This window comes from Tachyglossus aculeatus, chromosome 22 (genome assembly GCF_015852505.1).
Source record: "Tachyglossus aculeatus isolate mTacAcu1 chromosome 22, mTacAcu1.pri, whole genome shotgun sequence".
Lineage (NCBI taxonomy): Eukaryota > Metazoa > Chordata > Mammalia > Monotremata > Tachyglossidae > Tachyglossus > Tachyglossus aculeatus.
In genome coordinates, this window is record NC_052087.1 from 7134849 (window position 1) to 7206937 (window position 72089).

The 72089-nt window shown below is 43.2% G+C and overlaps 1 protein-coding gene across 2 annotated transcripts; it reads left to right on the forward strand.

The window, feature by feature from the left end:
- The first annotated feature begins 4080 nt into the window (after nucleotides 1-4080).
- RCN1 (reticulocalbin 1) lies at nucleotides 4081-27927 on the forward strand. Of its 2 annotated transcripts, XR_005455680.1 has the most exons (7): nucleotides 4081-4402; nucleotides 11361-11554; nucleotides 11820-11998; nucleotides 14961-15021; nucleotides 19153-19352; nucleotides 21452-21796; nucleotides 27716-27927. XR_005455680.1 is itself a non-coding variant. In XM_038764924.1 (6 exons), exons 1-6 carry the CDS (start codon nucleotides 4146-4148, stop codon nucleotides 21557-21559), a joined length of 999 nt encoding a protein of 332 aa, XP_038620852.1. In that variant the 5' UTR covers nucleotides 4081-4145; the 3' UTR covers nucleotides 21560-22606. The 2 variants fall into 2 exon arrangements, 1 of the variants encoding a protein (XP_038620852.1); XM_038764924.1 differs by lacking the exon at nucleotides 27716-27927 and having other exon boundaries at nucleotides 21452-22606.
- The last annotated feature ends 44162 nt before the right edge of the window (nucleotides 27928-72089 follow it).

The window sequence follows — 72089 nt, forward strand, 5'->3', positions numbered from 1 at the left end:
ATGGTTTCGTTAAGTGCTTACTATGTGCCAAGCATTGTTCTAAGCACTGGGGTAGATACAAGTTAACGAGGTTGTCCCACATGGGGCTCACAGTCTTAATCTCTATTTTACAGATGAGGTAACTGAGGCACAGCGAAGTTAAGTGACTTGCCCAAGGTCACACAGCAGACAAGTGGCGGAGCCGCGATTACGCCCCTGCTCTAACCGCTAGACTCGATAAATATTATCCATCGACCGACCGAATGGCCATGCTGCTTCTGAAGTGGCAGAAATTCTGGGTTGCCTTGGATCCAGCATTGTCTAAACTTCCTGGACTGGAGTGGCAATGTATCCCAACTCCTCTACATCACTACCTGGACTGTATACTCTTTGTGGGCTGGGAATGTGTCTGCCAACTTTGTTTTATTGTACCCTCCCAAGTGCTTAGTACAGTGCTTGGCACACAGGAAGCCCTCAATAAGTACCACTGATATATTCATTGATTGATTGGAAAGGGAGGAATTAGTTGAGGGCAGGAGTGAGCAGGGATTCAATAGAGTTGCAAAGTCCACCTCATCCCACCTAGCTCATCAACTTCAGGATACCTTCCTTGATTAAGTTCTCATCTCCGCTGTTTGTAGCCCCTCTCTTGTCTAACACTTCTTTGCCAACTAAATAAACACTTAAATACAATCTGAGGTAGGGCTTTGGTATGCATTTTACATACCCTATTATTTAAGCACTAAGTCTTCTACTTATCTTCTTTTCCCTCTCCCTCCTAGCTGTAATCTATTTTACTGCCTAGACTGTAAACTCCTTGAAGGAAGAGATCATTTTTACTAATTCTACTGTTCTCTCCGAAGTGCTTAGTACAGTATTTGGCACATGGTAGGTGCTCACTGAATAGTATTAATTAATTCACGATTGATCCAACTCTGTATAGGCTTTGGAAAACTTCTAGGCCTGGGTGGCATTGACAGAAAAACTGGTTCCACTACTGTGAATTAACCCTTCCCAATCTCATAAAAACGATGAGGAAATAAAATGGTGTGAAAGGGCTTTTCAGGGCAGAGGGACTATTTCAACCGTGTCTACCAAGCACATAGTACAGTGCTCTGACCGCAGTAAGTACTCAATAAACACCATTAATTGACTTTTGGATGCACTGGAGAATTAGCATCAAGTCTACCATTCTCATACTGTATTGTGGCACTAAGTGTTCAGTAAATATCAATGATTGACTGAGAATGATATGTGGTGTCCTTGAGCTGGTAAAGCTCCTGAGAGGTTTTTCGAGCTGCTCAGGGAGAGACTGGGACCTCAAGAGCCTTGCTAGAGGTAGAGGGATAGAGCATTTGTTGTTTGAAGCAGGGCCAAATGGAGAATCAGCAGGGAGGGTGGAGGCATGTTTGTTTTACTGCTGAGGTTTCTAAATGGAGTTGGTAGACATGTTCCCTGCCCACATGGACCTTGCGGTCTAGAAACGGAGGCACACATTAAAATAAATTAAGAATATGCACATGAGTGCTGTGGGGCTGAGTGGGGTGAATGTCAAATGCTCAAAGGGCACAATTCCAGTGTGTAGGCAAAGTAGAAGGGAGTAGGTGATACGGAAGGGAGTGGGAGTAGGGGAAATGAGAGCTTAGTTGGGGAAGGCTTCTTGGAAATGTGATTTTAATAAGGCTTTGTAGGTGGGGAGAATCATAAGTGAAGGGAAAGGGAGTTCCAGGCCAGAGGGTGGATGTAGGAAAGGAGCCCGTGGCGAGATAGATGACTCAAAGGTACAGTGAGTAGAATGGTTTTGGAGAGGTGAAGCAGGCAGGCTGGGTTGTAGTAGAAAATCAGCAAAGTAAGGTAGGAGAGGGTGAGGAGATTGAATGTTTTAAAGCTGACGGTAAGGAGTTTCTGTTTAATGCAGAGGTGAATGGGCAATCACGGGAGTTTCTTGAGCAGGGGGCACATGCGGACTGAATGATTTTGTAGAAAAAATGATCCAGGTAGCAGAGTGAAGTATGGACTTGAGTGGGGAGAGACAGGAGGCAGGGAGGTCAGTGAGGAGGCTGAGGCAATGGTCAGGTGGATCAGTGTAGTAACAGTTTGGATAGAGAGAAAAGGGCAAATTTTAGCAAGGTTGTAAAGGTTGAACAGACAGGATTTTGTAACAGATTGAATGCTTGGGTTGAATGAGAGATGATTCAACCCAATGGCAAAGTTACGGGCTTGTGAGACAGGGACGATGGTGGTGCTTTCTAAAGCCCAAGTGCTTAGTACAGTGCTCTGCACACAGTAAGCGCTCAATAAATATGATTGAATGAATGAATGAATGAATAAAGCACAGGGCATTTCAACTAGTGCAACCTCACAGCCCAGTGTCATGCAAATTTTTTTTTTTGGGGGGGGTCTGCTTCCCTAAGGGGATAGCCCTGTTCGCTTCAGCTCCCTAAGTGTTATTTTAGTTAGTTATTTAGTTATTTTATTATTTATGTTATTTAGTTCTCCATTCTGGATCTGTCAACTACTCCCCTCTCCCCCTGGAGGGTCCAAGATGATGAGAAGTAGCTCGGCCTAGTGGAGAGGGGCCTGGGGGCCAGAAGGTCATGGGTTTTAATCCTGGCTCTGCCAGTTGTCTGCAGTGAGACTTTGTGCAAGTTCCTTCATTTCTGAGCCTCAGTTACCTCATCTGTGAAACGGGGACTGTGAGCCCCACGTTGGGCAGGGACTGTGTCCAACCTAATTAGCTTGAATTTACCCCAGGCCAGGAAGAGGTGTTCTAAAATAGTGACCATAGGCTTCTTTCTAGCAGTTCAGTTATTCTAGTCATGTTATTTTCTTCTGCCACCAAAAATAATAGTTAATTTGGGCAGTGACAGGGTTCTACAATACTGGCACATAGCTGCATGCAAATCAAGAAACCAAACGTAGCTTTGGTTTGCCTGGCAAGTAAGCATTGTGATCGTCCATATGTTGCCAACTTGTACTTCCCAAGCGCTTACTACAGTGCTCTGCACACAGTAAGCGCTCAATAAATATGATTGAATGAATGAATGAACTGTGCTTACCACATAGAAAGCCGTTAACATACACCATAATTATTATTATTGGGTTGGAAGGCCGTGCCCCGTGGCTTTGTAGCCTTATTGCCCGGAGGGGTGAGGAGGGGGCTGTTGGCTGTTTCTAAGGTGACCCCGGGTCTCTGGTCGGCGGGGTTTGGTGGGGGTTCCCTTCCCCACAGCACCTGTATATATGTATATATGTTTGTACATATTTATTACTCTATTTATTTATTTATCTTGTACATATCTATTCTATTTATTTTATTTTGTTAGTATGTTTGGTTTTGTTCTCTGTCTCCCCCCTCTAGACTGTGATCCCACTGTTGGGTAGGGACCGTCTCTATATGTTGCCAACTTGTACTTCCCAAGCGCTTAGCAGTAAGCGCTCAATAAATACGATTGATTGATAGGGACCGTCTCTATACGTTGCCAACTTGTACTTCCCGAGCGCTCAGTACAGCGCTCTGCACACAGTAAGCGCTCAATAAATACGATTTATTGATTGATTGATTTTCCCAATTCCCCGGCCACATGTGTCAGAAGGGCTTTGTCCTGGACGATTGCGTTCCTGGGAAGCCAACCCCGGGGATGGTGCGGGGGCTCCAGGGAGGGAACGCCCCTGCAACGTGGCGCACCGCCTCTTCCTCCTCCTCCTCCTCCTCCTTCTTCTCCTCCTCCTCCTCCTCCCTGGGCCGGCCGGGGGGCTCGAATCCCCGCCCTCCCGGCTCTCTCCGGGCCTGTGGTTTAGCATTGCAGGCCGGGCCTTTCGGGGCTGGGAAAGCGGGGTGGAGGGCGGGTGGCTCCCCTCCTACAGCGCTGTCCCCGCGCCTACATAGTCCCGGAGAGGCTCCAATTCCAATTCCAGCTCCAGTTCCAATTCTAGCTCCAGCTCCACTTCAATTCCAGCTCCAGCTGCAGCTCCACTTCAGCTCTGCTCCAATTCCAGCTCCAGCTCCACGTCCAGTTCCAGCTCCAGTTTCAGCTCCAGTTGCAGCTCCACGTCCACTTCCAGCTCCAGCTCCACTCCAGCTCCAATTCCAGTTCCAATCCAGCTGCAATTCCAGCTCCAGCTCCAGCTGGGCTCCGTCTCCCCGGGCCCTCCGTGCCGGCCCCATGGGATCCTGCTCGGGCCTGGGCCCGGGCCTCGGGCCTCTGCTGCTGTTTCATCTTCTTTTTCTGCTGCTGCTGCTGCCGGTGCAGGCCAAACCCACCGTCCGGAAAGAGAGGGTCGTGCGGCCCGACTCGGAGCTGGGCCAGCGGCCCCCCGAGGACGCCCCGGGCCTCCAGTACGACCACGAGGCCTTCCTGGGCAAGGAGGAGGCCAAGACCTTCGACCAGCTCAGCCCGGAGGAGAGCAAGGACCGGCTGGGGTAGGACGGCCTTTTTTTTTTTTTTTAAATGACATTTATTAAGCGCTTACTATGTGCAAAGCACTGTTCTAAGCGCTGGGGAGACAAGGTGGTCAGGTTGTCCCACGGTGGGCTCACGGTCTTAATCCCCATTTTACAGATGAGGTCACTGAGGCCCAGAGAAGTTAAGGGACTTGCCCGAAGTCACACGGCTGACAAGTGGCGGAGCCGGGATTTGAACCCGTGACCTCTGACTCCAAAGCCCAGGCTCTTTTCCACTAAAGCACGCTCAATCCTATTTATTGAGCGCTTACTACTCCCTCAGTCGTATTTGTTGAGCGCTTGCACACTGTACTGAGCGCTTGGGAAGTACAAGTTGGCAGCATGTATGTGCAGAGCGCTATACTAAGCGCTTGGAAGGTACAGTTCCCCAACCCAGCCCTCGTTTTAGTCATTCACTCAATCGTGTTTATTGAGCGCTTACTATGTGCAGAGCACTATAGTAAGCCCCGGCTCCGCCAATTGTCAGCTGTGTGACTTTGGGCAAGTCACTTCACTTCTCTGTGCCTCAGTTACCTCGTCTGTAAAATGGGGGTTAAAACTGTGAACCCCCCCGTGGGACAACCTGATCACCTTGTAACCTCCCCAGTGCTTAGAACAGTGCTTTGCACATAGTAAGCGCTTAATAAATGCCATCATTATTATTATTATTATTACAATTCCCCAGCCAAACCCTCGTTTTATTCATTCATTCAATCGTGTTTATTGAGCGCGTACTGTGTGCAGAGCACTATACTAAGCGCTTGGAAAGTACAATTCCCCAACCAAGCCCTCGTTTCATTCATTCATTCAATCGTGTTTATTGAGCGCTTACTGTGTGCAGAGCACTGTACTAAGCGCATGGAAGGTACAATTCCCCAACCAAGCCCTCGTTTCATTCATTTAATCGTGTTTATTGAGCGCTTACTGTGTGCAGAGCACTATACTAAGCGTTTGGAAGGTACAATTCCCCAAGGCCTCATTTCATTCATTCATTCAATCGTATTTATTGAGCGTTTACTGTGTGCAGAGCACTGTACTAACCGCTGGGAAGGTACAATTCCCCAAGGCCTCGTTTCATTCATTCATTCAATCGTGTTTATTGAGCGCTTATTGTGTGCAGAGCACTATACTAAGCGCTTGGAAGGTACAATTCCCCAAGGCCTTGTTTCATTCATTCATTCAATCGTGTTTATTGAGCGCTTAGTGTGTGCAGAGCACTGTACTAAGCGTTTGGGAAGTGCAATTCGGCAACAAATGGAGACGGCCCCTACCCAACAACGGGCTCACAGTCTAGAAGGGGGGAGACAGACAGCAAAACAAAACAGTCAGGTGTCAATACCATCAGAATAAATAGAATTATAACTATATGCACATCATTAATAAAATAGAGTAGTAAATATGTACAGAGTAATAAATATGTACAAATATATACAAGTGGCGTGGGGAGGGGAAGGGGGTGATAGATTCATTGATTCTATCGTATTTAAAGAGCACTTACTGTGTGCAGAGCACTGTACTAAGCGCTTGGGAAGTACAAATCGGCAACACATGGAGATGTCCCCTACCCAATAACGGGCTCACATTCTAGGAGGGGGAGACACAGCAAAACAAAACAGACAGGTGTCAATACCATCAGAATAAATAGAATTATAACTGTATGCACATCATTAATAAAGTAGAGTAGTAAATATGTGCAAATAGAGTAAAAAATATTTACAAATATATACAAGTGCTGTGGGAAGGGGAAGGGGTGGTAGATTCATTCATTCCATCGTATTTATTGAGTGTTTACTGTGTGCAGAGCACTGTACTAAGCGCTTGGGAAGTACAAATCGGCAACATATGGAGATGTCCCCTACCCAACAACGGGCTCACATTCTAGGAGGGGGAGACACAGCAAAACAAAACAGACAGGTGTCAATACCATCAGAATAAATGGAATTTTCGCTATATGCACATCATGTTGGGTAGGGACTGTCTATATGTTGCCAACTTGTGCTTCCCAAGCGCTTAGTACAGTGCTGTGCACACAGTAAGCGCTCAATAAATACGATTGAATGAATGAATTAATAAAATAGAGTAGTAAATGTGTACAAATATATACAAGTGTTGTGGGGAGGGGAAGGGGATGATAGATTCATTCCATCGTATTTATTGAGCGCTTACTGTATGCAGAGCACTGTACTAAGCGCTTGATGCTGGGCCGAGCCTGGTAGTGGAGGGCCTGCCCCTCTTGACAGCACGATAACGTGGCACCCGGAGGCAGCTCCCCCGCCCCATCCCCTCGGCCCTGCATCCGGAGGGGAGGGGAGAGCCCGCAAAACTTTCCGCCCATCCGTAGAGGATCGAATCATGATTATTATGGTGTTTGTTAAGCGCCTACTACGTGCCAAGCACTGTTCTAAGCCCTGGGGTAGATACAAGGTGATCAGGCCGTCCCACGTGGGGCTCACAGTCTTCACCCCCATTTTACAGATGAGATAACCGAGGCACAGAGAAGATGGTTTCATTCAGTCGTATTTATTGAGCGCTTACTGGGTGCAGAGCACTGGACTAAGCGCTTGGGAAGTACAGGTCGTCATAGAGAGACGGTCCCTACCCAACAACGGGCTCACAGTTTAGAAGGGGGAGACAGACAGCAAAACATGTAGACAGGTGTCAAAACTGTCAGAATAAATAGTTAGTGAGAAGCAGCATGGCCTAGTGGATAGAGCACGACTGGGAGTCAGAAGATCGTGAGTTCTAATCCTGCCACTGCCACTTGTCAGCTGGGTAACTTTGGTCAACTCACCTAACTTCCTTGTGTCTGTTATCTGTAAAATGGGGATTAAGACTGTGAGCCCCACGTGGGACAACCTGATCACCTTGTATCCTCCCCAGCGTTTAGAACAGTGCTTTGCACATAGTAAGCGCTTAACAAATATTATTATTATTATTGCGTGCCGTGTGACCTTGGGGAAGTCACGTCTCTGGGCCTCAGTTTCCTCATCTGTAAACTGAGGATTGAGACTGTGAGCCTCACGTGAGACAGGGACTGTCTCCAACCTGATTTGCTTATATTCACCCTAGCGCTTACTACAGAGCCTGGCACATAGTAAGCACTTAACAAATACCATTATTATTACTATCATTAATTTAAGTGGCTTGGCCAAAGTCACACAGCAAAATGGTGGAGGCAGGATTAGAGCCCACATCCTCTGATTCCCAAGCCTGGGCTGGACAGTGGGAGAGCACCGATCAACTGGTGTCATAAAGAACCGTTAGAGAGGTTCTTATGAAACGTTATGGTTTTCGTTAAGCACTACTTGTTAAGCACTGTTTAAGCTCTGGGGTAGGTAATAATAATAATAATAATGGCATTTGTTAAGCGCTTACTATGTGCAGAGCACTGTTCTAAGCACTGAGGGGGAATACAAGGTGATCAAGTTGTCCCACGTGGGGCTCACAGTCTTACTCCCCATTTTACAGATGAGGTAACTGAGGCTCAGAGAAGTTAAGGGACTTGCCCGAGGTCACACAGCAGACATGTGGTAGAGTAGGGATTCGAACCCATGACCTCTTACTCCAAAACCCGTGCTGTTTCCACTGAGGCACGCTGCAGAACTCAGGAACTAAATTAGCGGGAGGAGGATTTAACCTCCATTTGACAGATGAGGGAATTGAGGCACAGAGAAGTTAACAATAATAATAATAATAGTAGTATTTGTGAAGCACTTACTATGTACCCAGCACTGTTCTAAACCCTGGGGTAGACACAAGGTGTCCCATGTGGGGCTCACAGACTTAATCACCATTTTACAGATGAGGTAAATGAGGCACAGAGAAGTTAAGTGGCTTGCCCACACAGCAGACAAGTGGTGAAGCAGGGATTAGAACCCACGTCCTCTGACTCGCAACCCCGTGCTCTTTCCACTAAGCCACGCAGGGAGTTTCCTAAGGTCACATAGCAAACAATTGGCACAGCCAGGATTAGAACCCAGGTCTTCTGACTCCAAGGCCCGTGGTCTTTTCACTAGGCCACACTGCTTCTGGAGATGTTGGCTGGGAAATTGAACTCCAGATTGGGACATTCATTACCTTTCACAAGTCCTCACTTTTTGCCTGTGTGAAAGGGGTTGTCATCTTGCCCTAGAGGGATATCAGGAGTCAGAGGGAATACTTGCCAAGCAGGAGAAAGGCACTTGAGTAATACCCGATATGCCAGAATGGAAATTTAGGGGCTGGGGGGAGCAGTAACTGAACATTGCTCAAACCCTGATCCTTCACAAGCACCTAGTACAGTGCTCTGCACACAGTAAGCGCTCAATAAATACGATTGAATGAATTCACTGGTGGCCTTTTTTGTTTGTTTTTAATGAAATTCCTTAACTACTTATTATGTGGCAAACACTGGGATAGAATACAAGTCTAGGTTGGACACAGTCCCTGTCCTGCATGGGGCTCACAGTCTTAAGTAGGAGGGAGAACAGGAGAACTGTGGCACAAAGTGAAGTGACTTGTCCAAGGTCAAACAGCAAACAGTTGGTAGAGCCAGGGTTAGAACCCAGGTTCATGCTCTTTCCAATAGGGTCTCGGGTCTCGGGGACACAAGCCCAAGAGGTCTAGTTTCAATTGTAGTTCTAATTAATCACTTGGAAAGGGTTGTTTGAGCCTTCCAATTGAACAAAGGAATAGTGCGGGGTAATGATGTACAGCTGTTCTGGTTTTGGAACTTCACTGATCTTGTTTCATTTGACAAACTAGGCAAGGCCCCAGAATGAATAAAAGAAACAAAACCCGGGCCTCACAGAATACTTTAAACCAACATTTTAGCCGACCGATGGAGTGTTGCTGGTTCACATTTCACAGAAAGTTTCAGTATCCTGTCAGAGGGCAGATTGGAGAATGATATCCAGGAGTCTTGACCATTAAGCCATCTAGGATTCAGGGGGATGATAGGCTTGATGGTGGGGGAAATTAAGTGGATATTTTTCCAAATCTTGGTATATGAAAGTACCCACCCAGTGTTACTAAGAGGTGATGTAAAATGCCAAACCTTCACTTTTTCACTGTGTGGCAATCATCTGTTACACTTGTAAAAAGAGGTCTGTGGACTTAAAATTGATAACTAAACAATCACCCTTTGTGTTGTTCACTTATAGTGCATTAAAACAGACCGATAACTTAAGAAGCATTTGGAATTGGACTTGGACTGTCAGTCTTTGGGGGAGAGGCAAAACTAGGGTAAAGCAAACCGATCTAGTCCTGAATCTCAGTATAGAAGAAAAGATTGTGAGAATTTGGGCTCTTCCCCATGGAAGTTTTTTAAAACCAGGTAGATGTCAATTGATTTAGCTGCAATGTTTCTTAAAAGCGGTGGGATGGATTTGATAACCTCACCAAGTCCCTTCAGTCAATCGATTAGTTATATTTATTCTGCTTGCTGAACATTTTACTAAGTACTTGGGAGAGTACAACAGAGTTAGTAGACATGTTCCCTGCCAACATTGAGCTTATAGTTTAGAGGGGGAGACAGACATTAAAATAAATTGCAGATCTACATAAGTAATAATAATAATTTTGGTATTTGTGAAATGCTTACTGTATGCCAGGCACTGAACTGTGTGCTGGGGTAGATACAAAATAACCGGTTGGGCCTCTGTCCCTACCTCACATAGACGGTCTCACAGCCTTAATCCCCATTTTACAGGTGAAATAACTGAGTCACAGAGAAGTTGTGACTTGCCCAAGGTAACACTACAGACAAGTGGAGGAGCCAGAATTAGAACTCAGGTCCTTCTGACACCCAGGCCCATGCTAGGCCACACTGCTTGGTATCACGTAAGAATCAGAATGATGTGAAGGTAGAGCTGACATAATTTGGTGACAGATTGGGTATGTGGATTAAATGTGAAAGTTATGGGTTTATGATACAGGGAGGATAGTATCAAGTGTGGACTTGATACCTTGATATGCAGGGTACTGTATTAAGCACTTGGGAAAGTGCAACAGAGTTGGTAGACACACTCCCTGCCCGCGGTGAGTTTACAGTCTAGAGTCAAGAGAGAGGAATGAGTAGTAAATAGTATTTATTGTGATGCACTTGGGAAAGGTTAACAGAAGCATAAAGGATGTTCCCTGCCCTTAAGGAGCTTACCCTTTTATGTAGTCAGAGTAAACAATTGACTGTACAGCTGATTCTTCATATGTAAATAAGTGCAAAGGAAGGGCAACAGTAAATATGTAAGTGTTGGACATGTCTGCCAGGCTGATATGACTTCAGAGATGGGAATTAATCCAGGAAGGCTTGTTGGAGGAGATGAGATTTTAGGAGGGCTTTGAACATAAGCAGAGTTGGGTCTGTTTGATTTGCAGGGGGAGGGGGCTTCAGATATGGGGAAGAGTGTGGTTGAAGGAATAAAAGTGGAAAAGGGAAGAGCAAGGTGCAGTTAGCAGATTAGTTGGGGAGGAATGAAAAAAATCTGGTAAGAAGTGCCAGAAGGGAACTGATGTAAAATGGGGAGAGATGGTGAAGAACCTTGAAGCCAATTGTGGAGTCTTTGTATGACGCATGGGACGATGGGGGAAGTCAACAGAACTTTTTGAGGCTTAGAGAGATGTATGGAAAGGCACTTTAATCACCCAGAAAGTGGGGAGGCTGTGGCAGAGGAAAGAGGCCAGGGATTTTCAGGATTTTCCCAAGTTCCTCTGCTTTGTTGGGGATGGGCCCCTGGCTGGACTTTCACCAGGACTTTAGAGAAGGTTTTTTTTTGCAGTTTTAAAGGTTGACTACCAGGCGTGACAAAGATGCCCATGTCCTGTGAGAAATTGCATTGGTTGCGAATGTGAGGTTTTTTCCAGGTTCGGCAGCTGATATGAGGAGACTCTAACCAAGTACCGCCGTTAGGTTTGGTTATTTATGAATTGACCTCACCACAGCTCTGTGTTTCTCTTACAGAAAGATTGTTGATAGAATAGACAATGATGGAGATGGCTATGTAACTACAGAGGAGCTGAAGAGCTGGATCAAAAGAGTGCAGAAACGGTATATCTATGAGAATGTGGCTAAAGTCTGGAAAGATTACGATCAGAATAAAGACGATAAGATTTCTTGGGAGGAATACAAACAGGCGACGTATGGTTACTATCTAGGTAAGAAACCCTCCAGGTCCAAGGCTTTTATAGACCCTAATTTTCTAATTGAATTTGAGAATCATTTCAGCATCCTTGATGGCCCTGGTCTTGGGTCTCTGGCCATAGTTCCTTATGAACAGAAAATAAACTTTTGGTCTTTGTACTTGTCCACTGTGCCAAACCTGATCCTTTGGGCTAATCGATGTCAGGCGGCTGGGGGAGAGAGGAGGACGTTGGCACTTGAAGCCACACAGATTTAAACTTTTCTTTATGGATTCTCCAGGAAACCCAGAAGAGTTTCAAGATGGATCTGATCAACACACATTTAAGAAGATGCTGCCCCGTGATGAAAGGAGGTTTAACACGGCAGATCTGGATGGGGACAGCACAGCCACACGGGAGGAGTTCACCGCCTTTCTGCATCCTGAAGAGTTTGAACACATGAAGGACATCGTGGTCTTAGTAAGAAAAGTGGGATCCAGGGCTAAATTGGGAGAGGCTGGAGGTAGGGGAAGGAGAAATGGGTTTTTCCTCCCCTTTTTCCAAGAAACCAACTCAAGAAGACTTAAAATCGACTGTTTTGGGTAGAGGAAGGAGAAATGGGTTTTTCCTCCCCTTTTTTCAAGAAACCAACTCAAGAAGACATTAAAATTGACTGTTTTGGGTATTGCCTTGATTACTGTATCAGCCTCTTGTCTCTCCCCAGTCTAGTCTATATTTCAATCTGCTGCCTGGATTATTTTTCTACAAAAAAGTTCAGGCCATGTTTCCCCACTCCTCATGAACCTCCAGTGGTTGCCCATCCACCTACGCATCGGACAGAAACTCTTTACCATCATCTTCACAGCACTCAATCACTTTGCCCCTTCCTACCTTACCTTGTTATTCTATTATGACTCAGCCCAACACTTCGTTCCCCTAATGTTAATTTACTCACTGTACCTCAATCTCATCTATCTCACCATGGGCCTCCCGCCCACATCCTGCCTCTAGCCTGGAATAATAATAATAATAATAGCATTTATTAAGCACTTACTATAGGCAAAGCACTGTTGTAAGCACCGGGTAGGTTACAAGGTGATCCGGTTGCACCCCGGGGGGCTCACAGTCTTCATCCCCAATTTACAGATGAGGTCACTGAGGCACAGAAAAGTTAAGTGACTTGCTCAGTCACACAGCTGACAAGTGGCGGAGCTGGGATTTGAACCCATCACCTCTGACTGTACAGCCCGTGCTCATTCCACTGAGCCACGCTGCTTTCGTCTTCATATCCGATAGCCAGTTATTCTCCTCCCACTTCAAAAACCTTATTGAAGTCAGTCTTTTCCAAGAGGCCTTCCCTGACTAAGCCCTCTTTTCCTGTCACCCTGACTTGCTCCCTTTATTCATCCGCCCTCCCAACCCTATGGCACTTACGTACATATCCGTAATTTATTTATATTAATATTTGTCTCCCCCTCTACACTGTAAACTTGTGGGCAGGAAATGTGTCTATGGTACTCTCCCAAGTGCTTGGTACAGTGCTCTGCATACACTAAACACTCAATAATTATGTTTGATTGGCTGATGACCAAGTCATCATCATCATCATTCATATTTATTGAGCGCTTACTGTGTGCAGAGCACTGTACTAAGCGCTTGGGAAGTACAAGTTGGCAACATATAGAGACAGTCCCTACCCAACTAGACAATGAGGTGTGCCTGCCCTTTGGAGCCTGGCAAGAAAGCCATTACCTGCAAAGCTCTGGAGGGTTTTGTTTTGTGAAGGTTGGTGGTAGACTAAGGGAATAGGAGGAGTGGACTCCAGACTTGTATCTACGATGTCTCTGGCCGCCTTCAGAAAGGAGTGGCTTTCCCCCACATTCTTTTAGGCTCGGAGTATTTAAATCCCCACGATTTATTCCTTTGGTGACGCACAACCTGTACCTTACTTGTTTGGAGGCTGTGTGACCATTTTAACATCTGTAGATCAGTGGTTGGGTAGAGGAACGAAAACATCCCTCCTAAGCTGCTACTTGTTTTACCAATCAGTCAGTGGTATTTATTGAGCATTTATTGTGTGCAGAGCATTGTACTAAGAGCTTGGAAGAGTACAATACAATGAAGTCTGAAAACACAATCCCTGCTCTCAAGGAGTTTACTATCTAGTAGGAGAGACAGACATTAAAATAAATTACAGAAAGGGGAAACAGTGGAGTATAATCCTGGCTCTGCCACTTGTCTGCTGTTTGACTTTGAACAAGTCACTTAACTCCTCTGTGCCTCAGTTACCTGTAAAATGGGGATTACTACTGATCTCACCTCCTCCAGGAGGCCTTCCCAGACTGAGCCCCCTTTTTCCTCTCCTCCTCCCCACTCCCCTGCCCTACCTCCTTCCCCTCCCCACAGCACCTGTATATATGTTTGTACAGATTTATTACTCTATTTATTTTACTTGTACACATTTACTATTCTATTGATTTTCTGAATGATGTGCATCTAGCTTTATTTCTATTTATTCTGATGACTTGACACCTGTCCCCATGTTTTGTTTTGTTTTGTTGTTGTCTTCTAGTCTGTGAAACAGTTTTTGGGTAGGGACCGTCTCTATATGTTGCCAACTTGTACTTTCCAAGCGCTTAGTACAGTGCTGTGCACACAGCGCTCAATAAATACGATTGAATGAATGAGTGAATGAATGATTAAGATTGTGAGCCTCATGTGGGATATGGACTGTGTCCAACCTAATTATCATGTACATATCTCAGTGTTTAGTACAGTATCTAGCCCGTAGTAAGTGCTTAACAAATATTATTAAAAAAGTAATAGGATAGGTACATAAGTGCTGTGGGGCGATGTGAGTATCAAATTTCTTAATGGGTAAAGCCCTAAATGTATTGGTGATACAGAAGGGAGGGCAAATAGGTTGGTTAAAATTATTGAGGGAAGATGTCGAATTGGCTAATTAAGGAAGACTGAGATTATTTATGGATGCCAAATATTGCCATGGATTAGTCTATGCATTGTACCTGATAATCTGAAACTGAGGCAAAAAGTAGGGATGAACACCTTATTCTAGTATTGTAGCCTCAGCCTGTGACCCCAGATTAGGGGGTAAAATGAAAATAGTCTTGGACTCTTGAGCTACATGTGCTCTTGCTTGTCCTAATAATTAACTTCTGGAAGCACTTCAAACTAAATCCTACTGGTGCAGGACAGAAGTTTGTTCCAGAGAACACCTGAGTTATGGCTTGTACCAAACTTACTTTTGCATATCTTCTTTGCATTGAAGTTGATAGCCTTGCTAGTGGAGGCTGAAAGTGATAAAATAAAGAATTCCCCTACCTCTTCAGCTTTGAAGGCTTAGTAAGAAAGACAATGTGTTTGGTAAACCTCCATTGCATTTGGAGCACATGAAACATTAATACTTCATGTTTTCCCCCAGGAGACACTGGAAGATATCGACAAGAACGGTGATGGATTTGTGGATCAAGATGAGTACATCGGTAAGAGTTTTTGTTCTTTGGGACTGAAGTGCAGGGCACGGCTGTGGACTGGCCCTGCTGACTCGCCTTCTTTCATCTGAGTGGGAAAAGTTACAGCCCCTCTCCAGAGAGGCTTTGTTGTTGGTCCTGACACACTGTTGGTTGACCAGGCCAGCATAGGTGTTGCCGTGTCAGAGAGGCTAGGCAAAATGAAGGAAATCAATCAATCAGTCAGTAAATCGTATTTATTGAGTGCTTACTGTGTGCAGAGCACTGTACTAAGCGCTGGGGAAATACAAGTTGGCAACATATAGAGACAGTACATAGAGAAGGAAAGCATTCTGTCTGAGAGAGAAGAAATCATCTCAAGTTCCTAGTATGGTTTAGCTGTGAATAATAAAAACTTTGATGAAAATGAATATGGTACTTGGTAAGCGCTTATTAGCCGAGCACTGTTCTAAGTGCTGGGGTAGGTAAAAGTCAGGTTGGAAACCGTCCCTATCCCACAGTGGCATCACACTCTTAATCCCCATTTTACAGATGAGGTAACTGAGGCCCAGAGAAGTGGTGACTTGCCCAAGGCCACACAGCAGACATGTGGCAGAGCCAGGATTAGAACCCAGGTCCTTCGTATTTCCAGGCTCCCGCTCTATCCACTAAGCCATGCTGCTTCTCATCCCCATAAGGGTTGCATTATCCATGTGAAACTTGTCGCCTGTTGCCTGAATAGGATTTATGACAAAAAGAAAAGATTTCAAAAAGTTTTCTGCCTCACTAAAATCTCCTATTCCTCTCATCCTTCCTGAATCCCTCACCCACTTGTAAATGACTAGTATTGTATTGAGTTCTCAGTATTACTGTTTTTTATGGTATTTGTTAAGCACTAACTATGTGTCAAACACTGTTATAAATTCTAGGTTAGGTGTAAGTTAATTGTCGGACACATTCCCTGTCCCGCATGAGGCTTCCAGTCTATGTAGGCGGGAAAACAGGGATTTAGTACATGTTTTACACTTGAAAAAATTGAGGTCCAGAGAGGTTTAGTATCTGAAAACAGTTACAAGTGCTCAGTCCCTTACCACTCCCTGCTGGTCTTCAAATGAAATATAACAAGATTTACAAGTTTTCATTCAAGGACCACTTCATCAGGGGGTGTCCCTGCAGAGCCCCTCCAGGATTGAGAACATCATTCTCTCTATCAAGTCATCATTTTTAGATTGGGAACAGAAGGCAGTAAGCCCTTACTAGATATAGTCTCAGCATCACCCTCCAGAGCCTGGAAACTTAGGGAAGCGTTCAAGGGTAGCAGGAGACACTTTGGGAAAGTTGCTGGGGCTGGCAGGATCAGGGATGCAGACTACCATTGCTCCAGCCCCCACCTCTTTGCTTGATTTACAGGGTCACTATTCTTTCGCTTCAGTTGGTCCTCTTTCACGTCTCCAAGTGCTTATCGCTAGAAGTACCACAAAAGTCGTTAAAGGGATGGTAAATTAAGTCCTGTGGAAAAGGCTAATTACATTAGGGTTATAGGAAAGAAAAGGCTAAAGGGGAGAGGATGATCTTCGCAGTCTTGAGGTTTCTGAACGGTTTTTAAGGGGAGGAACTTGATGCTGCAGGGTCCTGGAAGACCAGTAAGGGGATTTTGGCTCTGGTGAAAGCGGGAGAGATCCAGCGCTTAGTACAGTGCCTCACATATAGTAAATGCTTAACAAATACCGTAATAATTATGATGATTATTATTTTTGGATAAAGGAAAAAATTTGTGTGCAGGGGATACCTCTACCAAATCTCTTGTACTGTACTCTCCCAAGCACTTAATATGTCTCTGCACATAGTAAGCGCTCAATAAATGCAATTGATTGACTAAGTAAAGACAGCAAAATGACATATACTTATAGCACTAGGAATAAAGGTAGCTTCAAATCAAGCAACGTGGCCTAGTGGAAAGAGAGTGGGCTTGAGAATCGGAGGACCTGGGTTCTAGTCCCAGTTTTGCAACTTACCTGCTGTGCAACCTTGGGCAAGTCACTTAATTTCTCTGTGCCTCAGTTACCTCAACTCTAAGATGGGGATTCAATGCCTATTCTCCCTTCTACTTAGATTGTGAGCCCTGTGTGGGTGAGGGACTGTGTCTGACCTGATTGATTTGTGTCAATCAATCAATGGTATTTATTAAGTGCTTACTCTGCAGAGCACTGTCATAGGCACCTGGCAGAGTACAGTTCAGTAGAATTAGCAGACACAATCCCTGCCCTTAATGAGTGCTTGATCCATAGTAAACACTTAACAAAAACACTTAAAAAAAAACACTTAAAAACACTTAAAAAAAGCACCCCGTATACCTGCAGAGTCATTTTCTGCTTTGAAATACAAATACCGAGAAAAAACAAGTGTCATTTTCCTCCTTTCTCACATTAATTGCCCAGTTGGGTCACTTTCCAGCTTTTTCTTCCTGAAAATTTCAGAGAAACCAAGGTGACAGCACCAGGGGCAATGTGGGGGTTTTCAAAGGCCATACTTCCATATTGGAATGGTTGAAATTTGTCTTATGTTTCCTCCTGTCCCTACTTAGGTTGTGAGCCCCTGAGGGACAGGGACTATGTCTAATTCCCACGTGTATTCTCTCCCAGCATTTCAGTGCTCTGAATGCAGTAAGTGCTTAATAAGTACTACTATTACTAATAATCGTGGCCCACAAGGATCATACTGTCTAGAGGGAGCTTGCAGCCTAGAGGGAAGGACAGAGTTTGTCCATTAATTAAGATCAGAACTTTTTTAACCACTCTAAATTACATTTAGGTTTTTTATGTCTGCCTAAAATAACAGGCAAGTTCAGGCTCTGCTGTAATTAAAATGCAGTTGGTGGTACTACCTGGATTTAGTAACAAATGTTGGTACTCCCCTTCTTTGTGGATAACATTGAATGCCTGTCCCTTGTCTTGTAAGTGATGACCAAAGCTGTCAATGGACAGTTGTGTGGCAATCATATTGACTGGAGTGCACAACTGATTTAAACAAGCATTATAGTATTTTTTATTAATTTGGTGGGGCCTCTACAAGTACCTTCTAAATATTGCATCATGTCAGGATGAAGCTGGTGTTCAACTTTTCCTAGATTTGGCCTAGGAGAAACATAATGACTCTGGTTGAAAAAGGAAATAAAAAGCACTGTGGGCTACACACAAGTGCTCCTTAGAAATTTAAAACTGGACCAACCTACTTAACCTAATGCAATGGGACTTCAGGCTGTGCAGACCAAATCAGTATTTTGCCTGGCTAGGAGGGTTTCGTTTGGGGTTGAATCAGCACCCTGGAGCTTTTCTGAATAAATACAGCCTCTGCACTTTCCCTCTTCTTTATCCCATTTCTCTACTCTCACCCTTTGGGTTATTAAGACTTATAAGCAGCATGGTTTAGTGATAAGAGCCTGGGCCTGAGAGTCAGAAGACCTGGGTTATAATTACTGCTTCACCACTTACCAGCTCTGTGATCTTGGGCAAATCATTTACCTTCTCTGTGCCTCAGTTTCCTCATCTGCAAAATGGAGATTCAATACCCGTGGTCCCTCCTAGATAGATTGTGAACCCTATGTGGTATCTATCCTAGTGCTTAGTACAGTATGTGGTACATAGTAAGTGCTTAACAAATGCCAAAATTATTATTATTGGAGAGATGAATAGTTTGTGCAGAACAGGAAATAGATGCCCTTATCTTCTCCCTCTAGATTATAAGCTCCTTATGGGCAGGGGATGTGTCCACTAATTCCGTAGTACTCTACTCTCCCAAACATTTAGTACAGTGCCCTGGACATAGTAAGTGCTCAATAAATCCTATTGATTGATTGATTCTCCTACCCTTTTCTCTCACTCCCTACTGTATCACTCATGTACATACCTGTAATTTATTTATACTAATGTCTGTCTCCCCCCTCTAGACTGTAAGCTCTTGCACATAGTAGGTGCTCAGTAATTGATTGATTGATTGACCATCTCACCTACCTCTCCCAAAAGTTGCTTAGCCACTCTTTGTATCAAGTGTAACTTGCAAACACCTTGGTTTAAGCCCAGCAGACTTCCTTGTCTTTTCTTCTGACCTGCTCACCGAGACATTAACATGACAAAAGACTATGACAAGTCCTCTTTTCCCTTCCAGCTGATATGTTTGCTCATGAGGAGAATGGCCCAGAGCCAGATTGGGTTGCAACTGAACGGGAGCAGTTTTCGGACTTCCGTGATCTGAACAAGGATGGCAAGATGGACAAAGAAGAGATTCGCCACTGGATCCTCCCCCAGGATTATGATCACGCCCAAGCGGAGGCCAGGCACTTAGTGTACGAGTCAGACCAGGACAAGGTATGTAGAGCGGCTGGAAGAGGTCATTAATGTAGACTAGTTGACATAAGATTAAATGGTTGCCTTCTTTCTAGATGAGCCAGCGAGTGGAGTCTTTATTGACTTTTCTCATTAATTTTATAGAAACAGATATGAAAACATGGTAGAGTAACACTTTTGTGTAACTTTCTGAACTTCAGGTAATTGTAAAGCAAACAATGAGAACATTGAAATCCCTGGGTTTTAGTTTTTTATTAATAGGATCTCATTGTCATTCAGATTTGGTGACCTTTTAGGGTGGGCAGTGAAAGGGACCTAGGTAGTCTGCCCTGGACTGGTTTGGGAGGAGGTGGATCCACTGGTTCTGACGATTTAAAAAGTCAATCAGTCAATCAATCAATAGTATTTATTGAGTGCTTACTATGTGCAGAGCACTGTACTAAGCGCTTGGGAAGTACAAGTTGGCAACATATAGAGACAGTCCCTACCCAACAGTGGGCTCACAGTCTAAAAGGGGGAGACAGAGAACAAAACCAAACATACTAACAAAATAAAATAAATAGAATAGATATGTACAGGTAAAATAAAAAAAAACTTCAACCACTTAGAGAAAACCAAAATGGAAAGGACATACTGTTTCAACCAGCAGGTGACTCCAGAGAAAATTGGGTTGATTCAAAAGGGCTTTCTTTTTTATGGTATTTGTTAAGCACTTACTATGTGACCAGTATTGTATTAAACACTGGGGTAGAAACAAGCTAATCAGGTTGGACCCAGTCCATGTCCCACATAGAGCTCACAGTCTTAATCCCCATTTTACAGATGAGGTAACTGAGGCACAGAGAAGTGAAGTGACTTACCCAACGTTACATAGCAGACAGATGAAACAGGGTGGATTAGAACACAGGACTTTTGACTCACAGGCCTATGTTCTTTCCAGCAGGCCACGCTGCTTTCCTGATTTGGATTCAGATGTATTTGTGGTTGGTGAGCAGTTTGCAGTGGGTTACTATTAGGAAAATTAGGGATATTAGAATGTCCGGCCCTAAATGTCAGTGGGTGTCAGAGGCAATCATCTTATGGTTCCTCTAAGCCCCCTGACAGGGACAGATACTTCTCAGGATGGACTGATGGTTGGAGCTGGTAGTGGCCTTGCCTATACATTCTTACGGAAGTTCACCAAGGTATCGTGTTCCTTGTCCTGCATCTGGCTCCCTTTAGTTCCATACTGTTACTCCTTCAGGTGCAATCTGAAAAAACATAAGAATCAGAACAGACATTTCTTTCTCAGGCTAGTTTCATGGAGGTGCATAGTTGAGTAAGAGATTTATGAGTTTTTCGCTTAAGAGCTGGCCTGATTTAGGGCTGGTGGAAGGACTGGGCAATGTGTTAAATCCTGACCTTTACTCTTAATTAAGACTCATTCTAAAAGGAGAGAAAATAAGTTCATTTTCTTGAACTGAACATTTTCTGGAGAATTCTATCTATACCCTAAGGACATGCCTACCCTATCAACTGGAGTTGGGTAGTGGTAGATGCTTCATAGTGAAGTTATCCTCCGGTCCCATCCTCTCTTACCCAAGAGATAAGACTTCACCAGCTGGGCAGAAAAGGCACTGAATGTGTCATCAAGAGTGTTGGAGGGTTGTAGCTATGATCAGATGAATTTGGATGGAAGTTATAGCTTAAGACTGCAACAGCTGTCTTTTTTGTTTCTGAAGAAGTTCTTGCCCAAGGAAGCTGCTTGGCCTACTGGTAAGAGCATGCATGGGCTTGGGAATTAGAAGGCCTGGATTCTAATTCTGGTTCTGCCACTTGCCTGCTATGTGATTTTTGGGCAAGTCACTCAACTTTTCATTGCCTCAGAGTCCTCATCTTGTAAAATGGTTATTCAGTACCTTTTCTCCCTCCTTTTTAGACTGTGAGCCCCATATGGGGCACAGGATTGTGTCTAACCTGATTATCTTTGTTCTACTCCAGCACTTAGTTCATTGCTTGGCACCGAATAGATACCACAAATATTATTATTATTAGGAATATTCATGCCTAGTTGATTATACAAAAGAGTATATTTAGTCATTAGAGTTCCTTACTAAAACCTTTCTTTTTTCCCTGTCCAGGATCAAAAACTAACTAAAGGCGAGATCTTGGAGAACTGGAACATGTTTGTTGGAAGTCAGGCGACCAATTATGGAGAAGACCTTACCAAAAATCACGATGAGCTATGATACTCACATGTGCAATGTGGCTGTCAGTTTTCCTGCTGACTAATGTGGTTGCTAAAGTCTTCTTGGCTGAGTAACGTGGACCAGGATGTTTCCAATGAAGCAGTTTTATTACCTCATACTGGGAAGAAATAGACTGCTGTGTGACATTCCTCAGAAAAGTAATCATAGTTCAGATTTCTGTTAAAATACACTTTTGTGCTCAGTACTTTGGATTTTCAAGTTCAACAGCTTTTTTTTGTAAGTTTTCCATTTCTGTTTTAATTCTTTTTAATGACAGGGAAATAATACTAGAAAAAGCCCTACCGTTTGCCAACATTATTTGCCAATAGATGAGTGGGAGCAGGGAAGGTTAAAATTAGCTCCCAATGTTTAAATATTGAAATAGAACCCAAGAGTTTATTTTGTCAGTCTTAAATAGTATGCAAGGAAAGTCCTGGTTTTATGTATGCATAAAGCTACTCTAGTGGGTTTTTGTATTTTTTAAAATATAGGTCCATTTCAAAGAAGGTGTGATATTTCACAAATCTTTTTAACTCTATATCATGAAGTGTAACTAAATTTTATATACAACCTCTGTGCATATTCCTGTACTGACCTGTTAATGTGCATAATAAACTATGTTTTTGTTTTTTACAATGTAAAGTGATTCAGATGTGAACAAGAAAGACATTTCTGGTGAGGAAAGAGTGACCATTCCAACCCTAAACTGAAGAATGATGTGCTGAGAGTGGTCCCTCAGAAAACTTTCTTTAACTCCCCAAGATAATTTTTCTGAAGCTTAAAAGGGGGGGGGACCACTAAAATAGTGAAAGGAGATAAAGCGAAGCTACCATCACATACATGTGAGAATGCTTAGTATCTCCTTACCAACTCACAATAAAGAATCCTTTTAAACTCCATCAGCAGCCTAGCTTATGGAACAAGGACAAGGTAATGGCCCAGTCTAAGTTATTATGCTAATGCATTAACAGCTGGAAACTCCTTTAACAAGTTGATATCCTATTTCCTTCTAACTAGTAGGTGGAAAGAATAAAAAACTTTTGGGAATTTCACTTGTGGTTTGAATTATTTGTCTTCACTGTATAGTAGTGTGTTTCCATTGTGATATATCATTCTGAATGTGATCAGTATAAGTAGGGATTTTAAAGGCAACTGGAATAAAGTAGCCAACTAGAAGGCTTACAGTTTCCCAGAGTTGAAGACTATAAGCACATAATTTTAAAACTTTTCTCCAGAGTCCTAAGTAAAAATTCCTTCAATTCTCTTGGATAAAAGGAATATTTTGAATTTGATATCATACATAATGGAGTCCTGTAAACGCATATGGGCATTGTAACCTTAATCAAAATGTTTACTTCTCATGATTCTTACAGATGCTCTTGGAATCCCATAGTTGACTTCAGCCTGCCCTTCCAAAACATGATTATGATTAGAAAATATGACTGCCATTCTTCCCTCACGTGAGATCCTAAAAGGTGAAAATAGGATTTTTGTGGTGAATAGGAATTCTCTTTTTATAAAGAAATATTAACTCCTTTTCTGTCTCTCCAAGCTCTTTGGGAGCAGGGAATGGGTGACTTCAGTGCTGCACTTTCCCAAGCATTTGGTATAGTGCATTGTTCCCAGTAGATGCTCAATAAATGCTGTTACCATTAAATAATGAGAGAATGCCAGCAAACAATCATAACCTAATTTAAAAACTTTCATTTATCCATTTTACTAAAGTTTAAGCCATTAAACACTTTTCACCCCCAAAGGGAATTACCACATAGTTTTAAAGTTCTACTTAGCAAGAATGTGTAGATGTTAAGTATTTTTGAGCACTGAATTCTTCTTTCAAGTTAGTACACTGAAGAAGAGTAGTTCTTAAGGAGGTTAGGGCTTCTGGGTTTAAATTTAACACTATTTAAGGGAAACAAGCCTTTGCTAGGGGGTCATAGCTGATAACATTATGATTTTTCAAGCCCTGGGCTTCTAATGGGGTTTGACTTTTCAGAGAGCACAGATTTTTTTTTTTCCAGGAAACATTTCAAATCAGATTATTAACAAATGCTACTAAATTTTACTGTAATGTGAAATACTGTGATGTCATCAGGAGTTGTTTATGCACTTAATTTGATGGCTGTGAGCCACAAACTGTCCCAGCAGCATAAAAATGCATTTTGTGCCTATCTTGTCAGTTATTGCAGCTTTTCCAAATGGATTACGATGCAGTGGAATTTTTTAAGGAAACGTGTCAATGGATATCCATCTACCTGCAGGGTATTTTTTATGGTATTTGTTAAATGTGTACTGTGTGTCAAACACTGTTCTAAGCGCTGGGTTAGGTACAAGTTAATTAGGTTGGACACAGTCCCTGTACTGCACAGGGCTCACAGTCTAAATAGGAGGGAAGAGAGCTATTTAATCCCCATTTTACAGTTGAGGAAAATGAGGCACAGAGAAGTTAAGTGGCTTGCCCAAAGTCACAAAACAGACATATGGCAGAGGTGGGGTTAAAACCCAGGTCCTCTGACTCACAGGCCTGGGCTCTTTCCACTAGACCATGCTGCTTCTGGTTTTTGGCAGGTTTTGGAGTATGCAATTGCACCCTTCTAAATTTTTTTGATCACCTTTCTCCCAGTCAGTTCTTAGTTGTGCAGGCGATCTGTTGCTTGGTTTTACCTGTACCGGTTAGCAGAAGGGGGAAGTGCAGGGGTCGGGGATAACCAGTCAATTTAGATACAAGGGACCAGATAGGTTTGACAGTTTGTAGATTGAAACTTGGTTACAGGGTAGTAGGATCATGTTTGCAATAAGGGCATATTTTCATTAGACAATTTGGAAATAACAATGGAAAAAGGGGATCATTCTTCATCAGACATGAGTCTGTTCTAGGCATTTTACAGCCCACAGGTTGGTGCAAGGGATGTGGCTTAAGAAACAGATGGGCACATATGCTTGCATTGATCAAGATTTGGCGTGAACATGTCTCTGCCTTAGTCTTTGTATTTATGTTTTTACAACTTTTCATTTATAATAAAAGAGCAGTGAGTATAAAGCAATTTGCTCGTGATGGACATAATGTAGGAAATTGTATCAAACTGTCAGTCATGGTAGTATCTGAAGTGCCTAGCCCTGATTCCATTAGTTCCCTTTAATTAAAAGTTACTATGAAGGAATTTTTGCATAGTACAAAGTTATTCAAGAACTTAACTTCCATGTTATAATAGGAATGACTATTTAAACATTCAGGAGTTCTGTGATGTCAGCTTTGTTTTCAGTCCAAGGGAAGTGGGATTTGTAAATTTTTTTTTGTCTCAATTCAGCTCAGTTTCTGGTCTCTGCTCGTTTGGGCACAGGGGGACAAGGAGTTGTGTCTCCTTGGGTATGTGTTCTAACTGACCCAGGAGGTTGTGTGATTGAAAGCTGACATTCCGGAGAGGTTTCCTCTCAAATTCCTGCTTTTGGTCAGCAAAGTTTTGGGGATTTTGGGGATTGCTATAAGACAACCCAAGGGGAAGAAAGTGGCCCTGGGAAGCAGCATGCCCTGATGAATAAGTCACAAACCTGGTAGTCAAAGGACTTGGTTTCTAATCCCAGCTGTGCCACTTGCCTGCTGTGTGATTCTGGGCAAGTCATTTATGTCCAGTTACTCCTGGTGCCTGTGAGGATAGAGAAGAGCGTGTTGGCTGTTTGTGGTTTTACCTAATCTGCTCCACTGGAATTGGACATGTTTCCTGCTTTAAGATCATACTGTTCTTTGAAGCGCTCAACTAAACAAGTATTTGAAGTACAGAGACTTACTCCTTTGGTTGTACCTGAAATGTAAGGGCCTTTTTTAGATCTTTGCTAATTCCACTCCAGCGAAGGTGCTGCCTACATACTTGGGCTCCTCGTAGTTGGTGGCTTTACTCTCCCCATGCCACCCCTCCAGCCCCAAACCACCAGGCCCCTCCGTTGCCACAGTAGCTACAGTAACATCCATGGAAAGGCGGCAGCACCAGAAATTGAAAGTGAAACCTGATTATTTTAAAGTTACGGTTTGGGTTGGATTTAGGATTTGACAATTGGCATGTGCATTTCTTTTTGTCCCATCACTGAAACCCACAAGCTCAGGAAGCACTGATACTCAGTCACCTGGATCCCCTCAGTTTTTTAATCAATTGTGGCAACTAATGGCTAGCTGTATAATTTGTAGTATCATTGGTATTAATCAACTAGAATTTTAGGTTGGTTTTTATTGATGCCCTTTAAAATCTCAAAATCAGTTTGGCCTAGAGAAAGAGCACGAGTCTGGGAGCCAGAAGACCTAGATCTAATCCTGTCTGCTACTTACCTGTTGTGTGACCTTGAGCAAGTCATTTAACTTCCCTGTGCCTCAGTTTCCTTACCTGCATAGTGGGGCTGCAATATCTGTTCTCCTTCTTACTTAGACTGTGAGCCCCATATGAGACAGGGACTGTGTCCAACCCAATTAATTTGAATCTACCTCAGCACTTAGAACAGTGCTTGATGCATAAAAAAATGGGAGAGGGCACTCAGGTGAATGGGTGGGAAATTCGCTCCTCTGGTGCTAACCTTCTCCCTGTACCTCGATCTTGTTTATCTCACTGCAGACCTCTCACCCACATCCTACCTCTATCCTGGAACTCCCTCCCTCCTCATATCAGGCAGATAATTGCCCTCCCCCACTTCAAAACCTTATTGAAGGCACATCTCCTCCAAGAAGCCTTCCCTAAGTCCTCCTCTTCTCCCACTCCCTTCTTCGCCACTCTTACTTGCTCCTTCAGTCATCCTCTCTCATCCCTACAGCACATATGTATATATCTGTAATTTATCTATCTACTTATATTAATGCCTATCTCCCCTCTGGTCTGTGAGCTCAGTGTGGGCAAGAAAGTGTCTGTTCTTATATTGTACTCTGCCCAAGTGCTTAGTACAGTAATTTGCACAGAGTAAGTGGTGAATAAATATGAATGAATGACAGGGATTGTGTCTAACCTTGAATCTACCCCAGCACTTAGTATAGTGCCTGGCACATAGTAAATGCTTAACAAATACCATTAAAAATAAATAGGAGGGGAGAGACACAGCGGAATGTATACAAAGGGTTTTTTTGTTGTTTTGTTTTTACAAGCAGGATCAGATGATGGTGATGGTATTTGTTAAGTGCTGACTTTTTGCCGAGCACTGTTCTAAGCACTGGGTAGATAAAGTAATCAGGTTGTCCCATGTTGGGGCTCACAGTCTTAATCCCCATTTAACAGATGAGGTAACTAAGGCACAGTTAAGTGACTTGCCCTAAATTACACAGCAGACAAGTGGCAGAGTTAAGATTAGAACTCATGACCTCTGACTCCCAAGCCCGTTCTGTTCCCACTAAGCCATGCTGCTTCTGGTCTGCTTCTGCTTCATTTCATCAGAGTGAAATGATGACCCCCAGGAGTAGGGGCAGATATGTGCTTTAGGGTGTGGCCTCCCTTACAGAAATTTGCTCAAAATGATCCAAACACAGTAGGGGAGAGTTGGGGAGAGGGCTTGCCCACAATGGAACCCTGACTAAAACAGAAACATCAGGAGTACTAATTCCTAGGGGAGACACACAGGCATTTAATTGCAAGCCCAATCCATTTAGAAAAGAAGCATAGTGATTAACTTAGCAGCAACCTCTGCAGACCTCTCTTGATATCTCTGGGCATGTCCATGGCTTTTTTGGTGGTTGGACTCACAAAGACATGAACCGCCGACCCAGTGGTATACACTGTAGTCTCAAACTGAGCGAGCACGGGACTGTTTATGATGCAGCCTTTGTTCAGGATGTGGAGAACGAGAACCAGGGCTTCCTGTTTCAGCTTTGTAGGAAACAGGGTGAGACGACAATCCACGCTGGAGGAGCCCATCTTCTTCATCCCTAGGGCAGCCAATGGGACCAGAAGGATCTGGATGGATGTGTGGTACGAGCCCTGAGTGGTCACCATGAGCTCCACCGCTGAGGATGTCCACAAGCCAGTTTTGAGTCCAAAGTACCTAGGAGACTAAACCAAATATTCAGTTCAGCTTTCAATTTCCTAATCCTTATGTGAGAGGGTAGGACATATGAATGTTTTTGCTTAGCTCTCTCTTGAATCTCCCACCTTCATTCCCATGTTCATGCTGTTTCTATCTCTCTCTCAGGACCTAAAGCACAGACCTGGCAAAGAGAGACACTTGGTGCACAGAAGAGACAAGAATTTCTCTTGTGATTCCAGCTCCACTGAGTGGTGAAGAAAGGCCTGCATTGTGAAACCATCCTTATCAATCGTCTACCCAGCCCAGGATTGTATCACTGACAGAAGCAAAGGTGCACATGGCATAGTGGATAGAGCATGAGCTTGGGAGTCAGAATAACCTGGGTTCTAGTCTTGGCTCTGCCACTTGTCTGCTGTGGGACCTTGGACAACTCACTTCACTTCTCTGTGCCTCAGTTACCTCATCTGTAAAATGGAGATTGAGACTGTGAGCACCATATGGGACAGGGACTGTGTCAACTCCATTTGCTTGTATCCACCCCAGCACTTAGTACAGTGCCTGGCACAAAGTAAGCGCTTAAGAAATACCATCATTATTAGAGTAACAATGCTAAGAAACAATTTAATATTTGAAATTAAATAGAAGATGAGAAATTCATGTATGGAATTTTTCAAAATTGAAACCCCAACTTTGGGTGGACTTGGCTGTATAGTCTCAAAGTAAACTATAAGCTTGTTATGGGCAAGGAATGTGTCTGCTAATTCTGTTGTATTATACTCTTCCAAGTGTTTAGTACAATGCTCTGCACGTAGTGAGCGCTCAATAAATACCATTGATAGCATTCAATAAATGCCATTGATTGATTGATTTCCTTTGTTCTAAAACTAGTTTCCACAATTTTAAGACTCCCTTATTCCTGCATTCCTCACAGGCTTTAAAGGAGTTTAAAATGTTCCATTGTAGATGTGAAATCCAGACAATACATCCGCCATTCTGCAAACATAACTCAGTAAGGTGGTGGAATATATTCCTCCAGTTGGTAGCTCTAGTATGCCTAAAGAAAACCATTTTATTCAACATGAATTTGGAAATTTACTAAAAGCACTGTCAAAAACAAATGGATTAAAATTTTACGTAGTTTGACTTTTGGCAGAATTTAAGTAGAACAAAACAAACAAAAAATCAATACTGTTATTTGAAGTTGGGCATAAAATATTAACCAAGCTGAGGTTTTCTGAAGATTCAACCCCATTAAACATTGTCTTGTGAAATATAAAAATCTACCAGGCTCCAATCTCTGAAACACAAATATGAAGAAAGATGATGGAGTACCTGAAACAGTAGAGAAACTTGGGAAAACTGCCAGTATGAATTGTTTTTTTCTGACCTGCTTTTTCACGAAGGAAAGATCATTTTATAATGTCAATTTTCAAAATGGAGGAAAATCTGCCTGAGGGATGCAAAGTGTGGAAATAAAATCATGAGAAATTACTGAGGCACTTAGGATGTAATGCTGCCCTAAAATATGATGCTGACAAGCCATCACTTCAATTTTGTTTGTTTTATTTTAAGTTTGCAGTTCTTCATTCAACCTAGACTTAGTGCAGGCATAAGGAATGTAGGAAACGTAAAATAAAAACATCAACCAAAGAAATATTTGCTTAAAAATGACCCCATATAGCTCTTCTTGATCTTATTTTAATAAATGCACCTACAATCCAGAGAGACTGTCACTTTTGCTAGGAGAGGCACCTACTCAAGGATTCAAAATAAACCAGCTTCCAATGCTCACATTCAGTTTGTTACTAAATCATGTCATTTCCTTCTTCATATTTCCTGGATCTGCCCCTTTCATCCCAATCAAATGAGTACTCGGGCTACTACTGTGATTAAGGCACTTGCCAAATGCCAACTAGACTATTAGCTGTCTCACTGGTCCTCTTGACTCCAGTCTCTCCCCTTTCAGGCCATACTTCATTCTATTGCCCTGATCTTTCTTCTAAAATGTCACTCTCTATACCTCTCCCTATTCCTTAAAAACCTTCAATGGTTCCCCTCACCAAACAGAAACTCCTGACTTCTGGCTTCAAGACATCCCATCAACTTTCTCCTTCTACTTAGCCACTCTCTTCTACTTGCATTCTTCCCTAGCCTTTCTTCCTGTCAAGGTAATCTGTTTACTTTGACTCATTCTATTTCTCTTGCTTTTCACTGATGACTTCCCTACTTACTGAAACTCCTTTCTCCTTTGAGTATGCCAGTCCACACAACTCTCCGCATTATCAAAGACCTTCTGAAATCCCAACATACTCTGGGAGGCCTTCTCTTATTAATATTTCTTCTCCCCAGGTTATGTCCTCCCAATTACCATGTCAACATTTTTGCACTACTTCCCATGGTTGAGCACTCACAATCACCAGTAGTACCTCTGGACATATCAGCCTACACACTCTACTATTAAAGCTTTTATCCATTTCATTTTTCTAATTTCCTCTTCCTCCTATTTGTAATTTATTTTTTGTCTACCTCCTTCTTATATATTAAAAACTACTTATTTATTATATTAATGTCTGTCTCTCCCTCCAGACTGTAAGTTCATTATGGATAGGGAATGTGGCTACTAATTCTTTTGTATTGTACTCTACCAAGTGCTTAGTACAGAGCTTTGCGCATAGTACTGATTGACTGATCAATGGCTAAGAAGCAGCCCAGCCTAATGAATGAAGCACAGGCCTGGGAGTCAGTGCAGCACTTTACACATAGTAGGCGCTCAATAAATATGATTGAAAGAATGAGTCAGAGGGCCTGGGTTCTAATCACAGCTACTCCAATTGTCTGCTGTGTGACCTAAGGCAAGTCACTTAACTTTTCTGTGCCTGTTACCTCATCTGTAAAATGGGGACTAAGACTGTGAGCACCATGTGAGATGTCGACTGTGTCCAAACTGATTATCTTGTACCACCCCAGCACTTTTCACCTCTCAGAGTCACACCTGGAGAGTTTCCAGTACTCCACCAGTCTCGACTATGGGAGGGAGAGTCAAGCAGAGGCCTATCCATTGATTAATGATATGAAGTGTTCAATTTCAGGACAGGCTTATTCCTGAAATAACTAATGTGATCTTATGAGAAATAATAATGATGGCATTTGCTAAGTGCCAGGCATTGTTTTATGCACTGGGGTAGATGCAAGATTATCAGGTTGGATGCAGCCTCTGTCCCACGTGGGGCTCATACTCATTAATTCCCATTTTACAGGTGAGGTTACTGAGACACAGAGAAGTAAAGTGACTCACCCAAGATCACACAACAGACAAGTGGAGGAACCAGGATTAGAACCCAGGTGCTACTGGTTACCAAGCAAATGCTCTATCCACTATGCTACGCTACAAAAACTAATTCCTCAAAGCCTAATCCTTTAAATCTACTATCAATCCGACCATCCACAGGAAACCAAATCTCATTGCAAAAGACCATTATTAGACGTTCAGAGATGAATGGCATACAAAACTGATACCATGTTAGTGGACTGGAACATATGGCATTTCAATGTGCTAGATGGAAAATGGCCCAACCAATAGGGCCTCACAGCTTTCTGTCATTTTCAAGCCTGCAGGAAAACAGCCTGTCAGATTGCAGAATGGAAATGAGAATTTCTGGACAAAAATGCCTTTGACAGTGGCCACGCTATTTTGGTAGCCTCATTTCTCTAAATGCCACTACTGTGTCCGAATGTATTTATAACAGCTGAAAAATGGTCTCCACACTGTGGGTCATTACCTGGAATTCCAAGGTCCATTCTAGCATGGGGCAAGTCTCGATGCTCCCCACAACTATGAATAAACACAAGCTTTGAGGCCAAAGTCAGGCATGAAGGGACCATCTGAGGGGACAATTTGACTCGGTGGTGGATAGAGTAACTCCACCAACCTTTGACCCAGTGTTTTTCATTTACATTTCACATTCATGGTTTAAAGAAGGGCATTCAGTCTTTTTTTTAGAATTGGTACCTCTGTGGTGTCAGAAGTCTCCACCACATGCCTTTTCCTCAGGTGCCTAGCAAGAGAAATGGCTGCAGCTTCAGCATGCACAGTCAGAAAGGGCAGCTTCTCAACTGAGGGTATTTCCTACTCAGGACTATTGAAACATGACAATTTTGAGGGCCTCCAAGTGTGAGATTAAAATTGCTGGCAGATTGCATCTATCACTTGCTTTTACCTCTGTAATGCTCTTGACATAGAAGAGGGGTCTTGGGCAGACTTCCACAGATATATTCCATAGGACATCATCTGGCTGCGAGTCTGGCATGACGTATGCAGAGGTACCAGGCTAAGGATGGCCACCATAAGGAAGGGGAGGCTAATTCTTTCCCTCCCCAGAACTTCCAAATGTCTGAACTGGGCTCTGCTCACGTCCTACCCTCCCCAAAATCAACGCCCCTGTCCCACCCAACTCCAGTGGCACACAACTCCCTCCCCGCAACACACACCTCCACCAACACCCACAGAAGAGCCAATCCTGAGCTGGTGAGCAGAAGAAACAATGAAATACGGGGGTGGAGTTCCAGTTATGTGTCTCTATTGTTTCACAAAATGGCATTAGTTCTTAAAGTACTTGGAAGCTCCCCACAAAGCCCCAGGGTTTGTTTGGATTTTTTTAATGGTATTTGTTAAACACTTACTATGTGCCAGGTACTGTACTGTACTAAGTGCTGGGGTAGATAGAAGCTAATCAGTTTGGACACAGTCCATGTCCCAGATGGGGCTCACTGTCTTAATCCCCATTGTAAAGATGAGGCCACTAAGGCACAGAGAAGTTAAGTGACTTACCCAAGGTCAAAAAGGAGACAACTGGTGGAGCTGGGTTGAAAATTCATGTCCTTTTGACTCCCAGGCCTGTGGTTTAATAATAAAAATAATGGCATTTGTTAAGCGCTATGTGCAAGCACTGTCCCAAGCACTGGGGGGTGGCGGGGAGGAATACAAGGTTATCAGGTTGTCCCACATGGGGCTCACAGTCTTAATCCCCATTTTACAGGTGAGGTAACTGAGGCACAGAGAAGTTAAGCGATTTGCCCAAAGTCACACAGCTGGCAAGTGGTGGAGTCTGGATTAGAACCCATGACCTCTGACTCCCAAGCCCATGCTCTTTCCACTGAGCCAGGTTTATCTACTAGGCCACGAGGACTCTGGAATCCTGATTTACATTCTCTGGTTTAAAGGAATTTATAAAGATGTTTAAAGAAATATGTGTCTAGAAAGATTTCAGGATCAGGCTTCTGTGAAGTTAAAAAGCCAAAGATGACATGTTTTATTCTATGTAGGTGCCAAGTCATTTTTAATAAAGACTCTCTGCATATTTCCCTTTTAAGAATGATCTTATTCTTCAGGGCACTGGCAGGCTAATTAAAAGCAATTGAATTCATGTTCCTTTGACATCCATTCCTTCTACTGACATAGTTCTGTTTTCATTTTTATAGTTTTTAAGTGTTTACTATGCATCAGACACTGTACTAAGCACTGAGGTAGGTACAAGATAACCATGTTGGACACAGTCCCTGTCTTACACAGGGCTCACAGTCTTAATCCCCACATTATAGATGAGGTAACTGAGGTGCAGAGAAGTTAAGTGACTTGCCCAAGGTCACCAAGCAAACAAGTGGCAGAGCCAGGATTAGAACCCAGGTCCTCTGACCCCCAGACCTGGGCTCTTTCCACTAGGCCAATTTGCTTGAGTTGAAGCTACCATTGTTTCAAGTTGCTTCTCATTCACCTACATTTCACTGCACTGCAGGCAGATATTTATTCAAAGGTCACTAAAGGTCTTGCTTGGCACCTGTTGTCCCAAGATTGCAAACAATTCACGACAGGAACATTGCAAAAGAAACTCACTGGTTTCTAAACAAGAAAGAGTACCTTTTTATTGGAAATGTTGCCCTAGAACTTAATCAAAGTTCCTATTGGAATAAGAATATAAGAAAAGTCATAAGAAAAAAAAGCCAGAAATAGCTTGAAGCTCTCCTCTAGAAGTACACTGAAATCCACCAGCAGCAGTCATATTGATTGTGAGCCCTGCTCAAAACAGAGGGATGGGAATTATGTCCTGCCTAGAAGAGATCAAGTCCCTCTTTTTAGTCCTCTTAATAGAGTTTACCCAGTGTCTGCTGGGCCCATGGACGAAGGCAGTAGAATCATTTGCTTTCTGTAGTCACTAGGGATTGTCTCCCCACTCGAGAACTTCCAATGGCTGCCCATCCACCTCCACATCAAACAGAAACTCCTTACCATTGGCTTTAAAGCACTCAATCAGCTCGCCCCATTCTACCTCATCTCACTGGTCTACTACAGTCCAGCCTGCACATCTCACTCCTCTAGTGCCAGCTTACTCACTGTGCCCCGATCTTGTCCACCTCGTCACCAACCCCTTTCCCACATCCTTCCCCCTAACCTAGAGCTCTCTCTCCATATATCCCACACCACCACTCTCTCTATTTTCAAAACATTATTAAGGTCACATCTCCTCCAAAAAGCCAGTTAAGCCCTCTTTTCCTCAGCTCACTTTCCCATCTGCATCATCTATGCTCTTGGACCTGTGACCTTTGGATGTTTGATCTTTGCCCCCCTCCTAAACCCACAGCACTTACGTACATATCTTCAATATATTATAAGTTACTTGTTTATACATATTTACATCTGTCTCTGTCTCCTCCTCTAGACTGTAGGCTAGTTAGGGGCAGGACATTCTGTTGTACTCTCCTAGGCATCTAGTATAGTGCTCTGCACCTAGTAAGTGCTCAATAAATACCATTCATTGATTGATTGATGTGCTTTCTGCAGTTAGGAACCCCATCACAACTCATTGTTTCTCATGTTTGTTCCTTTTCTTGGCCTAGGCTTATGACTGATCCCAAACTTCCTTCGGCAGTAAATAATAATAATAATAATGGCATTTATTAAGCGCTTACTGGCTGTACTTCAGAACCTGCGAGATAAGACTGAAACCTTCAAGTGTTTCACTGGGAACTGTTTTCACTGGCTATTGGAAACTGCCTAGAAAATCAAATGAGTGGTTATTAACTTGGGGTTTGCCCCTATTTTATATCATACCACTTTTCAATTCCAACATCTGTGCTCGGTCAAAAAATTTTTCTTCTATCTTTGGGCACAATCTAGCTTTGCCTACCTAGGGTAGTAAAGTTACACACTAGACTCCGCGTGTGTGTGTGTGTGTTTGAGAGAGAGAGAAAGAGAGAGAGACCGAGAGAGTGAGCCATATTTTTCTGAGCCCAGATGTAGATATATTCGAGAATTAATGAGAAACATAACTAAGCACTTCCTTTCTTTTTTTTTTTTATATACATCTGCCCTGAGGCAATCCAGGCGAAGAGTGCAATTCCCCTACAACAAATAAATACATTTCCCTAACCCACGCTGTCTATCTCTAAGGATGTGAAGAGCAGAAAGAGCTTTGAACACTTCCCATTAGGAAACAGGCATTCACATTCCACTGCGTAAGACTGCTAATACAATTTCAAGGTTTATGACTGAAAATGAATTTAGAAAATGAAATAATTGTTACATATGGCCCCGCAAAACCTAACAAAAATAATTAGAATGGAAACTATTCCCAAGCAATGTGAATGTGACATGAAAGACATTTAATGAAGGGATGGATTATTACAATACTTATTAGAAGTTCATTCTAGTAAACGGTGTCAAAACGACAACAGAATCCAGTGTTTCCCAAGAGGTTTTGAGACACAATATTTAACGAGTAAAAAGTATCTAGGTCCACATAAAGGAGCAGGGAGTTAAAGGTTTGGACGTAGACAAGAAAATAGTAGAAAGGAAATAAATTTATTAAAGTATTTCAAAATGGCTGGAAGAATGCTTTTCTGTGCTAGAGTATTTTTTAAAGGAAAAAAACATTCTAAAAGTTGATTGGTAAATATGCTTTGATTTTTCCAGCAACAAGTTAAGGATTAGAAATGGCAAGAGATAATTGAAAGGCAAAATTGATCAGAAAATTACTTTATCTTTCCAAATGGACAGTCTGCCACTTCCTATGTTTTCAGAGTGATAGATTTAGATGAAAACATCTCTGAAAAAATGTCTCAAACATTTAGAAACCCTTAACAGGAACATGGTCCTCAGCATCAGCATGATGTACTGCAGAATGACCTAGGGAAGTGGTAATGTAAAGCAAAGGAGCTTTAGTTTTCTTTTACAAGTACACCCAGTTCAAGGGCAATCCCCCAAGACCATGAAGACCTGTGAAATACCATTAGTTAAAGAAAAGTCCAGCGAAAGTCCAAGTGCATGGAGTAAAATCATAAAAAACAGTTGGAAGAGATCAGATGAGGGGAACGCGTAAAACCAGTTTGATTAAGAATATCAAATGTGCAGGAAGCAGAAAATCTCCAAAGATTCAACTGCCAGGGCAGACAAAATTGGAAGCAGCAGATACGTTTTTAGAGACATTTAAAACAACATTTACCACAGTGTGTTATGGGGAGGTTTAAATGCTTGAAATGCCTTTGAACTGGAATGATGTTACTTAATGGCGTATGCAGAGGAGCTTGAGATTACAAAAATTATTTCAGATGATGGCATTAAATTCAAAATTTATTCGGGGACACAAAGGAAGGACAGTGAAACACAGGAATAAGGAAATCCATAATTACTGACAATCCATGATAAATTCTCAATTCCTCAATAAACCTAGCTCATATGATGACAGCCCATTTCAGTCAGGTGAACTGGGATAAGCAACAAAACTGAACTGGGAATCATATATTCCTCAGAACTTCTGTATGTATGTCAGCTTAAATGAGCATTCAATTATTTATTTTATATTGGTTTATTTTATTTTGTATTTATTTTATTATTGATGAGAAGTGGCATAACCCGGTGAAAAGAGCCTGGGCGTCAGAGGGCCTGGGTTCTAATTCCAGCTCCTCCACATGCCTGCTGTGTGACCTTGATCAAGTCACTTAACTTCTTTGTGCCTCAGTTTCCTCATCTGTAAATTGGAAATTCAATACCTGTTTTCCCTTCTACTTAGACAGTGAGTACCATGTGGGACAGGGACTGTGTCTGACCTGATTATCTTTTACCTATTCCAGTTTTAGTTCTGTGTTTGGCACACTGTAAGTGCTTAGCGAATACCGCAATTATTTTTATTATGAGTGCCACCTGTTACCATGGGCACCAGGGGAAAGTCTACACAAATTCATAGGACTGGGGAAGGGGAAAACACTTTAGAGTCTTTTCTGACATCCTTCAGGGACTAGAAATTCCCTCAGTTGCCCAAAGTGCCTGTGAAGTGGGCAGCAAAAATCACACTCCTATTTCCTTACTCTCAGGACAGGCCACCATGAATTTAAGGAAGAGGGGCTTCCTGGCATAAGGGCTCTGGGTCCTAGAAGGGGGAATGAATGGATGAATGAATAAATGAATTGTATTTCTTGAGCATTTACTGTGTGCACTAAGGGGTCCCTTCCCACCTCGTCTCTCATGCCTCAGTTCTCTCAGTCAATTCTACCACCCAAGAGTCACCTAAGCCAATGAAAAGGCTGGAAGATGGCAACCTAGGCTGCAAAGCCAGAGCCTCCTCACTATATCAGATGGGCTAATATGCCACTTGGGATATCTTTGCTCCTGTTCTGGAAACCACAGCCAAAGGAACTAGGCAAGATATACAGCATAATTAGTGTGCACCTTTTAGACTTGGCTAATTACCTCTTTTATCAATTAAAAATATTTTTCCATTAGGCAACCTAGTCAAGAGGGAGAAAGGGGCCTGATCTGTAGTTCTACAGCAGCTGGAAATTCAGTGAGATAATGTCACTGATTTGGTTAACTCCAGGTGAACATCAGGCTATTCAACCTAGGTGAATTTAATGACTCAGGACAGAGCAGGAGATGAATGTCTCTGTAAATCACTTATAACTGCAAACATAAAAATTAAAAATCCGTCTGAAGAGCAAGATAACACAACAGTAATGATGGAAAGCAGTAATCTAGAGATTGAGGTTCTTTGGTTTTAATCAAGACCATTCTGATGACAGAGCGCTTATACCTCTTGGGACCCACCTAGAAACCAAAGGCCTGAAGTGTTTCTGCTGTAGTTTTTAAGGACTCCATTGGATGAAGAAATAGAAACAAAATAGGTTTCTATTTTAACTGCAGTTATTAAAATGGGTTTCTTCTGCTTCTATATAATTTTCTTCCTCACAAAAACAACACCACACATTTCTTTTTCTTTACAGGAACATTTTGAAATGTTCAGTCATGATTGTCTGTGTCTGTCTTGAAAGTACAGTTAACGGATTAGGTCTGTGAAGAGAAAGCTCTGGGGTTATGGTGAATATAGCTGTAAAAGTATTTTGTCAGGTGAAAGAGACCAGCAGGGCTTTTACTTAACTACAAGAATTTGTTTTATAAACTGGGCTAGGGGACAAATGGCTGATAGACTATCTTATTGTGGTTTCAATTCAGAGTAACTGAGGAGGGAAAGGAAAAAGGAGGGAAGAAGAGGGTCAGTGAAGATCCTAAAATTAAGGAGCTGGATAAATAAATAAATTGAACCAGAGAAAAGTTATATTTGAAGTACAGGATTAAATTATGAAAAAATGAAGATACGAAGTAGAAGAGAAGCAGAGAAGCAGCGTGGCCTACTGGAAAGTTCCGAGGACTGGGAACCAGGAGGGCTGGGTTCTAATTACAGCTCTGCCACTTGTCTGCTGTGGGATCTTGGACAAATCACTGGATTGCTCTGAACCTCAGTTTTCTCATCTCTAAAGTGGAGATTAAATACCTGTTCTCCCTGATTCTCAGACTGCAAGCCCTGTGTGGGACAGAACTGTATCCCATCTGATTATCAGCACTTGGTACATAGTATGAACTTAACGAATACCACAATTACCATTATTAAGTGGTAATTTAACAGAAGAGAGTTGTGGGCTCTAATACACTTCCTCAGGGAGAATTTTATTTGGAACAACTAAGGAAGCATCACTCCAAATCATTTTCCCACCCCAAGCACACTTAATACAGTACCCTCCTCATAGAGAGACTCAATAGATACCACTGATTGATGAGTCACATTAAACAATCCTAGATAAAGGGAATGTAGGGATCTAGTGGAACATTTTGTTTAGTGGCTTGAGTTGATCTGAGACTTGCAGAATTTTTGGCTTCTCCCTTAGGCCCTTGAACCTTTTGGGTCCCTGTAGCAGTATGGCAGTCCCTGGCTGGATGCTCAGGGTTCATACCAAGCCCACCAGAGCAAAAAATAAGGGCCCTTCCCCACTCTTAATTTATACACGTTAGCTTTTACTTCCAATACTGGATCCCCAGTTCTAGGAGAAAGGCCTTTATCGGCCAGTATTACGGAAATGTCTATTCCTGCTTATTTCAAGTCAATTTCAATGTTGCCTTTATGCATGAATTGGTCGCAATCATTTGTTCATCTGTGAAAAGTTCCTTAATGTAGGCCAATGATCATGTGAACAAATAGACCAGTGGCACAGGGCTTGCATGAAGGGCCTCAGTGTTATCCGTCAATAAACTGTAGATACTGTTTTAAAGTTCCTCAGAGAGCAAAACACACTGCCCTTCTCAAGTCAGCTTCAATTTCAAGTGTGTTGAGTGGTGTGGAAACACCGTCTGCGATACTTGACCCATATTACCTCCCTGAACCATTACAGATTCATAATAATAATGATAATAATTGCAGTATTTGTTGCATGCTTACTATGTGCCAGGCACTATACTAAGCACTGGGGTAGATACAGGATAATCAGGTCAGACAGTCCCTGTCCTACAAGGGGCACAGAATCCAAGTAAGAGGAACAGGTATTGAATCCCCATTTTACAGATGAGGAAACCGAGGGGCTGAGAAGTTAGGTGACTTGCCCAAGGTCAGACAGCAGTGAAGTGGAAGAGCTGGATTAGAACTCAGATCCTCTGATTGGCTGGCCTGTGCTCTTTCCACTGTGCGACACTGCTTTTCTGTCTGCTCTGGATCGCAAAATGGAGCTGGAAAGATCAAGAATCTTAGAAGGGAAATGTGGATCATGAAGGCTTCACTTTTCAGTGTTTCCGCTTTGCTGATATTTGGGGACTGGGTCTAATCTGCAACTCCCAAGCCCAGAGCTTTTCTAAGGCTCACCCAGGGCCCTGGAGATAGAAGTTGGAATGAGTGGTCTTTTGGCCCTGGGGATATCTGTGGAAAGTCTGGGAAAGGACCACAACTCCTTTGCAACAGGTGTGGAGGAGGATTTAAATCAGCACTAACTGTGCTTGCTGCAGATGAACTGGGAGATTTAACCCCCTGTTACTCCAAACCCAGTGTCCCCATAGGCTCTAGATAGGAGGCCAAGTTGACCCACGTGTTGGGTTTTTTTTTTTACTGTTAAAATACAATTTCACATTATTCACCTTCTACCCACACTACCAGTGGTGTGTGAGGATGGATCCAAAAGCCTCCAGGGTACAGTGGAGAAAGGTCAGAGGTTTGGCAGTGGGAGAATTGGGTGGGGGGAGAAGGCAGCAGAAATCAGTGTGAGAGAAGAACTACCCTTGTGCAACAGAATCTGTGTACATCTTCCAACTGGGTTCAGTTACTAATACAAAACTCTGGCTCCCTCCCTTCTTCCCTCCTTGACTGCTAGTTTGAACCACTCATTCTCTGATGGTTCTGTCCCCTCTGCCTTCAAACATACTTAGATCTCTCTAATACTAAAAGAGCATTCTCTGAATCCCAATTCCTTCTCCAGTTATCATCCCATCGCCTGCCACACCATCTTTTTCAAACTCCTCTAATGGACTATATGTACTCATTGTTCCCACTTCGCCTCCTCCAATTCTCTTGTTGGCCCATTACAATCTCATTTCATTCATTCATTCATTCAATCGTATTTATTGAGCACTTATTGTGTGCAGAGCACTGTACTAAGCGTTTGGGAAGTACAAGTTGGCAACATATAGAGAAGGTTCCTACCCAACAGTGGGCTCACAGTCTAGAAGGGGGAGACAGAGAACAAAATAAAACATGTTAACAAAATAAAATAGAATAAACATGTACAAATAAAATAGAGTAATAAATACATACAAACATATATACATACATACTGGTGCTGTGGGGAGGGGAAGGAGGCAAGGCTGGGGTGGGGGGGAGAGGAAGGAGGGGGCTCCATCTGGGAAGGTCTTCTGCTCCCTTCACTTCACAGAGACCACACTCTACACAGTCTCCAAGTAGAGACTCTAATCTAACTCTGATTTAACCTAATTCTTCTTGACCTTTTGGCTGTAGGGCTGGATTAACTCTCCTCTGGGCCTAGGGCTCTTAGATTTTGTGGGGCTCCTGTTAATAAATATTTTGCTTAATTTAAAACAAACATTCTGGAATCAAGGCTATTAATGCTGTTCTGATCTTGCCTTTTCATTAATATAAAGTCATTCTGTGGTTACATTTCAGTCTTAGAAACTGGGATTAGAAGTGGGAACCATCTGGAACTGCCCACTGGTAGAACTATATATGCTGTTGTGCACATTTCAGTATGAATTATTTCAGAGCAATTCTCTTTTTGCCTTTCTTCAGCACGTGGGCCAGGGACTCCACAGAGGCACGAGGACTGGGATGCCTCTCTTTCCTGTGTGCCAAGGAGTAAACTTGGCACTGGTGTTCTTTCCCAAGTGCTTAGAAAAGTAACCACTCAATAAATATGATTGATTGATTGATTGGTATAGTGCCAGCCCTCACCCAAGACTGCAGAATGGGAGCTTAAATATAAGTTGTGCCAGGCAGCAAGTCAGCCAAGAGCAACAATATCTGCTTCAGCAGTAAGCTGGCATGGCTCTGGGCAGGGCATAGGGGTTGCTCCAACACTCACTCTCCACCTCTGCATCAAACTCCTCAACATTGGCTTTAAAGGATTCAATCACTTTGCCCCCTCCTACCTCATCTCGCTACTCTCCTACTGCAACCCAGCCCCCAAACTTCGCTCCTCTAGTGCCAACCTACTCACTGTACGTCAATCTTGTCTATCTCACCACTGACCTCTTGCCCCACTCCTGCTCTACTATTCCATGCTGCTTCTCTTAATAATAATGGTATTTGTTAAGTGCTTGCTCTGTGTCAAGCACTGTACTAAGCACTAGGGTGGATAAAAATAAATCAGGTTGGACACAGTCCCTGTCCCACAAGGGGCTCACAGTCTCAATCCCCATTTTATAGATGAGGTAACAGTCACAGATAAGTGAAGTGACTTGCCCAAGGTCATACAACAGACAAGTGTTGGAGCCAGGATTAAAATTTATTACCTTCTGACTCCCAGTCCCAAGCTCTATCCACTATGCCGTGACGCTGCTATCCCATGGCAATATTCAGTTATCACCTTGTCTCCCAACTACCATTCCTCCCTAAACACCCTGAGCAAGTTATCTACGCCTACTGTTGTCACTTCCTCTCCTCCAATTCTCTCTATGACTCTCTTCCAGTCTGGCTTCTGCCCCCTCAACTCCACAGAAAGGGCCTTCTCTAGGATCACTAAAGACCTTCTTCTTGCTCAATCCAATGGCCTCTACCCCACCCTAATGCTCCTTGACCTCTCAGCTGCCTTCTCCACTGTGGACCGACCCCCTCTCCTGGAAATAGTATCCAATTTTGACTTCACCAACACTACCTCTCCTGGTTCTTTTTTTATCTTTTTGGTCACTCTCAAGCTTTTTCGCAGGCTCCTCCTCTGCCTCTCACCTTCTAATTGTGGGGGGGTCCCTTAACATTTAAGTCTAGATCCCCTTTTATTTTCTATCTAAACACATCTCCTTAGAGAACTCATTCACTCTCAAGACTTCAACTATCATCTCTAAGATGTCCAAATCTACCTCTCCAGCACTGATCTCTCTCCTTCTCTGCTGTCTCACATTTCCTCCTTTCTTCAGGACATTGCCACCTGGATGTCCGACCGACACCTCAAACTTAATATATCCAAAACAGAACTCCTCATCTTCCCACCAAAACCCTGTCCTCCCCGTGACTTAGCTATTACTGTAGAACACAGCACTATCATCTCTGTCTCACCAGCTCATTACCTTGGCATGATCCTTGGTTGTTCTCTCTCATTCAGCCCTAATATTAAGTCTGTCACTAAATACTTTTAGTTCTACTTTCACAACATCACTAAAATCTGCCCTTCTTTCTCCATTTCAACTGCTACTATGTTGATTTTTTTGCAATGACTTCTTTATCAGCCTCCTTGATGATCCCTGCCTCCTGTCTCCACTCCAGTCCATACTTCATTCTGCTTCCTGGATCATTTTTCTAAAAAAAATTATTTAGTCCATATCTTCCCACTCCTCAATAAACTTCAATGTTTGACCACCCATCTCCACATTCATTCATTCATTCAATCGTATTTATTGAGCGCTTACTGTGTGCAGAGCACTGTACTAAGTACTTGGGAAGTACAAGTTGGCAACATATAGAGACGGTCCCTACCCAACAGTGGGCTCAGAGTCTAGAAGGGGGAGACAGAGAACAAAACAAAACATATTAACAGAATAAAATAAATAGAATAAATATGTATAAGTAAAATAAATAGAGTAATAAATACGTACAAACATATATGCATATATACAGGTGTTGCGGGGAAGGGAAGGAGGTAAGGCAGGGGGGATGGAGAGGGGGAGGAGGGGGAGATGAAGGAGGGGGCTCATTCTGGGAAGGCCTCCTGGAGGAGGTGAGCTCTCAGTAGGGCCTTGAAGGGAGGAAGAGAGCTAGCTTGGCGGATGTGGGGAGGGACGGCATTCCAGGCCAGGGGATGACGTGGGCCAGGGGTTGACGGCGGGACAGGCGAGAATGAGGCACAGTGAGGAGATTAGCAGCAGAGGAGTGAAGGGTGCGGGCTGGGCTGTAGAAGGAGAGAAGGGAGGTGAGGTAGGAGGGGGCGAGGTGATGGAGAGCCTTGAAGCCACATGTTACTATCAGCTTTAAGGCTCTCAATCTGCTCTCTCCCTCCCATCTTACCTTACTGATCTCCAACTTCAATCCAGCCTGCACACATGGTTCCTCTAACGCCAACCTACTCATTATACCTCTATCCCATCTATCCTGCTCCCGACCCCTTCTTCACCTCTTCCCTCAGTTCTGGAATTCCCTTCCTTTCATATCTGACAAGGTAGCACTCTCCCCACCTTCAAAACTCTCTTAACACCACATCTCCAAGAAGCCTTCCCTAAGTCCTTATTTCCCCTAATCCAAGAGGCCTTCCCTGACTGAGGCCTTATTTCCTACCTATGCCTTCTCCCTTCTGCATCGCCTTATTGACATTCACCCCAACCTCAGAACCACAGCACTTATAGAAATATCTGTAATTTATTTTAATGTCTATCTCCCCTTCTAGACAATAAGCTTCTTGTGGGCAGGGACTATATCTATCAACTCTGTCCTATTGTACTTTCCCAAGCACACAGTACAATGCTCTGCCCACAGTAAATGCTCAGTGAATAGCATTGATTGATTAATTATTAACCCAGGGAGGCATCAGCAATTTCAGAAATAATCACATTTTCTTGAGAATTCCTTGTCCTTTATGTAGATTTCATTGTACATCGCATACATTGTAACAAGTTATTCTGGTCATCGATGCTGTCTAAATTTTCACCTTAATTTTTTCAGCAGAATCAAAAATAAGAGAGGCAAAATAGTTTTTCTCTAAGGCTTGCTACAGATAACGGAGCAAACCTGGACTGCGTATGATCGAAACACTTACTATCGACTCGTCTATACTCATTTGCTCTAAACAGATGGTTTTTAATGGCAGTTTTATAAATTGACTACATATTTTAAAAATATCAGTTTAGGCAGTTTCACTGCAGATTTATTTTTTAAGTATTTTTAAATGATCATGTTATCCAAAAAGTGCAATTTTCAACTGTATTATTGCCTGTGAAATATTAGGAGTGCAAAATGTAATTACCTAATGCTATTTTTGATATCATATCAGCAAATGATGCTGAGTCCATACTGTGACACTTATATCAGTGTAAGAATGATCCTGTTGTGCATGTCACTCCCTGGGGAAAAGGAAGGAATACAATTGGCTCCAATGCTTCAGCAATTAACTGGGTTGAGGCTGCAGAGGGAGACTTATTGCAAGGATGTGGATGGAATATTTAACCCGCAAACATTTGCAATATTTACCTTCTGTGTTTTTCCCCCCCACAATTAAACCCCACAGAACCATTCTCAAGGAATTATTTTATGTAAAAGAACTTCCCCCTTCCATTTCCCTTCTTAATCATGGGAAAATCCCTCTCTGCTATTAAAATGCACACCATGAAAATTGGAACAATCGTAATAAATGTGTCTTTCCTTTAGTCCTGTAATATTCTAATACCTCAGGAAAACAATGTAATGTGTCGGAGGATTATGTATCTTCATATTGAGCAAACAAAAATTATAACTTTCCTTAAAGGCAAATTATTTTGTTTTCAAAAACTTCAGTGGCTTTTCTTGAAAATGAAAAAGTTCATACACAGGCCACAGGGAGAGTTTTCTCCTTGCCCTTCAGAGCACCTGTGTCCTCCCCCTTTTTGCTTTCTGTTCATCCCTAGATTGGGAAAGAGATTTGGGCCAGCTAACAGAGGTTCCTCAAAGGCTTTTCAACAACTTTGGTTAAGGCCAATTGTCAGCCCACAACATGAGACAAACAAAAGGGCTCAATCTGGACCCAGTTCTTGCTGGAAAGCTTTGGAAATTAGCTGTCATGAGCCTCAGGCACCACTATGATAGCAAGTTACTAATGTACTATGACCTTATGTTCGAAATCTGTGAAAAAACACTGCAGATGCAGATGATAATGCCTTGTGATGGAAAATGGTGCCTAAGACAGGCACTTTCCAAACCAATCAAAATGGCACTGCAGAGGGAGAAATGCTTCTCAGGTTTTGGCCACAGCATTCAAGTTAAACCACAAAGGAGGAAGAACGGAGATCAGTCACCCCAGACTTGAGCATCTCTGTGCTTTATTGTGTGTGGGTTTAAGTTACCCACCTGCTTCCTCAGGTTGCCACTTGGCAAAAAAATAATCAATAAATTATTCTTTTGCTCTCAGCATGGGACTGAAGAACACATGTGGTTGGTACCCAGGAAGAAGCCTGCTTTTATTTTATTAAAGTTTAGCCTGGGAACTCTTTTCCTCAACTGAAGCCTGGTATCATTGCTTCTTTCAATAAAAGGAGCAGAAGCCACTTGTCTGCTGTGAGACCTTGGACAAGTCACTTAACTTTTCTGGGCTTCAGTTATCTCATCTGTAAAATGGGGATTAATTCTGTGAGGAAGCAGCATGGCCTAGTGGACCAGAGCATGGGCCTGGGAGCCAGAAGGACCTGGGTTCTAATTCCAGTACTGCCACTTCGGCTGTGTGACCTTGGGAAAGTCACTTAACTTTTCTGTGTCTCAGTTACCTCACCTGTAAAATGGGGATTAAGACTGTGAGCGCCATCTGGGAGACGGACTGTGTCCAACCTGATTAGCTTGTATCTATCCCAGAGCTTAGAACAGTGATTGACACGTAGTAAGCACTTAAATACCATCATCGTCGTGGATTGTGTCCAACCTAATTATCCTGCTTCAACTCCATTGCCTAATACTGGCACATGGTAAATACTTTCACGGTGTAAACAACATGAGGCTGAGCATGACTTCATGCTCTCAATGTGGGGAATCCAGGGAACGTGTCTATCAACTCTGTTATATTGTACTCTTCCAAACACTTAGTACAGTGTTCTGCACACAGTAAGCGCTCAATAAATATGACTGGTTGATTGATTGACTGCTGGATGCTGTATTAAATGCTTGGGAAAGTACAATAAAATAGAGTTGGTAGACATGATCCATGTCCACAAGGAGCTACCAGTCAGGCAGCAAGCAGTTCTGTTGGCATTATATACAGATTAGGAGACAGAGATGTAGGCCTGACAGCGGCATCTCCAGGGTAAACCCGAAAGGCAGCAGAGGAGCCTGGTCTCAGTTCCTAGGCATTAACGCCCTACCCAACAAATCCAAGAGGTGTACTTACAGCAAAGCAAGCTCAAGTTTCTTTTGAGCATGGCTCAGTTTCCAAAAGAACCATTTTCACTGAACCTAGTGATCAGGTCCTGTTCTGTTTGGCTCCTTGGGAAAGGCTCCCAAGACCCCTGTCAAAGAGCAAAACCAACAACTATGGCAAAACAATCACCCCCATCACATCCACTTGAGTCTACATCCCTAAGCTCCTCTCTTCCATCTAAATATTCATTAATCAGGAAAGGAATTTTTGTGGCTGCCTTACTCTTCCCACTTTTTTCTGCCCCAAATTTATCTTATGCCTATAAAGTCCCAAATACACTCTGAACACAGTGACTTATGGGGCTCGTTAAAAAGGGAGTCTGGTCCGATGGGAGAGCAGCTGTGATGGAGGGAGCTGGCTTGTTTCGTTCTTCAGATTTTGCACCTCATTGCCGTGATGCTCCAGGTCTTTGGGATTAAATCCAGCCTGAAATGTTATTTGTTCTGTTTAGTGCTTTTATGGTGATTCTTTTATTATCTGCGTGTGCTTCAGTGCTAATTGTACATTACAATGCCTGTAAGCATTCAGCTTGCTCGCAAACAGGAGCGGAAGGTGGCTCGAAACAGACTGGAATTTTGCAGGGATGAAGAGTTGTGCAGGAAGGAGTTGGGCAGATTGAAGAGAAGCCAAATGGAACCCCGGAGGAAAAAGAGGCAACCTGGCCTGTCCCCCAGATGACTGCATGCCATTCGGAGAGGGAATGATTCCTTCTAGGGGTGCAACATAAACACCCATACATGTGCGGTAACGCTTCCACAGGACAGCTTGGTGAAATCCCCCTCCAAAGTTCTTCACGGCATTGCACTTGCCTGAAAACAGTATGACGTTTTCCAAAGTCCTTAGCTACAACCAGAACAGAGCTTGCTTTCTAGCAAGCCCAGGCGGTGAAGTTACGGCAAATAATCACCTCCATCACAACCACTTGAGGCTGCTTCCTAGGCTCATCTTTTTGTCTGAGTATTCATTAATCAGGAAAGGAATTCCTGTGAACTTCATGAATCCAAGGAATATATGAGAGAGGAAAAAACAGGCATAAACATCCCCCCATCCAAACTCTCTTGACTGGAAATTTACATACTCGTTTTCAAGCAGATACAAATTAAAGTTATCAAGAAATAAACCTGAAGTGCATCAAGCAGCTTGTGCTAGAAATGGGAAATCTTCCTTCATGATGCTTGGGTTAAAATAGCAACATCCATATTATTCAGTTACCCTTCACCCTCTCAATAAAAACTGCCTGAGGAATACGGAACTGTTAATGAGTAGAGAGATAGTTACCTACAGCAAAACAATCTATTGTGCTACAAATTCTTGCCAGCAAATTAAGGGACAAAACAATGCATTAAAAATGACAGAATAACTTCAATAAATGACAGGTAGAAAACAGAAATAATGTGGCCATCCATTGGCATTTGTAGTGGCTTTAAATGATATTTTGAATAGAATCATGAAAATCAAATTTTAAATGCAAACTATTTGGTAAATGCAAATTCACTTTCAGCCATTTCTAGCAACCACCCAGCTGCTAAAGACCAAAGGCAGTCACACAATGGAACTTATAACCTCACTGGTCCATTCTAGTTGCTTGGCCTCTGGCTGCCATGTCTTCTGTTCAGTCAGTGAGTTATATCTTTCCTCCCAATCCTCCCAGAAGAAATCCTGTCCCAGCCACTCATCCAGAGAATCCTTTCACTGCCAAACTCTTGAGCTCTAGAATGCAGGCACACCATAGATTCATGCTAACATGACTTGTTTCATCTATGGTGAAACTGAAAATACTATTGAGTTAAAAGAGCATTCCACTAATAGATAAATAAAAAGTGTTTTGGAGGTTTACTACTGAAAGGCAGGGGTCATAAGAAAAGACAGAATAGTGTTACTCTTCTTGTACTAAGGAATGCTTCATTTCACCACTCTTTTTATAACACTTCATTTGTCAGTTGTTCACAGAAATACCCTAGTTAGGACCTGGACTGCAGCGTAGAACTTTTTCTTTCTCACTCACATACACAGAGTCAGTAATAATAATAATAATAATAATAATAATAATAATAATAATAATGGTATTTGTTAGGTGCTTTCTACAAGCAAAGCACTGTTCTAAGTGCTGAGGTTGATACAAGGTAATCAGGTTGCCCCACATGGGGCTCACAGTCTTAATCCCCATTTTACAGATGAGGTAACTGAGGCACAGAGAAGTTAAGTGACTTGCCCTAAGTCACACAGCTGATAAGCGGCAGAGCAGGGATTAGAACACCCACGACCTCTGACTCCCAAGCCCCTGCTCTTTCCACTAAGCCACGTTGTCAGTGATCAATCTCTCTTTGTCTCTCTCTCTGCTACCTCCTCCTCCTCCTCTCCACTGTCCATGGTCAGCTTTAAGGACAGAAATTAGAAATATCCTGTGAAATTTGTATGTTGGGAGCTGCAATCCATCTCTTTTACTGGGAAGAAATTAGCTTCTATTTAAAATGTTTTCTACCCCAGAGTTGGTTTCATTATCTCTTGTGATCAATTAAGAGTATCTGGAAGTTAGAGCAATAATCTTGCACCAAGGGTAACTATTAACCCCTGTAGTAATGGTGAAGAGGTAAACATAGTGAAGAAGCACAAATACTTTAATAACTTTCAGTTCAGGGAAGGCAAATTACATATGCTTCAAAACCAAGAAGGGGAAATACCATTACCCAGCTAGAATTCATAAGCACAAACCAAAAGATAATGCTGAATTGTCTGAAGTGTGGTCTGCTTGCTTATAAGAGGACATATTCTGTTCTGGAAGTGCATAAGAAGGAGGATCTTCAGAATAATAACCATAAGATAATTCAGATTTACTAGAGATATGCAGATTTACTAAAGATAATACAAAGAGTTCTGAAACTCTTTGGATGGGATTTGGAGTTGAATAGTGTTATTCATTTGGAATAGATTTGCTTACACTTCTCATCCAAGTCTATTGTTGGGTAGGGACCGTCTCTATATGTTGCCAGTTTGTACTTCCCAAGTGCTTAGTACAATGCTCTGCACACAGTAAGCACTCAATAAATATGAATGAATGAATGAATCCAGGTGTAGGGATTTAGGAAAATGATTAAATAGGAGTGTTGCACAGGTCTTGGGACAGAGGTGGTACCAAATAGATGCCATATATTATTATGATTACTGCTTCTCTAGCCAAGAACTGAAGAAAAAGCAAAGTAAAGCAAGGTCTACAATTATGACTTTATCCTAAAGTTGAGTTGAGTACCTATTGAATCCATAGCACTGTGCTAGGCATTAGGGAGGATCTTATTTAATATGCTGGCAATAATAAGCATCTCCAACTCACTTGACATGTTCAAGGTCCACTGTCCCTTTGGAGATGGCATTTCTACTTCAAGGCAACCTCATAAGCACTGTATTCTAAGAACCCCTAACAAATAGCAATGAAGTCCAGTCAACTGCCCTCAAAGGTTGTCCAATCACGTCCCAAATCATTTACCCCCTTAGAAGGTTTTGTTCATTCAATGGATTAAGAGGTGCAGGGACAGAGAAGAGCAGGAGAACTCAAGAAAGGCAAGGTGCCACCAGAATTAAGGAATGTGCTGGTTTAGGTGGAAGATAGGAAACCAAAGGCATTTCATACATGAATCTCTGAAGGGTTGAACAAGTAAAGTAGTTGGAAGCTGGTAGAAGAAAAAGCAGGATTCCATGGGGCTGGTTTCTCATCTTTTAGACTAGATAAAAAGAAGTATTTGATAAAACTTCAAGAATCAGCACTAGTTCCTTATTTGATCATCCATCTCTTTTAGGACAGTCCTTAGAAATCTTGACTTAATGGAGGCAACCACTGAACCAGCAAGCAATATGTTTCAACAACCCTCTTGATAAGGGAGCACCTAGCCAAAAGCCATGCTTTTTTATGATTAACAGCACCCTCAAAGCATAAAGCACAAGAAAAGGGTGACCTGGTGGAAAGAACACTGATTTGGGAGTCAGAGGACTTGGGCTCTATCCTTACTCTGTCGCTTCTCTGCTGTGTGATCTTGGGCAAATCACTTAACGTCTCTGTGCCTCAGTTATCTCATCTGTAAAATGGGGATTAAGACTGTGAGACCTATGTGGGGCAGGGACCGTGTTCAATCTGATTCTATTGTATCTACTCCAGAGCTTAGTACAATGCCTGGAATACAATAAGCACTTAACAAATACCATTAAAAAATACATGTGTTATAAATTATTCCACCAATCTACATGGAGTTGTCTATTCCATGAATGTTTTTCTTTTAGAAAAAACATCTTGCTGGACTAAAGAAAGCATTGCAGAAATGAAGAGAACTGAATTATCTTCTGGTGCCTCCACTAACCGCTATCATTACATTTCTCCCAGCCTCCTAGTTGACATCATCCCAGAAAAATCATATAGAAAAGAAGAAGGAATGATCATTCTTTCACATTGACCTTTCAAGTTTATAATCATCTGGCAAAAGTTACATCTCCACAAACATAATCATCTCCAAAAGTGCAAATCAAGATTGATCAGCAGGATAAGGCAAGATAGAGCAGATGAAAGTAGCCAGCAGAACAGACTCAAATTCCAGTAGGCTAACAATCAATCAGTCGTATTTATTGAGCACTTACTGTGTGCAGAGCTGTGTACTAAGAGCTTGGGAGAGTACAATACAACAGTTTAACAGACACATTCCCTGCCCACAATGAGCTTATAGTCTAGAGGGGAAGTGTTCACCAGGGAGGAGTCCAGGTACATTTTTCTCCTGAAATTTGGATACTTCTGGGCTTCCTGCTCCAGACTTGTCCTGTAACCTTCCCTCTTAATCCACTGAGAGAACAAAACATTCCAAGGGGGCAAATGCTTTTAGACACAATGAGACAACACTTGATGGCATTTGACTGGACTTCGCTGCCATTTCTTGGGGGTTCTTAGGATAAAGTGCTAATGAGGTTGCATGGAAGCAGAAATGCCATCTCCAAGGGGATAATGGACCTTAAAGGAGCATGTCAAGTGAGTTTGAGATGTTTATCACAGTCAGCGTGTTAAATAAGATCCTCCCAAATACCTAGGACTGTGCTCTGGATGCAGTAGGTAATCAATCAGCTTAGTGAGCAGCCTTTTTAGACTTGAGGCACTAGTAAGACAGTCCATGTCATATGAGACTGACAGACAATTGGATTTGGAAGATGCTGTGGTTATTTAGAAATTTCTTCATAAGCGAGGCACTGGGCAATTCCATGAGGGAAAAAGCACTCCATCAGAACTTTCTTCTTCCACACTCATTTGCTACAGATGTATCTATGGGGTGTAGGTGGCCACCAGAGGGAATATGTTGGGGCGAAAACCTTGGGAGAACATAAGAACAGTACCAATACCATTATTCAGTCAGAATGTAGGCCCCTCATGCTAAGGAAATACATAATGGGCTTTTTTTCCTGAGCTTAGTGCAGCACACTGCACTCAGCAGTGCTGAACAAACAGCATTTCCATAATTCCTTGGCCAAACCAAAGACTCATCTGTTGGGGGCAACCACATGTACGTGCTGTGGTTACCCTCATTTTCATCCACCCTGACGATTATAGAGCAGAGATGGGAGATTATCATGGCCAGAGGCCACTTTCACAATTTTGAGGCAGGAGGCGGGCTCCCACAAACCCCTACAGTGTGTCAGGGTAAGAGAAAGGAGGAAGGAAAGTGGGAATTAAACCACAGAAACATAGTTGTTTCCACTCACGGCAGCTCCTCCCTGGCTATGAGCCAGCTGCAGAGGCAATTTGCAGTCCTGGCTCAGTGACCCCAAGAAGCATGGAGGGTGGGGGTTACTGATTGGGTCCAGGGCCAGCTCAGCCCAGAGGGAAATGCTACAGATACAGGTGGGTGCAATTCCTCAAAGAGGTCAGTGGTCCACGTCAGCAAGCCCTCTTTTGCCCATCCCTGTTCTGACTGGATCACTCAATGTCCCCAGCTTTTCCCTCTAGACCCATTATGAACCTCTTGCATATGAATATATTCAAACCCTATGGATATTTTCCAACTGCACCACTCTTTCTGATAACATACCCATTCACTAGCTCAGCACACGGGTATCTTTGAGAAGCATGTCGGGGTTTTAAATGCCTCCATCCCCCTCAGGCTTTGACAATGGCTGAGGAAAAATTCCACCATGGACAATAGACCTAGTTAACAACATTGTCATGGAAAATGTTCCCCATCCAGTGAAAGATGAAATCCAGAGGTCATGACTGCTTTTCCCATGGTTTAAAAATGGTGACTCATGATGGTGACTTTTGATTTCATCTAGCCCCCTAAGTTACATCAATCAATGTTACTTATTGAGCTCTTACTATGTACACTGTTCTAAATGCTTGGGAGAGTGAAATACAAGAAAATTAGCTGACACTTTCCCTGCCCCTAATGAGCGTACAACATGCCTTACATACTGGGCTCCCCTTATATCACTGAACAGCACACCATCAGCTATCAGATATTCTTTTGTTTAATCACATCCCCTGGCAGCTTAGTGTCCCCATTAAACCATTTTCATTTCCCAGCAGTCTTGCTTTAACCAGCTGGGTGGATTCCAATCTGCACACTAGAAAGGATTTTCACTAATCACTATTGGCTCCAGTAATGGGAATAAGCAGGAGGCCCTGGGCATGGGAGACCAGGTGTCCTGACTTAAGGGAACCTTGAAATTCATTCTTCCCCCTATATAATTGGGTCCCCAAAAAGCTAAAGAAATAATGACTAGCCAAGACATACACACATGGCAAAGAGGGACTCAGTAGGAAAATCCATGTCCTTATTGGCACGCATCTCCTTCTACATGTAATAACAACTGTAATAAGACGGCAGGGGAAGGTGGTATGTAGTCAGCCAGCTCTGGGCATGTGGATCTGAGGCCAAGACTCCAGGCGGGTAGGTCTGGGGTTATGCAAACCCTAGACCTGCAACTGCAGCCTCCAGATCTAGCCTGGTAGCCCTAGAAGGGGCAGACACAGAATAGTTGACATGCTGGGGCAGTGCTGCCCTTCCCAACCTGGGAAGAAGCAGTAGAGATGGCCATGGGGAAGGCAGTGGTGGAGGAAGTTGGTGAGTTCAGTCCCTCACTCTTTCCTTTTCCTCTATCTCCTCTTCCTTTCCCCCGACTCTTCCTTTTTTCCTCTCCCCCTCTCTCCATTTCTTTCTGATCATTTCCCCCACCCCCTAACCTGACCTCTGACTCTCTAAGCCATGGCTCCTTTTGGTTCCACTCCCATCCTGCCTAAGATGACCATCTTTCTGGTCACCTTACTTCATCAAACTTTACAATACTTAGTTCAAAACTCAAATAAACAAAACAGACTATATGTCTGGGGAAGGCTTTAAAAGCGGTAACTTTCTGGGCAGAAACCAAGCAGCTCTCAGACAGGCTGGGAGTCACTATAACTAGACTGTGAGCCCCTTCTAGACTGTGAGCCTGTTGTTGGGTAAGGACCATCTCTATATGTTGCTAACTTGTACTTCCTAAGTGCTTAGTACAGTGCTCTGCACACAATAAGCACTCAATAAATATGATTGAAAGAACGAATATGGCTCATGATTTCTCCAGGGGACAGCAAAGCACAGCCCCACAAACTGCCTAAAATAGCCAGTGAGGGACTTTAATATCATCATCATCATTACTGATGGTATTAAGTCACACTGGTAGTAAGAAGCAGTAGTAAGAAGCATCATCATCATCACGCTGGTAGTAAGAAGCAGCATGGCTCAGTGGAAAGAGCCCAGGCTTTGGAGTCAGAGGTCATGGGTTCAAATCCCAGCTCTGCCGCTTGTCAGCTATGTGACTTTGGGCAAGTCACTTAACTTCTCTGGGCCTCAGTTACCTCATCTGTAAAATGGGGATTAAGACTGTGAGCCCCTGTGGGACAACCTGATCACCTTGTAACCTCCCCAGTGCTTAGAACAGTGCTTTGCACATAGTAAGCACTTAATAAATGCAATCATCATCATCATCAGAGTACGGTACAAAACACTTGGAAGAGTACAATACAACAGAGTTGGCAGACACATTCCCTGCCCAAAACAAGCTTACAGTCCACAGCAAACTTTTGGTGGAAGTGCAGGATTTTCCCCTGCTGCAATACACCACCTCCATAGACAAAGAGGCAGGGGGAGGGATAAGCATTTTAAGTGTCGAGTTAGACCTTTGAAACCCTCACAGGGGCATTTCTGATTTCTGAATGGGCCTGGTTGGGCAACTCCATAATGCCTCCAGACCATGATGCTCAAAAGCCCTGGCTGTGGGGCTACCAATGTGCACGGAAGCTGTGAAAGGGCTCAAGGTTTCCCCTTAGGAGCTGGGAGACTATTCACCTACCCTCAGTGGCCTCAGGGCCTGGAAGCTCTGAGTCAAACCAGATGGAGGTAGAGGACAGCACCAAATTTCATCACATGAGGACTCGGTAGCACCAAACTTCATCAAATGAAGACAGTGTTGCAAGAGGGAGACCGGCTTCTGTTTTGAAAGAATAAATCTGGTCGTTTTCTGACAACCTTATATCTCACTGAACTTCTAGTTCACAAGAAGCATCCACTTCTGCAAGATGGATTCATTTTTGTCTCATGGTTTTCAGTATTCCTAATGCACTGTTAATGAGCTGTCAATTAAGAACACAAATTAGTAGAGATGACATCAAGAGGTTTCCTTAACAAAGTGCCCTATAACACACATACAGTACCCACTCAAGGTGCCCAAGCACAATTCAATGGCTTTGGAAATAGCCCCTGGAAATTATTCCCTCTGCTCTTAGCTGGACAGTTAGGGGGTAGATATAAAGCAAAAAGCTTTTTGCTTTTCAGTAAAAGGATAAAATGCTCCAGATTCCAAGTGAGTGAAACAGTGATGTCTCCCTAGCTATTTGCCTTGTTAAAAGGTTGCCATCGGGAGGATTCACTAAGTGAAATATTTTGATTGTAGTAACTTTTGCAGCTGATTGGTCATGTGGACTTTTAAAAAGGTTCCTCTTTCAGAGCTTGGTCCTGGGCGGTGGAAGGGAAGAAAGAACACTGCAGCACGAAGGGGCAAGAGTCTGAAGACTAATAAGCACATTTAGTTTCAGTTAACGTCACCCCCTGTTACTTTTGCAAAGCCATTTACTAAAGAGAAGGATCAACCTCGCGGAGATCCATCGCTTCTTTTTGGGGTGGGGTAATCCTCCTGACCGGTGACAGCTTTGGTTCCATGAGCCTGCCTTGGCTGGCAGATTTCAAGGAGGCACTTTGGCTTTTCTTGGGGGGAATGAACATGAAAGGATTGCGGCAGCTCTTCAACAGGAAAGGAAACAAAATGAGACAAAGTCATCCCCAGCCGGTTTAGGGAGCTCAAAGGAACTGGATGACACAAAAGGCCAGTTACTCGTTAACCTGACCAACTGCTTCCTGGCTCCAGAGAAAGGGTAGAAGGTGAATGGGGTGAATGGGACTGCAGTGTCAGCAGGTCCCAGGTCAGAGGCACGGTGGGGGTTGGGTTGGGGGAATCACAGGGAAAGATAAATTCAGAAGATGTGGCCACCCCATGTAGAGGGAGACCACCAGAGACCGGGAGGCCAATCAAAGTGGGACTGCCAGGGTCCCATCTCTACTACCTAAACCAGGCCTCCCAGGACAAGCCTCACTTTCCTCCTGTGGGTCCAGGGCCATAAACTCTGAGACTTGGGTTCAGGAGGCTGGATTGGGGCCCCTGCTCAGTTTCTGTCTCCCTTGGGAGCCTCCAGCCTCTTGGAGGCTCAGTTCCCTTACCTAGTAAATGGATGTGAGGCTCACCCTGTGAGTCCTCTGTTGGGGAAGATGAATGCCCTTTTTTGTCTATAAAGCCCCAAAGGAGAGAGAGGGAGGTAGTGCAAAGAGAAGCTTGGTCAGCTGGTTTGTCTTCCCGATGTACTGCTGTCCCCTCCTGGTGGGTGGCTATGGGTACCACTGCCCTCATTTGTCAGTTGCTGGGGTTATTCTCTCTCCTTATCCTTCCCGCCTCCCGGGCCATGTACCTCAGACTTTTCCTCCCTCGTCATGTAATAATAATAATAATGATAATTCTGGTATTTGTTAAGCGCTTACTTTGTGCCAGGCACTGGACTAAGTGCTGGGGTGGATACAAGCAAATTGAGTTGGAAACAGTCCCTATCCCACGTGGGGCTCACAGTCTCAATCCCCATTTTACAGAAGAGGTAACTGGGGCACAGATAAATTAAGTGACTTGCTCAAGGTCACACAGCAGACAAGTGGTGGAGCTGGGATTAGAACCCATGACCTTAGGACTCACAGACCTATGCTCTATCCACTAAGCCATGCTGCTTCCCAATATTTCTGACTTTTCCACATTGTGATGGCTAACTGTCCTTCAGCATTTTGGCCTCTCGAAAACCAGCACATAGTCAAGCCTATTGCATGGTCAATGTCAGAACTAGATTTAAACCTAGAATTGCTCACTGTAAAAGGGAAACCTCACTAAAACTTTTCCTTTCCTAAGGGCTGGCGGGTGTGACCAGATTTGAGCATCTTTCCTGTGGCCCAGGTATGATATCAGAATTTCCCTGGTTCCATAAGTGCATCATGACAACTTTGTGAGGTACTGCTAGGAAACATACTATGTCTAAAACCAAGTCAATAAGATGACCTACAATGCCTAATGCCTGGGTTCTATGCCCACTTCCTGCCTTCTGAGGCACAATCTCAAGGGTCCCCAAACTAGACCCCATCTACTGCAACAATTAATGTTGGCACCCAAGAGCAAGTTCCCCTAACTTAGACTCTCTCTTTGAACATAGGGCACTCAATTTCTGTTGAAATGCTCCTCGGGAACCTCTGACACTTGACATTTTTTTTTTAAGCAAACAGAGCTGTAAATCCTAATTATTCTTATCTTGCTGATACCCCTTTCTTTCAGAAGTGAAGTTTATAGCCCAGGATGAAGAAAGCCCTTAAAGGGTTGTGTCATACAAATGTTAATATAGTGCTCACATCAGCATCGTTGTGGCTTTTTAATTTAAAGCTTGTATTCCTGCAGGAATTACCATTATCTCCCTTTTTTGCACTCTACCTATTTGATTATACAATTCTTCCCAGAGATCTTAACACTCACTGTCATGGCAGCTGAAAAGCCCCATCTCCTGCCCTCAGCCTTCTAAAAGGCCCAGAGGGGAAATTCAGCACACAAATCATTATAGCTTTCATATGCCTTTTTGAAAGGAAGAGTTAAGTGTTATTTTATATTTTTTCATGCGTGTTGTCAGAGATTTCTGAGCAAGCTCCAGGCATTTTGCAATGAAAATTTCGTAAAAAAGTTGGGCTAAGGGAAGGCAAAGAAAAAAATGTTTGTCAGGTACAGAGCCTATGATTACGTCCTTAAAATTCGAAAAAGACGTTCAGAGGGGGAAAACGGAAAAACAGAAGGGAAAGAACTTTATGTGTGTGGAAAAATCAAATATCAATCAATCAATCGTATTTATTGAGCACTTACTGTGTGCAGAGCACTGTACTAAGCACTTGGGAAGTACAAGTTGGCAACATGTAGAGACAGTCCCTACCCAACAATGGGCTCACAGTCTAGAAGGGGAGACAGAGAACAAAACCAAACATATTAACAAAATAAAATAAATAGAATAGATATGTACAAGTAAAATAAATACAGTAATAAATATGTACAAACACATATACATATATACAGGTGCTATCGGGAAGGGAAGGAGGTAAGACGGTGGGGATTGAGAGGGGGACGAGGGGGAGACGAAGGAGGGGGCTCAGTCTGGGAAGGCCTCCTGGAGGAGGTGAGCTCTCAGTAGGGCCTTGAATCAATCAATCAATCGTATTTATTGAGCGGTTACTGTGTGCAGAGCACTGTACTAAGCACTTGGGAAGTACAAGTTGGCAACATATAGAGACAGCCCCTACCCAACAGTGGGCTCACAGTCTAAAAGGGGGAGACAAAACAAAACCAAACATACTAAAAAATAAGTAGAATAGATATGTACAAGTAAAATAAATAAATAAATTGAGTAATAAATATGTACAAGCATATATACATATATACAGGTGCTGTGGGGAAGGGAAGGAGGTAAGATGAGGGGGTGGAGAGGAGGAAGGGAGCTATCAATCAATCAATCGTATTTATTGAGCACTTACTGTGTGCAGAGCACTGTACTAAGCGCTTAGCACTGTACTAAGCGCTTAGCACTGTACTAAGCACTAAGAGGAGCTAGTTGTGCGAGAGAGAGAGACAGAGAGAATACAGGGGGTAAAAGATAAAGAAAGAGGTGGTGCGGAGGGAGAGAATGAGGGAGAGGGGATAAGGGGTAGGAGGGGATAGCGCTTAGTACAGTGCTCTGCACATAGTAAGCGCTCAATAAATACGATTGGTGATGAGGAAGAGTGAGGACAAGATTTGCTCATGAAGGTTGCAAACAGTACAACCCCAAAGGGGAACAGAGTTAGCAATTTATTCACGGCTACCTTGTGCCCCCTAGTGGACAAAGGGGCTCGGTGTTTTCACTTGACTGACAGCCAGAGTCGGCTCGCACTTGTCGGCCTCAACAAATCCTTCTTATTACATCATGAATTTTGATAAGCCCATTAGCCAGCCAAGCAGCCAGGAGGAGAATGTCTTTCTCACTTGATGACTACACAATGAGGAGTAATATATTTTAATTTAAACACCATAAACCTATTGAGTGCTTAATTAACTTTAACCGTCTTTAGGGGAATGAAGCCAATTTGAGGGGGTCAAAAGGAGTTGTTTCAATATCAAACAGTTTTACATAGTCAATCCATTCATTCGGCCTACAGCTACTGATTAACACACAGAATTAACATGTTAGTAAAAATTCATATTCAGGCCTCTGGGGAAATTAAGATGCACATGCACGGGGCATGATTAGCACAACTATTGTTTTCTCCCAACAATATAATTTAATGGGTTTTTAGAATTGTAGAAAGAGAGACTCGGTGCTGGTTTGAATTGATTATTTACAACAAAGCTTTGAAATATAGAAAAGATAGCCAACATCCCAAGCCGAAGGGGCCAAGGGACCAGCAGGGCCGGAGGTGAGCAGGGCCAGTCAGCCCCTCAGAGCCAGGAAGGCCAGAATCAGTAGCCACAACGGAAATGGGAATTGGGATGGAGAGGGGCAAGCAGATGAAAGGCAAAATTACACCCAGCCATCCTGGAGTGAAAACCCCAACAGCAGTTAGACTCCTTCTCCGGAGAAGGAATCTGCATGGTGCCCAGGGATTGACAAACCCCTAAGAGTGCAGAAGGGAAGAAACCCAAGGGAAGGCTCACTAAACTGAGTTTAATAAAGAGGAGTGCCAACTTCTGCAAAGGGCACAGCTGTGTCCAGGGGGACAATGACTGGGAATCTCCATCCAGAGGCCAAAGAGTTTTTGCAAGGATGAGGGAAAGATGGGAGGATCTTTAAGACTGAAATCCAGAGATACTGATTTGGGGACCAAGCATTCTGGAGGCCAGAGGCTCAGCTTCTTCAAGGGAAGGAAGAGACTGGAGTTTGAAGTAAATTAAGGTTCCCTAAGCCAAAATACAGTGTTTTAATTCCTGAATGTTTCAGGAACATAAATATTCTCAGACATTCCTCCTCTGGCTGAAAAAAAGCCATGGAGCTGGGATTCCTCTGACCTCCTCCAAATACCTTACTCCTTCCAGAAACCTTCCCAAACCAAGCACTATGGCATGCCACTTCATGGAAGTGACCACAGGAGAAGGGGTCAAAAGGGAAAGGACCCATAATTCAAGAAGCAGTGTGGCCTAGTGGAAAGGGCTTAGGTTTGGGAGTCAGAAGGACCTGGGTAACTAAATCCAGCTCTGCCACTTGTCTTCTTTGTGACCTTGGGCAAGTCATTTAATATTGATGGAATTTGTTAATCGCTTTGTATCAAGCACTGCTCTAAGCACTGGGGTAGAGACAGTCTACTCAGTTTGGACATGGTCCCTGTTCCACCTGGGCTCACAGTCTTAATTCCCATTTTACAGATGGGGTAACTGAGGCACAGAGAAGTTAAGTGACTTGTCCAAGGTCACACAGAAGACAAGTGGTGGAGCTGGGCCTATGACCTCACCTGTAAAATGGGGATTAAGACTGTGAGCTCCATGTGGAATATGGACTATGACCAACCTGATTACTTTGTATCTACCCCAGTGCTTAGAACAGTGCCTGGCACATGGCAAATGCTTAACAAATACCATAAAAACAAAAAACCTCTTCTACTTTTGCTCCCAAGAGCTTCCTATCACCCAGAATCTGACCCACACCTCACCTCACTGTCTGTGGGGAGGTGAAACAGTCCAAATAGGGATATCTAGTGCATGCCATAAGGTGGACAGGCCTAGCTGGAATCCTGTTAATTTGCTGGCTAATGTGGGCAGCAAAGGTCACAGCAGCTACCAGACCAGTCACTTGCAGGATCAAAAGATGTGTCACAGCACCATCACTAGGCTATGGTCACTTATACTAGCAGTAGGTCCTATACTTACAAAAAACCTTGGCTTGCCCTTCCCAATGTGCTCCACCCCTGCCTGCCTACCCACTTTTTTCACTCTATGCCCTAGAAGACACATGATTGGAGGGGATGTATAGTACTAATAGTACATATGAAATGCTTACTGTGTGTAGAGCACTGTACTGAGTGTTAGGAAAGAATAACCAGGGGGTGGGTGGCTCAGAATTTTCGGTGCTGTGCCAACCACTAGCATAATAACCAATTCCTTCCTGTAAGACCTTTGCAACTGAGTTGAGGCTCTGCTATTTATGACAGGGCAGTCCATCATCCTCATCATCTTTGCCTGCCTTCTGGGTTGCTGCTCCTGGGTCCCACACCCACGGAAGGACCCCTACCATACAGAGTCAAGACAGCAGCATGGCAGGAGACCCCTCTGGATGTGGTGGGAAGTCAGAAGTAGTATTCCAGGCCAGGTTGGAAGCCACTCAGAGCTGTGAAAAAGACCGTCCCCAACCTTCTGGTTGTTCTAGCTGGTGGGTGGAGATGGAGAGATAGGTTAACTGGTTCAGCAAGCCACCCTCTAGGGCCAGCTCTCTCAGGCCCAGAGAATTTTCACTGGCTCATGTCCCCTTGGTTTTTCCCCATCGACCAAAGTAATGAGCAGAACAGCAGGACTCGAAGTGAAACACCTCAGCTGGGGTCCACATTTGTTTCAGCCAAGTCTAAATTTCTTTAAGACCCTTGGCCTGGAGGCCCATGCTCTTCGCAAAGCTGTAACACTACCTCCCCACATATTCTAAATCGAACTGCACCCTTATCTTCCCAGAAAAGGGCTACAGATTTTGAGAGTAAAGATTTCAACCTGTAGTTCCAGGAAGCCTCCGGGAGAGAATAACTATGGTGGTATTTGTTAGGTGCTTACTTTGTGCCAAGCACTGCACTAAGCGCTGGGATAGACACAAGATAATCAGTATGGTCACAGTCTAAGTAGGAGGAAGAATTTCTATTTCCTACTAGAATGGATATTGAATTCCCATTTCACAGATGAGAAAACTGAGGCATAGATAAGTCAAGTGATTTGTCCAAGGTCACATGGCAGGCAGAACAGAGGCAGGATAATAATAATAATGGCATTTATTAAGCAGTGCAAAGCACTGTTCTAAGGATAGAACCCAGGTCCTCTGACTTCAGGTCCATGCTCTTTCTATTAGGTCACACTGTTTCCTTAATCATGTCATAAGGTGACACTTCCTCATTCTCTACCATGGCCTGCCTAATAAGTGTTCATTTATACAGCTTCAAGCCTATAGTCTTTGCTACCACAAGATTTACCTGAGAGATTCATGGTAAGTAGCAAACAGCAATCCATATGCCTATCAGGTCAGAGGCTACTATGTCATCATCAGCGTGAACAACTCCAGAAAACAGTCTAGCCACCTTCTGGTACAGATTGAGGAATGGAGGGAGCTAGAGGGGTCATCTTAATAAAGCATCACATGCAGCAATTACAGGAATAGACTAGGAAAGCCCTGAGCCACATAGGGAGTTTTGAAGAACAACTGAATATAGGCTTAGCAGGAAAACCAGTGATCATATCACCTAGTTTCCTCTGTTTCTGTATGCAAACTTTTTTTAAAAAAATCACCCATATCTCTTCCAATATCCTTTAAAGCACAACAGCTTAAAAAAACCCCAGCTATTCTAATCTTTTCAAGCTTTAAAAGTACCGAGCTAGGACAAGTTATTTTGCTCCAAAGGTGTTTAAGACAAGTATCATAATTAACGGGTCAGGAGACAAAGACAGACTTGTCTTAGTGACATTGCCCTTTCTCTATGGATCACACTATTTCCTCTTATACTTAGGAAATGTAATTTGGTCTAGTATAAAGTACAACGAAAAAGACCAGGACAAAGCTAACTATGTTTTTGCTGGTTAATCTCTAGATACTGAACTTGCCCAGACATCCTATTTCTGAAAGAGTAGACATTGATGTACTTAGGGGGAAGCATATTTAACCAGGCTATCTTAGAGTCTAGAGATAGGGCAAGGTTTCTAAGGTGGCAAGGACATGCACATACCTGAAAATGAGTTTCCATGCATGCCACTGGGGGATACCCAAGAAAGTGTGCCCTCCTGTTCTTCCCCACAATCAGATCTGCGTGTAGAGTTGTTTCTCACAGGGGCACTTTGGGAATGACCCATTTCTGAGGACTAGCAGCCCAGGGCTGGCAATTTACATGGCTTAGCTCGCAAGCCAGTTGGAGGATGAGGACCAGGTGGATATGGTTAGTCAGGAGATTGTTTACAGGCAGCCGAGAGCAGAAGCACTTTTCAACAAGTCCTTTTAACACTGACATCTGGGAAACTAGAGAGGTTCAGATTCTTCCTCCGTGACCCTTCATGAGAAAAAGGGAGCTCTGAGAGTTCAGGTGAAATGGCAAACTGGAGACTTGTCTCCTTGAACAAGAGCTTCCCAATTTGGAGTGGGATCTGACAGGAGCCTTAAGCTGGTCTGCTCCCAAAGAGGTCTTATCTTCTGGAGAAACTTCTAGATTGTGAGCCCATTGTTGGGTAGGGACCATCTCTATGTTGCCGATTTGTGCTTCCCAAGTGCTTAGTACAGTACTCTGAACACAGTAAGTGCTCAATAAATGATTGAATGAATGAGAACCCCCCTAACTAAACCTGTTATACAGAAATAATGATAATAATAATAATAACTTTGTATTTGTTAAGCACTTTGTGCCAGGCACTGTTCTAAGCACTGGAGTAAATACAAGTTAATCAGGTTGGACACAGTCCCTGTCCCCCATGGGGCTCCCACTCTCTATCTTTATCCCCATTTTACAGATGAGGAAATTGAGGCCCAGAGAAGTTAAGTGACTTGCCCAAGGTCACACAGCTGACATGCGCCAGAGCCTGGATTAGAACCCAGGTCCTTCTGATTCCCAGGCCTGTGCTCTTTCCACCAGGCCTTGCTGCTTCTCTTCAGAGCAAGTCTTTGCTGGTGGAGGTAGGGAAGGGCCTTGCAACATAGGAGAAGGGTAAGAACACAGAGTGAGTTCCTTGGCAATAGGGAAGAACAGAAGGCTTCCTCACACAGATGCCCCTCTTGAATAGCAATACCCTCTTTACTCCCCTCTCTTGCTTACTTGTGCCTACTTATGGGACTTGGCAGGACTTCTGGCCCAAGCATGTTGGGTTCCATGGCTCACCTGGGGCTACCTGATGCCTGGAGCAGTTGCCCCCTCTCTCTTCCTCCAAAACACCACAGGAGATCAGCTTCCTCCCCATTCAGGAGGTGCAGAGTCACCAGGATCAATCTACAGTTGAGAATAGAACAGTCAGAATTTCCACCACAGTGACAGAAGGGCAAACTCAAGATAAAAAATGAGCAGTTTCTTCATACGAATATTCAGTGAAAATGTGAGTTACCAAAGCAGCACGCAGCATGAACACAGGCTGCTCCTGTAGGAATTTTCATATAATTGGATTGAATTATAGTGATGTTTGACTTAGCTATTTAACAAAGACATTACACCATGATTGTTTATATACAAATAGCTAAAATTTCTTATATTACTATTATTAGACTTTATACAGTGCTTTAAAATCACCACTAATCCCCATAAATCCCTCTTGGGGTAGGCTCCATTTATAACACTTCTATAGGGAAGGGTAGTGGAAGTGCTTGTGTGGCTTGTGTGTCCCAGAGACCTACAAAAGGAAACACTGAGCTTTTAGCAATTTCTTCCAGGTGTTTTCTTCACTGGGTAGAATCTGGTCTGAAAGTTGGCTGCCTCCTTTTATCCCTGGCTCCTTGCAGCCATGGGCTCAGTAAAGACCCTTTAATGGCCCACCATGCAAGGTAAGCCCAAAGCCAATGACCCCAAGGCCCAAGTGGCCTGAACATGATTTCGTTGAGGGATAATACAAAGTTCAACAAAAATGGAAACTTTCACTAGTTCTGAAGTTTCTATAACTGCTTCAGCTCTCTAACATTGAGATGCAATGTGGCCTAGTGGAAAGAGCACAGGCCTTAAAGTTAGGAGATCAGGGCTTTAATCCTGGCTCCATCACTTTCTGGCTGAGTTACTTTAGGCAAGTTATTTGACTTCTCCAGGCTTTAGTTTCCTCACCTGTAGAAAAGGGAGAGAGGGTACCTATTCTCCCTCCCTCGGAGACTGTTAACCCTCCACGTAATAGGGACCATTCTAATTCCCACAAGTGTTTTCTTTCCCAGTGCTCAATACACTGCTTTACACACAGTAAGCACATAATACATACTATTACTATTACTTCCCTAAGGCTTAATACAGTGCAAGAACAGGGGAACTGGTAAACTAGTAAACCATAGCATGACTCGGTGGAAAGAACCCCGACTTGGGAGTCAGAGGTCATGAATTCTAATCCCAGCTCCGCCACATGTCAGCTGTGTGACTTTGGGCAAGTCACTTCACTTCTCTGGGCCTCAGTTACCTCATCTGTAAAATGGGGATTAAGACTATGAGCCCCATGTGGGACAACCTTGTATCCCCCCCAGCTCTTAGAACAGTACTCGCTTAACAAACATCATTATTATTATCATTATTATTATTAAATACCACATTTATAATTATAATTAACATCAGGTAATTAACATCAGATGAATCACCTTCATGACACTCAGAAGGAGGGTGAAACCTAATTTTAAGTTTGCCAACTCCCCCAATATTTTTGCCTTTTTAAAAAAATTCACCTCCTCTCCCATGGATAAAACTGACCTGTTTATTGTTTTTAGCTAAATGATTTTCCGAGGTGTTCTCAAGAACTCCATGGCTCTTTAAGAAAGCAAGAGGCATCCCAAACTGTCTTGGAGCCATTCTCTAAGACCCAAAAGTTTCTATCAAAACGTCCCTATCAAATCAATCATGGTACTGCACTGCAGAGCATTGTAATAATTAAGTGTCTGGGAGAGAACTATATAACAGAGTTGGTAGTCACGTTTCTTGCCCACAATAAGCAGAGTAGAGGAAGAGCTTAAAGTCAGTAGTAACTCATGGCCTTTGGGTCATTTGGCACCATATTGCATGAAGACTGAAAAGGCAGCTCTGCCCACTGAAAGCCAATCAAGACACAGACGGGGAGAAATGAAACCTTTTAACAAGGTATCCTGAAGCAGGCACATGCTCTCAAAGCACTTACTGAGCCAGGAGTGTGTGTGACGAGAAACAAATTCTCTCGGAAACAACACTGACATGAATAGGCCTCTTCTTTGTCAAAAACAAAAACCCCACCCAGAATCCAAATCTAAACCAATAACACTAGCAACCAGCCTGCCCCCCTTCTTCATTTATAGATGAACTGTAATAAATCCTCTTCCCTCAGGCATGGGTGTGAGTGAATCCTCATGATTAAATTCGGCAAAGAAAAAGTACACTTTGTGAAAACTGGAAAACTCTGAGGAGCTCTGGGGTTGGAAGTTGTCATGCGGATGGCTGCAGTGGTTCTCTCTTCAGGAGCATGCTAATATTAATCAATCAATCAATCAATCAATTGTATTTATTGAGCACTTACTGTGTGCAGAGCACTGTACTAAGCGCTTGGGAAGTACAAGTTGGCAACATATAGAGACAGTCCCTACCCAACAGTGGGCTCATAGTCTAAAAGGGGGGAAACACTAAAGATGAACAAATATTCTTTGAAGGTAGTGCCGTACACTGAAATACTTAATGGTCAGTTTTCTAAATTGCTTGGTGAAATGGATGTCTAGCTATATACTTAAACTAAGTTATCATTTAGTCCAATAAATGAAATAGGCTTTAAAATGACAAAGAAACACACACACTCTCTTTCTCTCTCTCTCTTCTCTCCCGCCCACCCTGGGGAGAGTGATATTGGCCAACCTTTCCGCATGCTGCGCCTAGGTTCTTAATTCTGCCTTAAAATACCTGAGAACAAAATGTACAAATTTACCCTTCTTAATTCTCGCTACTCAGAGCAGGGAATTTTCTGACATAACAAGCTAATTAAAAATACATTAGCAGAGCATGGGAATCTCTCCCTTTCCAGGTACCAACGGGTTAATCTCACCCATTTAATATCACACCACCAACAGGAATAGCAGAAGCAAGGAGGAAGATTCTATGGCAACCCTCGAAAGATGGTGCTCCTCCTTTGGAATACAACAGTAAAAAAATCTCCGTGCAAATGGAGATGAATGGCGCACAAGTCACTGAGGTAATTAAAAATGTATTTTCCATCTCCTAGTAATTGAATTGTGTACATGCTGCAAGTTAATGAGGTCATCTACCCTCGAGCACTGACAGGAAAGCAGGAATAATTATCTTTCAATTTCTTCTTATGTAGCAATTAATTTTAACTATTCGCCTACCCCCCACCCCCACTCCCCTCATTCCAGTCAGTCAAAGTCAGAGCTAAACCGAATTGACAAGCAATTGATATGGTAGCGGTTCGGAGCTGCCGAGGCGGGTAAGGTAATCAAGGGGCTGCAGCTGTTGAGGGCTAAGCGCTTCCAGGTGAATGTCACCTGAGATTTCGCATTCTGCCACTCCGAGGACATGGGACACGCAGTGGTGGCTGACAGCACATTTGGTACCAGGTGGGCAGGGAAGGGATGTTGCTGATTTGGGAAGGGAACAGAAGGATGGACAAGGATTGATGAATGGACAACACTCTGAAACAAAGTACCCTTTTTTTTTTAGAAAAAAAGGGCTGATCCACTAGTGACAAGCACAAACACACGCTAAGCATTTAGGCTCTTTGGAAATCTTTGTTCCTTTGACTCCAAAGTGGGACTTTGATAGTAGTACTTGGATACCTCCTTGAAACTAACAGAAAAGTTTCTTCTTTCCATCAAAGAATCACTGTCATTCTCTCCTTCGGTTCTCTCTGTTGTGTAGCTTGGGAAGTAACATAACAGGAGATCTCTCCAACCAAGGTTGTGGTAAATTCTAAGAGAATTCTTCCCCTTGTTCCGAGGACATCAGGATAATGAAGACCCATCCATCCAGTTATGCCATCCCTCATCTATTTATTTATACATTTACATATCTATTATTTATAGAAGCAGTGTGGCCTAGTGGAAAGAACACGGCAGTCAGAGGACCAGAGTTCTAATCCTATTAGAATGCTGTATTACCTTGGGCAAGTTGCTTAACTTCTCTGTGCCTCAGTTCCTGCATCTGTAAAATGGGGATGCAATACCAGTTGTCCCTTCTACTTAGACTGTGAGCCCAATATCAGTTCTCCCTTCTACTTAGGCTGTGAGCCCTATATGGGACCTGATTATTTTGTATCTACCACAGTGCTTAGTATGGTGCTTGACACGTAGTAAATGCTAATAAATACTATAAATATTATTTTCTAGTTTATCTTCTGCTTAACTGGAAGATTTGCCAATTGCTGGCCCTATAATTATAAGATCCTTAAGGCAATTGACAGGGGATTCCTCAAAATCAATCAGTTGTATTTACTGAGCACTTACTATATGCAGAGCACCATACTAAGTACTTGGAAGAGTACAATATAACAGAATTAGCAGACACGTTCCCTGCCAGTATCGAGCTTCCAGTCCAGAGGACTCGTATAGGGCTCTGCTCATAAAATAAAAACTGTGGCTAGTAATAATTATGGCATTGTTAAACATCTACTCTATGCCAAGCATTGGGATAGATACAGTGCAATCAGATCAGACAGACAGTACTTGTCCCTAGTGGGGCTCACAGTCTAAGAGTCAGGGGAACCACGGGTATTTAATCCCCATTTTACAAAAAGAGAAACTGAGGCACAGATAAGTTATTTGTTCAAGGACATCCAGCCGGCAAGCGGTGGAGCCCGGTTTAGAATCCAGGTTTCCTGATTTCCAGTCCTGTGCTCTTTCTGCTAAACTATGCTGCTTCTCTAGTGATACTTTTTCAAAGACAGTAGATCTCTTGATTTGTTTTAGAGCAAAACTACACTTCTGTGCATTTGCTACTAACAAGAACAAGTGTTTGAGGCAGTTCAGATTTTTACTCATTCATCCAATACACATGCATTAGCACCCGCTGGGGGTGCTTAGCACTGTATGAAGCTTCATCTGCCCAGTTAACAAAGAGGAGTTCCTGTCCTGCAGATGAAGAGTTGCGTTTTGGAGTCCCACACATCCTCATCTGCCTAACTTGGAAGGCCAACTGAAGGAAGGGGCGCCATTGTTACCATAAAAACACTTTTTAGAAAACATTGGCTGGAAAGGAAAATCCTCCTAAAATTGAGGCAGAAAATGGGATTAGAAATAGAGATCAGAAGTACCCAAATGAAAGCCAAATGGAAATACATCCAGCATTTTCTATTAACAGCATGGTGTAGTGAATAGAGCACGGGTCTGGGGTTCAGAAGGTCATGGGTTCAAATCCTGACTCTGACACTTGTATGCTGCATGATCTTTACTGATTGTTATGTGCTATATTTCAAATGTGTGCTGATTATGGTTCTTGTCCACTAATGTTTGATGAACATTACTGCGGTGTCCATCACTTGTGTTTCTTCAATTAACCACAGTTATGTGGCAAATTAGGACATTTCTGTCATAACTTGAAGCCACTGTGACTTTGATTAACCATTTAATAATGATAATTGCAGTATTTGTTAATCGCTTACTACGTACCAGGCACTATGCTGAGCGCTGGGGTAGATACAAGCTAATCAGGTTGGACACAGTCCCTGTCCTACGCAGGGCTCACAGTCTTACAGATTTTACAGATGAGGTAACTAAAGCTCAGAGAAATTAAGAGACTTGCCCAAGGTCACACAGCAGGCAAGTGGCGGAGCTGGGATTTGAACCCAGGTCCTTCTGACTCTCAGGCCCGTGCTCTATCCAGTAGGCCATGCTGCTCTTCTCTATGCTGTTCATGGAAATGAACTGGAGCTGGAATAGGGGGTTGGCGGGGGGACTACCTGGATGCTGCAGTTCCACTCTGGCCCGGGCTGTTGAAGGTGAGTGCTACATCCCACCGACAAGTTACAGGTCTGGAGCAGCAGGGACTTCTCCCCTTCCCTGCTTCACTTCCCTCAGTCACCTCAGTCCACCACTCCTCTAATAGCACAGTTGCTCTCTCTTTCCCTCTTGAAGTCCCTCCACAGGAGCACCCCAACACCACATCCCCCAAATGCAGCTCATCAGGCAGTGTGAAGGCGGGAGCGGGCCACAAACAGTACAGTTGCAGGGTTTGGGCCAGGATGCAGGGCAAGGATGGAGAAGAAGCGTTGTCTTCTGGAAAGGGCACAGGCCTGGGGGCCAGAGGATGTGGGTTCTAATACCAGCTCTGCCAGTTGCCAGCTCTGTGACCTTGGGGAAGTCACTTAAATTATCTGTACCTCAGTTTCCTCATCTGTAAAATGGGGATTGAATACCAGTTTTCCCTCCTACTTAGACTGTGAGACCCAGGTGGGACAGGGACTATGTCTGACCTGATTAACTTGATTCTACTCCACTCATTATAACAGTGCTTGACATGGCTATTGTTGTTATTATTATTATTATTATTATTACTATTGACAGTGGACAAGGGCACTTGAGTTGCTGAGCACTGGTGATTTAGAAATTCGCTGAGGGGACACCCTGAAAGAGAAGGATTCCAACCAGAAGCCTTTGCATCATAATAGTCCGACAACTCATCTGTGCCCCAAGACATATACTGACACTGGGGACAGCAAACAGTAGGGAAAAGCCCTGTCATGTTTCACATGATACCAATACACAAGCAGCCAAATTTGAAGTTGAAGGTGGCATCACTGTTCTTAGGACTCAGAACCACTTGTGCAATTCACACCATTTCCCTCATGCTCTCTAGCAGAAGCAGGAAATATGAGATCATGGAACATATTTTAGACAGGAAGTGGGTTGGCTTACCCCTGCTGCACCCAAAACCCTGAATGGGAATATCTGTCCAAAACAGGATTTTTAAGAAAATCTGCCAAGTACTTTTCCAAAGGACCTGGAGTGGCACAATGAGATGAACAGAAGGATAGAATTTGCTTGGCTCGAGGGGAAGACGAGGCGGCTGCGGCCACACACTGTCACTTGCTTATTCCAGAACCAAAATCAAAGTTTGGAGCAAAATGAAATGACCTGGCTACTTTACTGTCACCCTGCAATCCTACTCCCTGGTCACACCGGTTTAGAGACAGAAAAGTCTCCTCAGGCAGCAGAATTCTCTCAGGAAAACACAAAACCAAGACAGATTGCTTCCAGCATGAATGACCTATGACAGAATGTCATTCCTGGGCTCTGGTTATCTCTGAAGACACATGAAATCTGCGAAATTCAGACTCCGGAAGACTAATTTGTAAGCAAATGTTCCCCTCTGTTTTTTAGTGTTAGCTTTTTAAACCAGAAAGCAAATTTAAATTTTCTGGATGAAAAGAATAAACCTTGAAAGCAACTTCTTTCAAAGCCTGCTGGATTGCAAAGTTTTATTTTTTTTGTGGTATTAAGCACTTACTATGTACCAACCACTGTATTGAGTGCTGGGGTAAATACAAGTTAATCAGTTTAGACACAGTCCCTGTCCCACATAGGCCTTGCAATCTTAATCCACATTTACAGATGAGGTAAATTAGACACTGAGAAGTTAAGTGATTTGCCCAAGGTCACACAGCAGGTAAGTGATGGAGCCAGGACTAGAAAGCAGGTCCTTCTGAATCCCAGGCCTGTGCTCTATCCACTAGGCCAAGCTGCTTCTCTTTCCAAATTCACTGTGAGTTAGAGATCCCTCAATCTATCATTCAATCAATCATATTTATTGAGCATTTACTGGGTGCAGAACATTGTAATAGTAATAATAATAATAATTTTGGCATTTGTTAAGCGCTATGTGCAAAGCACTGTTCTAAGCACTAGGGAGGATACAAGGTGATCAGGTTGTTCCATGTGGGGCTCACAATCAATCTCCATTTTACA

Excerpts from the sequence above, each read along its gene's own strand:
- RCN1 (XM_038764924.1), top strand. The coding sequence starts at position 4,146 with ATGGGATCCTGCTCGGGCCTGGGCCCGGGCCTCGGGCCTCTGCTGCTG. Across the intron at positions 4,403-11,360 it reads GAGAGCAAGGACCGGCTGGG|AAAGATTGTTGATAGAATAG; the intron begins GTAGGACGGCCT and ends TTTCTCTTACAG. Across the intron at positions 15,022-19,152 it reads GGATCAAGATGAGTACATCG|CTGATATGTTTGCTCATGAG; the intron begins GTAAGAGTTTTT and ends TTTCCCTTCCAG.